The 72,089-nt window shown below is 40.6% G+C and overlaps 1 long non-coding RNA gene and 1 other non-coding gene across 2 annotated transcripts; both read left to right on the top strand.

The window, feature by feature from the left end:
• The first annotated feature begins 35,162 nt into the window (after positions 1-35,162).
• Positions 35,163-35,268, top strand: LOC113463322 (small nucleolar RNA R71). Its single transcript, XR_003387385.1, has one exon. It is a non-coding gene; the product is annotated as a small nucleolar RNA R71 (small nucleolar RNA).
• A 3,130-nt stretch (positions 35,269-38,398) lies between these two features.
• On the top strand, positions 38,399-70,585 carry LOC120106000 (uncharacterized). Its single transcript, XR_005508249.3, has 3 exons — positions 38,399-40,621; positions 68,623-68,642; positions 70,271-70,585. It is a non-coding gene; the product is annotated as an uncharacterized LOC120106000 (long non-coding RNA).
• Positions 70,586-72,089: the final 1,504 nt, after the last annotated feature.

Genomic DNA, 72,089 nt, shown 5'->3' with positions numbered 1-72,089 from the left:
TCTTGAATATCATTTGTGGTACTTCTTGAATTAACTTAAGGAAGATTCCACCTACACTTGATTAGAAAACTATCTGTGGTATCAAATTAGAAAATCTCTTGAATTCACACTCGATGTGTTCTGCTCTGATCTTTGTACTTAATGTTTCACTATCTTTTTGATGTTGTCAAAAAGGGGGAGAAATATCTAAGTATATGCTATATACTCAGAATGCTTTATTACTTTGAATTGAATACAAATCAGCTTAAAATTTAAATATGTTGATTGTGTTAAGCTGATTAAATCTAAAGCATTATCATGAAGTATGTTTTTAAATATATATGTTTTCCACTTCATGCAACTTAGCTATGTATTACTTCTAGAAATCAATATCTTTTATATTGCATATACTCCAAGTTTTGTCATCATCAAAAAGGGGGAGATTGATGACCCAAAGATTGATTCATAGATTGATTTTGATGATCACAAAACTTTGAAGTATAGATACTAATGTTTATGTTGCAAGGAGAAAGATATTTATTTTGCAAAGAACATAGCAAGTTGGAAGAACACAAGAAGGCCTCCAAAGCTCTCAAGTTGGAAGAAAGCTACAATTTATTGGCCCAAGTTTAAAGTTCAAAGGATTCAAATTGGAGGAGTAAAATCAAAAGAAAAATTCAAAAGAACAGTCTTCGAGTCGACTCCAGTGGAATTCGAGTCGACTCCAGAGAAGTATGAGTCGACTCCGGAGAAGTATGAGTCGACTCCTAGGAGTCACAGGCAGAAAAGTCAGAGAGCAGTTTTCGGGTCTGAGATTCGAGTCGACTCCCGCATTGCACGAGTCGACTCCGAGACTCCGCGACCATCAACAGACAGAAAACCAAGTTACTGCCTCTGAGATTCGAGTCGACTCCCAGACAGCTCGAGTCGACTCCAAGGCAGCGCTACACCAAGATGGCAGAAGGCTGTGTTTCGCAAACTGAGAGCCGAGTCGACTCCAAGGAAGTTCGAGTCGACTCCAAGACTGGACGAGCCAAAAGACAAAGGATCGGGAGTTCGGGCTCTGAGATTCGAGTCAACTCCCAGGACAGTCGAGTCGACTCGAGAGGACAAAAATTCAAAATTGGATCCATGGACTTCAGTGGATGAGCCGACTCCGAAATTGCCAAGTCAGCTCCAGAAGTTGGCGAGTCGACTCTAGGTTAAGACGAGTCGACTCCCAGTCGAGGCAAGCACATTAATTCAAATTTGGAACAGTGGCCGAGTCGTCTCCGGTAAAACACGAGCCGACTCCTGCAACAGGCGAGCCGACTCCTGATCGCGCGAGTCGACTCCGATCCCAACGGTAACATTGTCAGGAAATGCAGACTGTGTCCAACGGCTCTTTCTTGTCTCTAACGGCTATATTCTTGTTTCCACGCCATCTAAAGCTATAAAAACAAGAAGAGAGCTAGGGGAGAACTCATGGAAGTGGGAGAGATCATCTAGGAAAGAGATCTCAAAGAGATTACAAAGGAAATCTCCCATAAGCACAAAAGGGCCATCCAAAACGAAATAGAGAGAAGAAGAGCATCCAAGTGAATCCGAAAGCTTCCTCTCCATCCGTGTGCTGCCTCGGGGATCCTCTACTTCATGCCAAATCAGAGGAGGATCAAGTAAAGAAGAAGCCGAGCTCCTCCATCTTCAAAACTCGTTTGAGGGCTTCTCTTTACTCTATTTGCTTATATTGTCATATTTGCTTGTTTAAGAAGCTTTGTTTTGTTCTATACTTTGTTTTAATATCTTGTAACTTGATTCAATCAAGGGATTGAATCAAGGGGTTAAGGTTTGTTGGTGAGCCAAAGAAAAACCAACGGTGATAGGTTTGTTGGTGAGCCGAGGGTAAAACCAACGTGTAAGGGTTTGATTGTGATCCCGGAAAAACAATGTTGGGAATTGTATCCTAAATGTCAATCGTCAGCATATTGATGATTGAATTTTGTAAATGAATTGATAAATTAATAAAGTATTATTTGGCATTATTCATCATTTCATCTTCAAATGAACTCTTATATGATGAAGTCCTTAGGACTTATGTTATGATAAAGGAGGATTTATCTTTGAGTCCTTAAACTTGTTCGCGACCAAATGATATGTTGTTACTAGGACGACAACATTATCGAGATTAGGTCGTTGTGTGACATATACGTTGGTTGTCCTCTTAACCAAGGAGTGTGGAGACACTGGTATGCCATACAGGTGAAGTGTAGGAGTACATTTCACTGAACGTGACCAATTCCGGAACGCTCTACTGTCGAGAGATGTTCCGAGTGGATATGGGTATAAGTTTGGCCCTCTGACCTGAGATCGCAACCTGTGACTAGCAAGCAACTCACTGTACTTTGGTACCGGACTACCTGAATTTCTAATTCAGTGACGGAAGGTCACTGGGTGCAATCAAGTACTTGCGTAGTCAGTTGTGAGTCGAGATGGAATTGACCCCTCCTGCAAACAGGAGATAATGTCTTGTGATTAATTTAGCAAAACCTTGGCCAGGGTAATCTCAGTGAGGAGTCACGGGATATCTAAAGTTAATCACATAATGGATGTACTAATTATAGGGTTGACAGTGAGCTCTAAGTCATCCTGGCATTAGGAGTCAAAGGGATTGAATTATACAGTAACCATAGTTCAGGGTTCCAGAATATTTGCTTCGCATATATTCGGCCTATTCGGACGTCGGGTACCATTGCTAGATGGTCATATCGATTAGTGTAGGAAGTCGTTCCTATACTACCGGCTTAGGTTCGAACCTATGAGGTCACACGCATAGAAGATTCCTGATTGATCAAGAAGGCTGATGAATGATTAAGAATCATTCAGGGGTAATTTGGTCAATTCGATTGACAAATTATCTTATAAAATAATTAAAGTAATTATCGGAGGATTAATTAGTAATTAGATTGCTAATGAACTCAATTGGATTGAGTAATTAGACTAAGGATGAGCCAAATTGAATTAGATTCAATTCTGGGCTCAATCAGGGTTTTTGACCTGATTGGATTAGGGCTGAATCAAGAGGACTTAGGTTGACCAAATTAAATTAGATTAAATTTGTGCTTAATTAGGGATTGACCTAATTGGATTAGGTTCAACCCATGGTAATTGAATCATTCTAATTGTTAGGATTTAATTAAATTAAATGGGTTTGATCTGAAACTATTCGGATCTTGAAATCCACTTGTCACATATCCATGCATGGCGCCATAAATTGATTTTTAATATGATTAAAAATTAATTTAATTTATTTAATGGTGCCATGGGACACTTGGCAACATCAGGGACCTCTTTCATCATTAGATGGGTCGAAATGGAGAGATAAATTCATGAAAAGAATTGGATAAGATCAAATTCTCTCTCTTCATGACATATGCCATCCTTATCTTTATCTCACTTCTAATTAAGGTTGAATTTCGAATTTAATCACCACAAAATCACCACGTGACCCTCTAATCTGATTAGGGGCATGGGAATTTCAAAATTGAAAGAGGAAAGTGGCAACATGATGAATGGTTTAGATTAGATCAAGCTTCATCATGTAATGGCACATGAACTTGAATTTTGAATTCAAAATTCAAAACCCCACAAAATCCTCCACAAATATGGGATGGTTGGCATGAAGTTAGGTAGGAGAGCAACATTAAAAGGACCTCCATCATCTGGTGGTCGAATTCAAGGAAAAAAGAGAGAAAAAGAAGAAGAAAAAAGGGAAAAGAAAAGAGAGGAACCCTAGTTCATGCATGGAAAAATTCTGCATTCAATCTAGCTGACTTCTTCCTCCTCTAAGTCCATCGCGCCATTAGTGTTAGGGGTCCCTGATAAGAGTCTTTAGATCAGATCTAAGTCCTCTTCAATCCCTTTAAACCTTTCCTCCAAGTTCTTCCAAGAAGGCGGATCAAAAGTTGATAGTGTTTGGAAGATCAAATTTCAGCCTCAAGAAATTCTGCGCAAGCTAGCACTTCCGCAGGATTGGATCTCTTCAGGAACTTCGCGTGGACTTCTCGTAGAGGCCATTCGTGTGCGTGGCTGCGAAGTCGAGGATCAGATCCACAAGTTTCGTCCATCATAAAAGGTATTAATCCTACATTAATCTTTTATTATGGTGTCAAGATCTAGGTCTGATTCTCCGAGGTTTTACCCTCTTTTGGGGCTCCTCACGGAGATATCTCCAGAATCCATTCAATGGATATTCGGAGATTAATCGGAATAGAGTTCTTAAGTTTCAGATCTGATAGTTAATCATGCATGAAAGTTTTAGCATAATTGTTTAAACGATTCCGGCATAATCCTATGTGTTCTTAAGGTGCTGATTTCTAGATTTGATCTTGTAAGCATGCATGAATTAAATTGTTTGATTCGATTTTTCCGCTGCGTTTTAAAACTTAAAAAGAACTACGTATGGCTTGATCCCCCTTATGAAGGGGTACGTAGGCAACCCGATCAGGTTCAGCCATGGTTTTAAAAAAAAAAAAAAACCGCATGCTTAACACCGAAGAACCTAGGATTCACTTTCAGTGGTATCAGAGCCAGGTTCATGTTTAAACTTTTATGTTTTAATTCTTGTAATTAAATCTGAAATCATGAGCATGCTTAGATTAGATCTAAAGTATTTTTTATAATTGATTTAATTGCTGATTATGCATGATTAACTAGATCTGAAATTTTGAATGCATATGATGCATGTTTGTGTTAAGATTTGTAACATAAATAAATCTGAAATCATAATATTGTTTAGATTAGATCTAAATAAAATTTATGATTCATATGATCTCTGATTTTAATGAACAAATCAGATCTGAAAATAAAAGTGAAAAAACAAATACATAAGATGTATGTTGTTTGTATTAATTCATGTTGTTATGTATATGTGATGCATGAACATTAAATATAATGACTTAAACATGAATTTAATCTGATTACATGTGATTAATTACAAAAACTCAGATCTGAAAATATGTTTTAAGAACTGAAAGATTGTAATTAATATGTAATTAAAAAAAAATATGTAATGATCAAAACTTTCATAAGTCTAAACTTAATTGAGAATTAAGTGTTATGAAATAGAATTGTAACTCAATTAATTGACATTGCATAATTCTTTGGGCATATGGGTTAGCTTGAATCAAGTTCCTAGGATTGGGTTAGACCTAAGGTTAGAATCATACATGGACAAATAGAATTAATTGATCAAATCTAATTAAGTAGTAACTAGATTAGGTCAAGAAAATTCTAGATCAATTTACAATAGTTGTAGATGGATCAAGTCCATGTCTTTGATTAGACCAAGATGGAACTTGATTTAGGCTCAGAGGTGTAGCCCGAGTCATTTGAGTAATCAAATCGAAATTGATTAACCAGTCGGTGTCTAAGGTAAGTTTGGCAGTTTTGACCGGTGGTTTTTAATTGGGAGCTACTCGCACTGATTCGTCTTTGCCGAGTTAATGGCATATCCCTTCCACCGATCTCACTTACCTGGCCGACATGGTCAATCACATTTTGATTGGATCACTTAATGATTCGAGTTAGCCCATGCCTATAAGGAAAATCAGTTTGACTGATTTAGGTGTCTCCTTAACCGGTTTGAGTCTAATCTGATTTGGTGAAGTCAGTGGGAGAAATTAGACTAACCGGATCTTCTCATCTATCCTAATTATGAAATTCTCTAAAATTATTAGGTCCTTAAAATGAAATGGTTATGGGGATAACTAGGTCATAGCCTCCCATTAAGTTGGGTGATAATGGGTCCAATGTTTTGATAATTATTGGAGGCGCGACACGCCTGGTACTTATCAAGCATTGGAATTGTCATTCAATATATGATGAGTTAAGTGTACCTTCAATAGGCGGTCAGGTGAGCCGAGCCACACTCGGGCTTGGTCGTCTATTAGTTGATTAGACTTAACCCTATCATTTAATGGTTGGACCTGACTAGGGTATTCGGTGGAGGCGCCACACGCCTGCCGAAGAACCTAGGGCAAAATTATCACTAGAAGTTGCTTGGTGAAGCAACTGGTTTAGAACCTACCAATAGGTGCATATGGGTTAGCCGAGCCACACTCGGGCCTATATGCGATCTATTGGGTTCTAGTGCCCACTAAAGAATTAGGAGTAATTTTTCGAATTGGAGGTAGAGGCTACCAATTTGTATAAAATAGTGGGAGTATCTTTAGACTAAAGTCCAAGTCTACTGTGTTTAGTCAATTCATATACTAATAGCCAAATTTTCTTTTATGTAGAAATGGCCACAAGTTTGTCACTTCGCTCATTATTGGATAATGACAAGTTGACTAGTCCCAACTTCAATAATTGGTATAGAAAGCTGAAAACTCAGCATAGTCAGACCAAAAGGATTAAGGATGACCAAAGTCAGGCAGAATGCTTCTATTGTAAGAAGCAGGGGCATCGGAAGAGGAATTGTCCTCAGTACCTTATCTCACTTGACCCGAACAGGCTAAGCAAGAGAAAAGGGCAATCAGTTGCTGATCAAGGTATTTATATGATAACACCTTGTAATTTCTCTATATGTGATAATTCAACCTGGGTATTAGATACTGGAAGTCCGTTTAATATATGCAATTCATTGCAAGGACTTCAGGTCAATGAGAGATTTGAAAACAGCGAGAGATTCTTGAATGTTGGAGATGGAAGATCTGTTCCAGTTCTAGCTTTAGAAAATCTCAAACTTGTTTTCAATTCTCATGTAGTTGTCTTGAGTGATTGTCACTATTGTCCTGCATTCTTATTGAATGTAATTTCCGTAGGCCTTTTGGCCATGAACGGTTATGAAATTTCAATAAAGAAATATTCTTGTGATATCATTATGAATGGTGTTACTGTAATGAATGGACAATTGAGCAATGGCATCTACTTGTTATCACAATCTGTTAATGTAATGTACACGTCAAGTAAGCGTCCTAGAATAGATAATGTCACGGATGTCTACCTTTGGCATCATAGGCTAGGTCATATTAACAAGAACAGGATGAACAGGTTAAGTAAAGAGGAAATCCTCAATGTTAATGATTGTGAATCATTGACAACCTGTGAGTCATGTCTTCTTCGTAAGATGACCAAATCACCTTTTACCGGAAAAGGTGAACGAGCCAGTGATTTATTGACCCTTGTACATTCTGATGTATGTGGGCCAATAAGCACAGATGCTAGAGGTGGGTATTCATATTTCATTACGTTTACAGACGACCTTTCTAGGTATGGTTATGTCTATTTAATGAGACATAAATCTGAAGCATTTGAAATGTTCAAATTGTATCGTAATGAAGTAGAAAAACAAACTGGAAAGAGTATTAAAACTCTTCGATCAGATCGAGGAGGCGAATACCTTTCCAATGAGTTTTTGACATATTTAGGAGAGAATGGGATTCTCTCCCAATGGACTCCTCCTGGTACACCACAGTATAACGGTGTATCAGAAAGAAGAAATCGAACTCTGTTAGACATGGTTCGATCCATGATGGGGTTTGCAAGTCTGCCCATATCCTTTTGGGGATATGCACTTGAGTCAGCCTGCTACATTCTAAATAAGGTTCCAAGTAAGTCTGTAAATAAAACACCACATGAGATGTGGACTGGACGTAAGCCAGTGCTGTCTCACCTTAGGGTTTGGGGGTGTCCAGCATATGTCAAACGTTTGAAGACAGACAAACTTGAACTCAAGTCTGACAAATGTTTCTTTGTTGGTTATCCTAAAGAAACTAAAGGATATTACTTCTACTTTGCTGAAGAACAAAAGTTATTCGTAAGCAATAGAGCTGTTTTCTTAGAGAAAGAATTCCTTAGTGAAGGAACTAAAAGCTCTAATGTTGAGCTTAGGGAAGTTCAACATGTAGAAGATCCGACACCATCTACTGAACTAGTTGAGTCAGATTTGATTAGATCAGATCCAGAACCCATCTTAGATGCACCATTAAGGCGATCAGGTAGAGTACCACGTCAGCCGGACAGATACTACGGTTTCTTGGTCCAGGACGGGGATCCTGTCGAACTTGATGAAAACAATGAGGATCCGATCACCTATATGGATGCTATGCAGAGGCATGACTCTGATGCATGGCTTGGAGCCATGCAATCCGAAATGGAATCCATGAAGGTCAATGATGTATGGACATTAGTTGACCCACCCGAAGGGATTAAACCCATAGGGTGTAAGTGAATTTTCAAAAGAAAACGGGGCGCAGACAGAAAAGTAGAGACCTATAAAGCCCGTCTGGTTGCCAAGGGATATCGTCAACGTTATGGTATTGACTATGACGAGACGTTTTCTCCTGTGGCAATGCTCAAATCCATTCGGATTATGCTTGCGATAGCAGCACACTTAGATTATGAAATCTGGCAGATGGATGTTAAAACCGCTTTTCTAAATGGAGATTTAGAAGAAGAGGTGTATATGATGCAACCTGAAGGTTTTATATCTGCAGATGAGTCTAAGGTATGCAAGCTTCAAAAATCCATTTATGGATTAAAGCAAGCTTCACGGAGTTGGAACATACGATTTGATAAGGTGATCAAATCATATGGCTTCATTAAGAATGAAGAGGAACCTTGCATTTATAAATGGGCAAATGGTTCAGTTATTATATTTCTTGTTTTGTATGTGGATGACATTCTTTTAATCGGGAATGACATTCCTGCATTACAAGGAATAAAGGTTTGGCTATCATCTCAATTTGCCATGAAGGATTTGGGAGAAGCATCTTACATCCTAGGGATGAAGATCTATAGAGATAGATCTAGAAGATTGCTTGGATTATCCCAATCCACATACATTGATACTATACTGAAAAGGTTCAGTATGATTAATTCCAAGAAAGGCTATCTTCCAATGGGCCATGGAATTAACCTCTCTAAAAGGGATTGTCCGACAACCTCTCAAGAAAGAGAGACTATGGATAGAATTCCATATGCTTCGGCAGTGGGATCTATAATGTATGCCATGACATGTACTAGACCAGACGTGGCATACTCACTAGGAGTAGTGAGTAGATACCAGTCTGATCCAGGTAGCAACCACTGGAAGGTTGTCAAAACCATCCTTAAGTATTTGAGAAATACTAAAGATCAGTGGCTTGTCTACGGTGATTCTGACTTAAAACTTGAGGGATATACCGATTCAAGTTTTCAGTCAGATCAAGATGATAGTAAGAGCGTGTTGGAATATATCTTCACTCTTAAGGGTGGGGCCATCTGCTGGAAGAGTTCCAAGCAGCATACAGTGGCAGATTCTACATGTGAAGCAGAATACATTGCAGCATCTGATGCAGCCAAGGAAGCCGTATGGTTGCGCAAGTTCATCACCGAGCTGGGAGTGGCACCTTCCATTGATGGTCCAGTTCCTATATTTTGTGATAACACTGGAGCCATAGTGAAAGAGTAGATGCCCTACAAGCCAATCGCAATATGTATTGCGAAGGGTTTTTCTTTTGATTTGTCCAAATCATGTACATGACATTTAAATATGAATAAAGGCGTTATGTTTTATCATATGCTGTTGATTATATTTATGATAAACTCCTTAGATTAGGGCAATGGTTTTAAAGACTATGATGAGATCATACTAGTGAGACTTAAAATCCTAAAATCCTAATCTTAAATATTTCCAGTCATTGGTACATTGAGTCGGGGATCAATGATTACCGGAAAGACTGGCATGTCTTATGTATGCTCGATGCAGAGGATGATTGATCTCACAATCATTTGTGTGGAGACACTAATACAAAGATATGGGTGCTCATTAGAAGAATGAGTTCACTGAATTGACCTACAAAGAGAAATCTTATGAAGTCTTACTTACATGTCAAAAGATGATTCTCTTAGTGGGAGTTGTGCAACTGATCCTTTGACCTGAGATCACCATGGTATCTTGTGCACATGAACCTATGTTTTGGTTTACACTCATTCATGACAATAAGTTATGTACGAGGTCTTCTGGATATGGTGGATTGTGTACGAAGATTATGAGTAGGTCAACAAGGAATTAATCACTTCTAGTAAGAGAAGATAGCATCCTATTTATTCTAATCATATGATAATTCAGGAAGCTTTTGATCAAAGCAGAATGAAAATTAGAAAGAGTTTCTAATGTTTCATTATTGAATTATCATTAAAAGATTGAGAAAAATATGAATATGAAATTGAGTTTGACATATATTCATACTCATATACATATTTGGGATGCAGTTTGATTAAAGGATTGAATTGCATGGTAACTTGCCACTGAAGGGTATTTTTGGTATTTCTACCAAATTCCATATTTTCCGGGTAGACATGACACGTTGCTAGACGTCAATCTTGTCTTATAGGTTTGATCGAATTAAAGAGTTTAATTCGATCACCAATTAGAAAGGATTCTAATTGTTAAGTTCGGGTTCGCGCAGTTTGGACTTAAATCGATTAGAAGAGTTCTAATCAAGTTGGGTCAACTCGCACTCACACCTATTGCTGGCTAAGTATGGAACCCAATGGGTCACACACAAGAAAACTTATCAAGGGTCTAATTGGATTAGATCATGTTTGCAAGATAAACATCCTAGCAGGTGTTGCAAACCTTAGCTCCTGATTCGAACTAGATTCGAATCTGATTCGAATTGGATTCGAATCTGATTCTTAATTGATCTAATTTGATTAGATCATATTCTAATATGGGTTAGCCAAGAGTTGGCACCTAAATTGGCTTGATTTGAGTCTAATTGGATTAGATTTGATAAAACATTTAATTTTGACCGTTGGATCAACATTTGGATGAAGAGAAGGATCAAATGGATGGCGCCATGGATTAGAGCCATTGGATCTTCATCATGGGATGATGGGAGATCATGATCTCGTGATGGACTTATGATATTGACTTAGTCAACATCAGAAGGCGTGAGAAAGAAGGGAATACGGTGAATTTAGAATGGCGCCTCATGAAGAAGTGCCATTTGGATTGGATAAAGATGACACGTCATCATATCCTAACTACTTTCCCTTCAACCGCATCATTCTCTCTCTCCTTCTTTCTTATGGCGCCACCAATAAGGGCCTTTGGATCATCATCTAGCCTTGATCAATGGTTGAGAATGCTCTCTATTTTTCATGCGTGAGAAGAAATGAAGAGAGGCATGAGTACGGTGGATTTCATGAAGAGATGCTTAGGGAATGGATAAGGATGAAGCGCCATATCATAAGCACTTCATCTTATCCTAACTACTTCTGATATGCCCTCTCATCAAATGACACATCCCTTGATCTCACGCCCCTCTTCATGCATGAATGGATGGCTACAATGCATCCGTACGCCATCTATAAATAGGGAATGCTCCCGGTGTTTTTATATCATCGGAAATCAATCCAACTCTCTCTCTCTCATATCCCTTCTTTCTTACATTAGTTTCTTTCTTTCTAACATTGCTTCTAGTGTGTCCTAAGCCAAGACAAGGTGGTCTTCATTAGGACAAAAGGATTAGAAGTGATTTTAGAAGGCTAAAGAAAAATAGAAAGGAAGGAAAGCAAGCCATTAGAGTTCTTTAGAAGAATTCTGCATTAAGGATCAAAAGTCTTTGGAGCTAAAGTCTTGATCAAGTTTTCGTGTGGATCACCATTGGAGGGCGGACACTTGGACGCCTCGTGGAGATTGTACACTTTGGATTAGCATTTGAGGTATTCTACTAATTCTGCATTTATTTTATATTATTTGATTGTAATCATTAAGGTGATCTAGGCTTAAAAGGGTTTCATGCATAGGGACTTTATTAAGAAAATTTTTAAAATCCCTAGCTTCCGCAACCCATTATGACATGCTAGAACCCTACAGTGGTATCAGAGCCATCCTTAATTGGTTCAATCAAATAATAATGCATGATGTATGATTATTAATTTACTATGAGATAGTAATTTCATATGCTTAATGAAATGCTGAAATATATGATTCATATATGATATGATATGTAATAAAATGTCATGATATGATATTTTCCATATGAAAATATGTTGAAGCATGTTAATTAGTTGCTTATGATTTATACATGCTATGAGATAGCTATGATGCATGATAGCTTATTTTAGATATGTTAAATATATGTTACAATTAAAGAATGTACTAGAGACTAGTAAGCCCTCAATAAAAATTATATTAAGTCATAGTGTTAAAAAATTTTGAGCTAACCCATTCTAGAACAATTAATCTAATTGGTGTCTAAGGAAAGCACTAAAGGTGGTTACTTAATTAGGACCTTACTCTTTGAGTAAGGGGAGCCTCCCACCTGCTTACCTGGCCAATTGTTTGATTGCCTATTTTGGATAAGCTTAATATTGATATAACACTATTGATAGCCTTCCTTCATGCCTCGATATTATTATGTCAGGATCCATGCTAGTTTGTTGTGCTAACACAAAACTTGCAATGGGGACTGATGTTATACCGTCTTGGTGCATTAAGATGCTTATGGCATATTTTAATATATTGCCTTGTTGTGCAACCACAAGGGCAATATTATTCGAATATGACTATATGAAAATGAAGGGTTTGACTTAACTAAAATATTATTGTTTGTTGTGCTAACACAAGGCAATAAGTATTTTAAGAGGACAAAATAAAGTTGAGAATTGCATGAGATGCAATTGGAAAGAGTTTCCTACCTTTGAACTCATAAGAGTTTGTTGTGTAAACACAAGGCTTTTTATGATGAATTAGGATCTCAACCCTACTAAGAAAAATTATATTTTCACGTTTATCATAGGAGAGGGCTATGATATTCGATAAAAATAGTAGGAGACAAATTAGATTAAAGTCCTTATCTAGTTGCAAACATGTCATCATGATTGGTCTGCTTATATTAGTTATGTTCTTGCATATGTAGAATTATTAAATGGCTTCACTTTCACTAAGAGGCATCTTAGATGCCAACAAGTTGACCGGACCAAACTATGTGGACTGGTTGAGGAATTTAAAGATAATACTCACTCAGGAGAAAATTTCCTATATACTTGAAACCCCTGATCTTGGAGATCTAGGGGATGATGCTACAGAAGAGGAGGTTGCCACACATAAGATGTGGAAAAATGACAGTTTGACTGTCAAATGTATCATACTTGCCTCTATGAGCAATGAATTACAGAGGCAACATGAAGGCATGGACACTCAATCCATACTTCTCAATTTAAAAGAGTTGTATGGAGAACAAAGCAGGACTGCTAGGTATGAGATATCTAACCAGTTGTTCCGTGCTAGAATGAATGAAGGAACTCCAGTGCAAAACCATGTTCTTATGGTTATAGACTTAATCACTAGATTAAGTCAATTAGGTTTTGCTATGGATAGTGAACTCAGTCAGGATTTGATCCTGCAATCACTGCCTGATTCATTCTCTCAGTTTGTTGTGAACTTTCACATGAACAAGCTGAACACCTCCCTGCCCGAGCTGTTAAATATGCTCAAAACAGCTGAAGGCCATATTAAGAAGGATAAAGGTCCACTCCTTCTTATAAATGGCACTTCTAAAAGGAAATCAGGAAATAAGGGTTCTAAGAAACGATTGAACCCCAAGAGTAGCATCAAAAAGAAAAAAGGAAAGAAAAACTCTGGATCAAGTACCTGTTTTCATTGCGGCAAAGCTGGCCACTGGAAAAGGAATTGCAAGAGTTTTCTTGCAAGTATGAAGACCGATGCAAGAGTTGCATCAAAAGGTATGTTTATGTTACATGCCAACTTGTCATTAAGTTCTTCAAATTCAAATTCATGGGTATTGGATACCGGCTGTGGTTTTCACATTTGCAAATCTTTGCATGGACTACAGAAAATTAAAATTTTGAAGAAAGGTGACTTCGAGCTGTATGGCGCTGGAGGAGAGTCCATCCAGGCTGAAGCTGTTGGAACCTACAACTTGGAGTTACCTTCGGGAGAGCTCCTACAATTAGAAGATTGTTATTATATGCCCAAAATTATTAGAAATGTAATTTCCATTCCTTTGTTGTTAAAGAAAGGATTTGAAATTAATGGAAAGGGCAATGGTTGCTCTATTTATTTTTCTAATAAGCATCTTTGCAATGGCATTATGGAAAATGGTCTTCTTGTTTTATTACTTAATGACAATGTCTTTCATATTAATAAAAGAAATAAAAGAAAGAGAGAGGAAGTAAATAACACCCTTCTTTGGCATTGCCGACTTGGTCACATAAGTGAATCAAGAATCAACAAGTTATACAAAGAAGAGTTCTTTGATCCTTATGATTATGAATCATTAGGAACTTGTGAATCTTGTCTTATGGGTAAAATGACTAAGTCTCCATTCACTGGACATGGAGAAAGGGCAAGTGAGTTATTAGGACTTATACACACAGATGTATGTGGTCCTATGACAACTCCAGCTAGAGGTGGATACTCTTACTTCATCACATTCACTGATGATTTATCAAGGTTTGGATATGTGTATCTTATGAAACATAAATCCGAAGCTTTTGATAAGTTTAAAGAGTATCAAAGTATGGTTGAAAAACAAACCGAAAAGTGTATTAAAATCCTTCGATCTGATCGAGGAGGTGAATACCTTTCTAGTGAGTTTTTAAATCATCTTAAAGAAAAGGGCATTCTCTCTGAATGGACACCTCCGTATACGCCACAATTAAATGGTGTAGCTGAACGGAGGAATCGTACTTTATTAGATATGGTACGGTCCATGATGTGCTTTACTGATCTTCCTATTTTCTTCTGGGGTTTTGCCCTAGAGACTGCTGTACTAATATTAAACAGGGTACCTTCTAAGTCTGTACCTAGCACTCCATATGAGATATGGAGAGGAAAGAAGCCTAATCTTAAGTATGTTAAGATATGGGGTTGTCAAGCTTATGTCAAAAGAAATTTTGGACACAAGCTAAGTGCTAGATCAGATAAATATATTTTTGTAGGTTATCCTAAAGATAGTATAGGATACATCTTCTATCATCCTACCGAACAAAAAGTTTTTGTAGGTAGACATGCCATTTTCTTAGAAAAAGAGTTTATCTTAGAAAAGGGCAAGGATAGAAAAATAGAACTTGAAGAAGTTCAAGACCTACAAATAGAAACACAAGAAATTCTTCAACCAGATGTACCTATTGATGAGGTACAACCACAACACACATCTCCTCTCCGAAGGTCAGATAGAGTGCGAAGAGCACCTGAGAGGTATGGGTTCATCATTGAGAATGATGAAGCCCACATTGTTCAGAATAATGATCCTCTGACCTATTCGGAAGCTGTCATGAGTAGTGACTCTGACAAATGGCTAGAAGCCATGAAATCTGAAATAGATTCTATGTATACCAACCAAGTATGGACTTTGGTTGATGCACCAGAGGGTGTAAACCCTATAGGTTGCAAATGGGTCTATAAGAAAAAGATTGGAGCAGATGGCCAAGTAGAAACCTACAAGGCTAGATTGGTGGCAAAAGGTTTCAGGCAAAAGCAAGGAATTGACTATGATGAAACTTTTTCGCCAGTAGCTATGCTCAAATCTATTCGGATTTTGCTTGCAATAGCTGCATACTATGATTATGAAATCTGGCAGATGGATGTCAAAACCGCCTTCCTTAATGGTTATCTTGAGGAAGAGGTTTACATGACACAGCCAGAAGGATTTGTCTCAAGTAAGAGAACAAATCAAGTATGCAAGCTTAAGAGATCCATTTATGGATTAAAGCAAGCATCGAGGAGTTGGAACATCCGTTTTGATACAACAGTCAAAGAGTTTGGTTTTATCAAAAATGTGGATGAACCATGTGTGTACAAGAAGACTAGTGGGAGTGCCATTGTCTTCTTAATATTGTATGTAGATGACATACTGATCATTGGAAATGATATTCCAATGTTACAATCGGTCAAGACTTGGCTGTCAAAAAGCTTTTCCATGAAAGACTTGGGAGAAGCATCCTATATACTTGGTATAAAGATCTATAGGGATAGATCTAAAAGGATGCTAGGCTTGTCCCAGTCTAGGTACATAGATAATGTGCTGAAAAGATTCAGCATGGAAGAAAGTAAAAGAGGTTATTTGCCTATGAGTCATGGTATACGTCTCTCTAAGAAGATGTCTCCTAAGACATCTGAAGAGAGGAATAGAAATGCTTCGGCAGTAGGATCGATTATGTATGCTATGCTATGTACTAGGCCTGATGTTGCTTATGCCTTAGGCATAACAAGTAGATTTCAGGCTGATCCAGGAGAGGATCATTGGATAGCTGTGAAAAATATTCTTAAGTACTTGAGAAGGACTAAAGATATTTTTCTAGTTTATGGAGGATCTGAGTTGAAACTAGAAGGATTTTCTGATTCTAGTTTTCAATCAGATCCAGATGATAGCAAGTCCACTTCAGGGTATGTCTTTACCCTAAATGGTGGTGCAGTGAGCTGGAAGAGTTCCAAACAGCAAACTGTAGCTGACTCAACTACTGAGGCAGAATACATTGCTGTAAGTGAAGCCGCTAAGGAAGCTGTCTGGATGAAGAAGTTCATCTCTGAGTTAGGAGTAGTTCCCGAGATTGCTGGACCAGTCCCAGTTTATTGTGATAACACTGGAGCTGTTGCTCAAGCGAAGGAACCAAGGTCTCATCACAAATCCAAGCACATTCTAAGACGCTTCCATCTTGTTCGAGAGATTGTCGAGAGACAAGACATAGTCATTGAACGAGTAGACACCAAGAACAACTTAGCAGACCCGTTCACTAAAGCTCTACCACAACAGCAGTTCGATCGCCACCTCGATTGTATGGGGATAAAATATAAGAGCGATTGGCTTTAGTGCAAGTGGGAGATTGAAAGAGTAGATGCCCTACAAGCCAATCGCAATATGTATTGCGAAGGGTTTTTCTTTTGATTTGTCCAAATCATGTACATGACATTTAAATATGAATAAAGGCGTTATGTTTTATCATATGCTGTTGATTATATTTATGATAAACTCCTTAGATTAGGGCAATGGTTTTAAGACTATGATGAGATCATACTAGTGAGACTTAAAATCCTAAAATCCTAATCTTAAATATTTTCAGTCATTGGTACATTGAGTCGGGGATCAATGATTACCCGAAAGACTGGCATGTCTTATGTATGCTCGATGCAGAGGATGATTGATCTCACAATCATTTGTGTGGAGACACTAATACAAAGATATGGGTGCTCATTAGAAGAATGAGTTCACTGAATTGACCTACAAAGAGAAATCTTATGAAGTCTTACTTACATGTCAAAAGATGATTCTCTTAGTGGGAGTTGTGCAACTGATCCTTTGACCTGAGATCACCATGATATCTTGTGCACATGAACCTATGTTTTGGTTTACACTCATTCATGACAATAAGTTATGTACGAGGTCTTCTGGATATGGTGGATTGTGTACGAAGATTATGAGTAGGTCAACAAGGAATTAATCACTTCTAGTAAGAGAAGATAGCATCCTATTTATTCTAATCATATGATAATTCAGGAAGCCTTTGATCAAAGCAGAATGAAAATTAGAAAGAGTTTCTAATGTTTCATTATTGAATTATCATTAAAAGATTGAGAAAAATATGAATATGAAATTGAGTTTGACATATATTCATACTCATATACATATTTGGGATGCAGTTTGATTAAAGGATTGAATTGCATGGTAACTTGCCACTGAAGGGTATTTTTGGTATTTCCACCAAATTCCATATTTTCCGGGTAGACATGACACGTTGCTAGACGTCAATCTTGTCTTATAGGTTTGATCGAATTAAAGAGTTTAATTCGATCACCAATTAGAAAGGATTCTAATTGTTAAGTTCGGGTTCGCGCAGTTTGGACTTAAATCGATTAGAAGAGTTCTAATCAAGTTGGGTCAACTCGCACTCACACCTATTGCTGGCTAAGTATGGAACCCAATGGGTCACACACAAGAAAACTTATCAAGGGTCTAATTGGATTAGATCATGTTTGCAAGATAAACATCCTAGCAGGTGTTGCAAACCTTAGCTCCTGATTCGAACTAGATTCGAATCTGATTCGAATTGGATTCGAATCTGATTCTTAATTGATCTAATTTGATTAGATCATATTCTAATATGGGTTAGCCAAGAGTTGGCACCTAAATTGGCTTGATTTGAGTCTAATTGGATTAGATTTGATAAAACATTTAATTTTGACCGTTGGATCAACATTTGGATGAAGAGAAGGATCAAATGGATGGCGCCATGGATTAGAGCCATTGGATCTTCATCATGGGATGATGGGAGATCATGATCTCGTGATGGACTTGTGATATTGACTTAGTCAACATCAGATGGCGTGAGAAAGAAGGGAATACGGTGAATTTAGAATGGCGCCTCATGAAGAAGTGCCATTTGGATTGGATAAAGATGACACGTCATCATATCCTAACTACTTTTCCTTCAACCGCATCATTCTCTCTCTCCTTCTTTCTTATGGCGCCACCAATAAGGGCCTTTGGATCATCATCTAGCCTTGATCAATGGTTGAGAATGCTCTCTATTTTTCATGCGTGAGAAGAAATGAAGAGAGGCATGAGTACGGTGGATTTCATGAAGAGATGCTTAGGGAATGGATAAGGATGAAGCGCCATATCATAAGCACTTCATCTTATCCTAACTACTTCTGATATGCCCTCTCATCAAATGACACATCCCTTGATCTCACGCCCCTCTTCATGCATGAATGGATGGCTACAATGCATCCGTACGCCATCTATAAATAGGGAATGCTCCCGGTGTTTTTATATCATCGGAAATCAATCCAACTCTCTCTCTCTCATATCCCTTCTTTCTTACATTAGTTTCTTTCTTTCTAACATTGCTTCTAGTGTGTCCTAAGCCAAGACAAGGTGGTCTTCATTAGGACAAAAGGATTAGAAGTGATTTTAGAAGGCTAAAGAAAAATAGAAAGGAAGGAAAGCAAGCCATTAGAGTTCTTTAGAAGAATTCTGCATTAAGAATCAAAAGTCTTTGGAGCTAAAGTCTTGATCAAGTTTTCGTGTGGATCACCATTGGAGGGCGGACACTTGGACGCCTCGTGGAGATTGTACACTTTGGATTAGCATTTGAGGTATTCTACTAATTCTGCATTTATTTTATATTATTTGATTGTAATCATTAAGGTGATCTAGGCTTAAAAGGGTTTCATGCATAGGGACTTTATTAAGAAAATTTTTAAAATCCCTAGCTTCCGCTACCCATTATGACATGCTAGTACCCTACACATAGCTCAGGCAAAGGAACCTAAAGCACATCAGCGGACCAAGCATATTCTGCGACGTTATCACCTGGTTCGAGAGATTATAGAACGAGGTGATATTGATCTTCAGAAGATTGACACAAAAGAAAATCTGGCTGACCCATTTACCAAAGTCCTCGGCATCAAAGAGTTCAACGAACACAAGTCGAAGATGGGTATTAGATACTGTGCCGATTGGCTTTAGGCTAAGTGGGAGTTGTTGGGAATTGTATCCTAAATGTCAATCGTCAGCATATTGATGATTGAATTTTGTAAATGAATTGACAAATTAATAAAGTATTATTTGGCATTATTCATCATTTCATCTTCAAATGAACTCTTATATGATGAAGTCCTTAGGACTTATGTTATGATAAAGGAGGATTTATCTTTGAGTCCTTAAACTTGTTCGCGACCAAATGATATGTTGTTACTAGGACGACAACATTATCGAGATTAGGTCGTTGTGTGACATATACGTTGGTTGTCCTCTTAACCAAGGAGTGTGGAGACACTGGTATGCCATACAGGTGAAGTGTAGGAGTACATTTCACTGAACGTGACCAATTCCGGAACGCTCTACTGTCGAGAGATGTTCCGAGTGGATATGGGTATAAGTTTGGCCCTCTGACCTGAGATCGCAACCTGTGACTAGCAAGCAACTCACTGTACTTTGGTACCGGACTACCTGAATTTCTAATTCAGTGACGGAAGGTCACTGGGTGCAATCAAGTACTTGCGTAGTCAGTTGTGAGTCGAGATGGAATTGACCCCTCCTGCAAACAGGAGATAATGTCTTGTGATTAATTTAGCAAAACCTTGGCCAGGGTAATCTCAGTGAGGAGTCACGGGATATCTAAAGTTAATCACATAATGGATGTACTAATTATAGGGTTGACAGTGAGCTCTAAGTCATCCTGGCATTAGGAGTCAAAGGGATTGAATTATACAGTAACCATAGTTCAGGGTTCCAGAATATTTGCTTCGCATATATTCGGCCTATTCGGACGTCGGGTACCATTGCTAGATGGTCACATCGATTAGTGTAGGAAGTCGTTCCTATACTACCGGCTTAGGTTCGAACCTATGAGGTCACACGCATAGAAGATTCCTGATTGATCAAGAAGGCTGATGAATGATTAAGAATCATTCAGGGGTAATTTGGTCAATTCGATTGACAAATTATCTTATAAAATAATTAAAGTAATTATCGGAGGATTAATTAGTAATTAGATTGCTAATGAACTCAATTGGATTGAGTAATTAGACTAAGGATGAGCCAAATTGAATTAGATTCAATTCTGGGCTCAATCAGGGTTTTTGACCTGATTGGATTAGGTCTGAATCAAGAGGACTTAGGTTGACCAAATTAAATTAGATTAAATTTGTGCTTAATTAGGGATTGACCTAATTGGATTAGGTTCAACCCATGGTAATTGAATCATTCTAATTGTTAGGATTTAATTAAATTAAATGGGTTTGATCTGAAACTATTCGGATCTTGAAATCCACTTGTCACATATCCATGCATGGCGCCATAAATTGATTTTTAATATGATTAAAAATTAATTTAATTTATTTAATGGTGCCATGGGACACTTGGCAACATCAGGGACCTCTTTCATCATTAGATGGGTCGAAATGGAGAGATAAATTCATGAAAAGAATTGGATAAGATCAAATTCTCTCTCTTCATGACATATGCCATCCTTATCTTTATCTCACTTCTAATTAAGGTTGAATTTCGAATTTAATCATCACAAAATCACCACGTGACCCTCTAATCTGATTAGGGGCATGGGAATTTCGAAATTGAAAGAGGGAAGTGGCAACATGATGAATGGTTTAGATTAGATCAAGCTTCATCATGTAATGGCACATGAACTTGAATTTTGAATTCAAAATTCAAAACCCCACAAAATCCTCCACAAATATGGGATGGTTGGCATGAAGTTAGGTAGGAGAGCAACATTAAAAGGACCTCCATCATCTGGTGGTCGAATTCAAGGAAAAAAGAGAGAAAAAGAAGAAGAAAAAAGGGAAAAGAAAAGAGAGGAACCCTAGTTCATGCATGGAAAAATTCTGCATTCAATCTAGCTGACTTCTTCCTCCTCTAAGTCCATCGCGCCATTAGTGTTAGGGGTCCCTGATAAGAGTCTTTAGATCAGATCTAAGTCCTCTTCAATCCCTTTAAACCTTTCCTCCAAGTTCTTCCAAGAAGGCGGATCAAAAGTTGATAGTGTTTGGAAGATCAAATTTCAGCCTCAAGAAATTCTGCGCAAGCTAGCACTTCCGCAGGATTGGATCTCTTCAGGAACTTCGCGTGGACTTCTCGTAGAGGCCATTCGTGTGCGTGGCTGCGAAGTCGAGGATCAGATCCACAAGTTTCGTCCATCATAAAAGGTATTAATCCTACATTAATCTTTTATTATGGTGTCAAGATCTAGGTCTGATTCCCCGAGGTTTTACCCTCTTTTGGGGCTCCTCACGGAGATATCTCCAGAATCCATTCAATGGATATTCGGAGATTAATCGGAATAGAGTTCTTAAGTTTCAGATCTGATAGTTAATCATGCATGAAAGTTTTAGCATAATTGTTTAAACGATTCCGGCATAATCCTATGTGTTCTTAAGGTGCTGATTTCTAGATTTGATCTTGTAAGCATGCATGAATTAAATTGTTTGATTCGATTTTTCCGCTGCATTTTAAAACTTAAAAAGAACTACGTATGGCTTGATCCCCCTTATGAAGGGGTACGTAGGCAACCCGATCAGGTTCAGCCATGGTTTTAAAAAAAAAAAAAACCGCATGCTTAACACCGAAGAACCTAGGATTCACTTTCAAACAATCGGGGAGGTTCTAGTCGGTGAGCCTGGGAAAACCGACCGAGTTCGTTGTGCGCTCGTAAAACAACAAGTTGGGTTGTGAGCTTGTAAAACAACTGGCTGTAATCGGTAGGATTATAGTGAAATTCCCAAGAGGTCTTGGGGAGTGGATGTAGGTGCTGGGGTGCACCGAACCACTATATGTCCTTTGTGTTTGTAATGCCTCTAGTTATTGTCTAACTAACACACTTACTTACTTAGATAAATTGCTTGCTTAATTCTTATCCGCACTTCCCTTAGTTGCAAGCATATTTAATCAAGTCGAAGTCTATACATCAATCCCTTGCTAAGTTTAACTTTCACTGTGCATCTATACAACTTAGCATAGTTAATCAAAAAGTTTAAGAAGTAGCATAAAAGTTTTAAAAGACCCAATTCACCCCCCCCTCTTGGGTTGTATCTACTGGGCAACAAACTCCAAAATTTATTGTTTCACACCTTTCAAGCTTGGATATATTAAATTACCAGACATATGAATTCATTTATGGATTTTATTTTCTTGTTTATTGAGCAATTCACTTTACATATACTCAAAGTTTTGTCATCATCAAAAAGGGGGAGATTGTGGAGTGATTGATTAAAATCCTATTTGATTTTGATGAGCTCAAAGCATTAGAGTATATATGTTGTTTACTAATGAATTCAATTGAGTGTTTCAGTGAAAATCTTGTCTAAGTGTCTCAAGACTTGGTTCATAGTATTTTGGATAAGTTAAGAAGTCAGTTTAAACCAAAGTCTGAGACTCGAGTCGACTCCAGAGTATTATGAGTCGACTCCAAGCGTATCAGGATCACTGGCACGGGCTCGAGTCGACTCCTGACCATTACGAGTCGACTCCAACTGAGAACAGACAGACAAACAGAAAGCATCAACTCAAAATCTGTCAGCGAGTCGACTCCTGAAGTGCGCGAGTCGACTCCGATGTTTACCGAGTCGACTCCGGAGAAGTATGAGTCGACTCCAAGGAGTTACAGGCAGAAAAGTCAGAGAGCGGTTTTCGACCCTGAGATTCGAGTCGACTCCGATGGTTGGCAGGTCGACTCCAAAGATAGTGAGAGTCGACTCTCAGCAGTACACAAGGCAAAAGTCAGAGAGCGTTTTTCGGACTCTGAGATTCGAGTCGACTTCCGCATTGCACGAGTCGACTCCGAGACACCACGACCCCAAAGAAGACAGAAGACCAATTTGCTGTCTCTGAGATTCGAGTCGACTCCCAGACAGCTCGAGTCGACTCCAAGGCAGCGCTTCACCAAAAACACAGAAGACTAAGTTTCGGAAACTGAGAGCCGAGTCGACTCCGGAACAGTTCGAGTCGACTCCAAGACTGGACGAGCCAAAAGACAGTAGATCGAGAGTTCGGGCTCTGAGCGCCGAGTCGACTCCCAGGATTGTCGAGTCGACTCGAGTAGACCAAGTTCAAAAATAGATCCACGGACTCCATGGGATGAGCCGACTCCGAAAATGCCAAGTTAGCTCCAGAAGTTGGCGAGTCGACTCCGGGTCAAGTCGAGTCGACTCCCAGTCGAAGAGGCGACTTTAATTCAAATCCGGAACAGTTGCCGAGTCGACTCCAGAAAAGCATGAGTCGACTCCCGCTACAGCCGAGTCGACTCCTGATCGTGCGAGTCGGCTCCAACCCACCAACGGACATATTGTCAGGCTGTGCAGAGTGTGCAGAACGGGCAGAAAAAGGTCTCTAACGGCTAGTTTCCATGGGGGATGGCTTAAATAGCCACAGAAGACTGTAGCAAGGTAGAGAACAACTATTCCACTCAAAGTAATCAAGCTTTCAATCTCTGCAATCTGGTTTTCAACGGAAAAGAGGGAAGAGCAACATTAACTGCATCCACCTACTTCTTCCCAACATTGAAAGAGATCTCCTCCTGCATTCAAGTCGACCAGACGTTCAAGAGGAGACCCGAAGTTCAAGAAGCCCTACTCTACTCCAACTCAAACGTATTTGAGGGCTTCTAACTTCTCTTTTGTTTATATTGTTATTTATCTACTTTTGAGAAGCTCTGTTTTTCTGTTACTCCTTTTTACTTCCATCTTGTCTTTGCTTGGTTCAATCGGGGGATTGAATCAAGGGTATTGAGGTTGGTTGGTGAGCCGAGTGTAAAACCAACGTGTAAGGGTTCGATTGTGATCCCGGGAAAACAATCGGGTTGGTTCTAGTCGGTGAGCCTGGAAAAACCGACCGAATTCGTTGTGAGCTCGTAAAACAACAAGTTTGGTTGTGAGCTTGGAAAACAACCGGCTGTAATCCAAGGGGTTATAGTGAATTCCCAAGTGAGACTTGGGGAGTGGACGTAGGAGCAAGGGTTAGCTCCGAACCACTATAAAAGCCTTGTGTTTGTGATTGTTTGTCTCTTTCTTTTACTCTCATTTCATTCACAGCACATAGCAATTAATTAATCATCTTGGTAAAGCATTAATTAGTCATCCACAACGTTTTAAATAGATAAATTCTTTTAAAACCCAATTCACCCCCCCCCCTCTTGGGTTGTCTATCTGGGCAACAAATCTGATATAAATTTAATTGCTTATTCCGATGCTGATTTTGCCAGGTGCAAACTCGACAGAAAAAGCACAAGTGGCACATGTCAATTCTTGGGTGCTAATTTGGTTTCTTGGTTTAGCAAGAAATAGAATTCAGTTGCCTTGTCCACAGCTGAGGCTAAGTACATTGCAGCTGGAAGCTGTTGTGCCCAAGTTCTTTGGATTAAGCAACAACTTGAAGATTTCGGTATCAAAATGGACAACATACCAATTAGATGTGATAATACAAGTGCAATTAATTTAACAAAAAATTCTGTTCAACACTCTAAATCAAAACACATAGAAATTAGGCATCACTTTATAAGGGATCATGTGCTGAAAAATGATGTGATGATTGAGTATGTATGTACTGAAAATCAATTGGCCGATATCTTTACAAAGCCCCTTTGTAAAGATAGGTTCAATTTTTTAAGGAATGCTTTGTGCTTGTATGATCCTAGCAAATAGATTGAACTTGTAATGCAATGCTTTGTAAGTTCTAGAGATACATGTGAATGCGACTCAAACTAATAATACACTTCAAGGTCACAAATAGCAAACCTAGTATAAAATAAGTGAAAACATGAATCTATCAAAGTTAGATGACGAATTGTTTGACTTTCCGGAGGATGGTTACCCTCCCTTGGACTCTTCATGGAGATATTTTCAGAGCCTATTTCATAGGCATTCGAAATTTGGTCAAACATTCCTCATTTCAATATTGATAATTCAAAAATCATTATCAAACTTTTATAGGATATATTATTGAAGGGAAGGATCACAAGCAAACTCACTCTATATTCACCAAAAGAAATCACACTGATTATTGTGGTTGAATAAAATAAATTGGGAAAAGAAAGAAATCATTCTGAAATTTTTCAGTGCCGGAGACGTCTCTGGCAAATCACAGAGACGTCCCTCCGGCGAGACATCTCGCATTAGTCGCGGAGACGTCTCGGAGACCGAATGAAAGTTTTTAAAATAGGTCGAAACAGCTCGAGCCGACCCGAGCTATCTTCTTTCGTCCCCAACGAAAACCTAAACCCTAGCCTCCATCCTCTCTCCGCCACAAACCAAACCAAAATCTCTCTCCATTTCCCTAGGTTTCCAATCCATGGCACCTAAGAAAGCTAGGCGAACGGGTGGGAGGCGTCCTAGAGTAGCAAACGACGACGAGGAACGGAGGGAAGAGCCCTCCGCGCCGCCTCCTCCGGTTGCTCCGCCAACCGTGACCCTCTCCTGTGCGAATCGCACAGTAACCACAGGTAGATATATAGATTTCCAGTTTCTAGCTAGTGAGGGGTTCTCTATTGGAGAGAGACTCCGTGCTCAAGGTTGGGAACACCTATGTTCCCTAAATATATCAACCTATCCCGGGCTAGTGAGAGAAATGTTTAGCAATATGGCCTTAGGGGACTCGGGGTACACCGGATATGTCCGAGGCACATTGATAGAAATCAATGAGGACATCCTATCTACCTTGTTACAAATCCCCAAATACGGTGAGGCTCCGACCTCACATCCCCAAAGGGAGATTGCCCTAAACCTACTTTTAGGAAGAGAGGACTGCGGCCCTCTTGACATAGTTAAGTCCCAAGACCTCAATGCCGAAATGAGATTGCTTTTGAGTATAGTTAACCGGGTCTTGTTTCCAAAAATCGGTCGCTTCGATTTCGTTTCGGAGCGAGACTTAGCTATTATGCACCATATCTTGCTAGGGATTCCCCTAAACCTCCCTAGGCTCATGTTGAGCTACATCTCCATATGTCATAGGTATTCCAGATTTAGCATACCATATGGGATGGTTTTCACCCTACTGTTCAAACATTTTAAGGTTCCAATTCCTGAAAATGAGCCAGAAAAACCTTTGAGAAACACTGACTACTACAATGAGAGCACATTACATAGGATGAAGTTTCACAAGAAAGACGGGTCTTGGGTTAAGGCCCCTAAAAGAAAATCCCAAACCATAGAGCCTGAGATCCCACATCAGGAGCCTGACCACCTCTCTCCTCCACATAGCCCTATGGCCTTTCCTGATGTACCTTCCAGCTCGGCTGGACCATCCACCTCAGTGCCTCCTCCTCCAGTCAATGGATCACTGTCCCTATCAGATGAGCAGATGCACACCCTAGCATCTGTGATATGCCAACAGATGAGGGAAGAGATGAGATCAATAGTCTCTGCTGAGTTAGCTCCCATCCGTACCTCACATGAAGCACTCCTACAAGAATTGAAGGAAATCAAAGCTCAGATAGAAGCTACAGCGTCAGAATTGGTTCATGTGGGAATAAGCCAAACCTTAAGATCAATCGAGATACAGGCTGAATTGAAGATCATATCGGATGGTCTTCAAGAGTTGATGAGCCCTGGAGGCAATGTGGGCACTGTGGCTGCCCAACTTAGAGGAAGGATTGACAGGGCAACCCGTGAGTTCGAAGCACTAGTGGCAGCCTTCAATCAATCTCAAGGAGATCACTTTAGAACCCTAATGGATTCAATAAATGGATTTATAGAGGCTGCGGCTAGGGCTATTGAGCGTGGTCGCCGGTGAGGGACATTTTGTAGACATCTCGGGTTCATCTTTTTGTAAAACCCTAGGCTTATTTGAAACTTCTTTTGTATTAGTAATCAATACTTGTAATGACTTCAAATGATTGTAATACAATATGAAGGTCATACCTTTCTTTTTGAAACTTTGTGTATATTTCTTATTCTGTGGTATCAAACTCTGTGTATGTTTCTAATTCTGATGCTTTGAATGATCAAACTTAACAATGTGCAATAATATTACTCCTTTCCCACCTTGACAATGCATATGAAAAAGGGGGAGCACAACCTGTAATAATTGCATTTGAAAGGTCTGAAATGAATTCCAAAATAAAGGGGGAGTGAAATGAATGCTGAATTCATTAATAGAAATAACTTGGAAAGAGGGAGCATAACTTGAATATCCTTGAGTGATTCATGGTAATATGCTGAATTCTAATAGGAATTGCGTTTTTAGGTACTTAAGAAAAATTTGTCCCCTTCATTGTTGATGACAAAAAGGGGGAGTAGAACCAATATATGGAGTAGAACCAATATATGGAATACAAAATACAAAGTTTACACTAATACTTAAAAGTTGAATTAGAAAAGATAAAATTGAAGAATATTGGCTTTAAGACAATTGCCCTTCTGGAAAAGAAAGGGGGAGTCAAAAAGTATTTAGCTTTCAATTGTCTTTAGCATCAATATTTCATTAATTTACATTTTACCTTGATTCAAATTCAGTTGATATGCCAAAATTGCTCAAGAGCTACTAAGATTAATACTTATGCATAAGGATAGAACTGAAAGTTGACTATATTGAATTATGCACACTGTATCTAGCTCTAACCAAAACACAATACTTGTACATCTGATCAAATACTGTGTATATGTTTAAATTTCGAATTTTGCATATACTCAGTGTTTTGTCATCATCAAAAAGGAGGAGATTGTTGACCCCCTAATGGATTTTGATGAATACAAAATACTAGAGTATAATTTCCTTTATATTAACAATTTATTTGAGGATTTCAGGTGTTTAACTAAGAATATTGTTAAGAATTGTCAAGGCATGTTCCCATATTTTTCAAGGATTTTTTGAAGATTTTTTGAGATGAAGAAAACAGATCAGGGACAGCCGAGACGTCTCCGGTTTGTCCCAGAGACGTCTCTGGCACGAAGAGGATGAATTGGCACGTCTGGAGATATCCCCGGCACCTGGCGAGGCGTCTCGCAGGGTCGGAGTCGACTCCTGACTCTGCAGAGTCGACTCTCTCAGAGACGGCAGAAAGGCCGATTTCAAGGGATGCGCGCGAGTCGTCTCCGAAGGACGCGGAGTCGTCCCCACGCATAAAAAGCAAACTTCCCGAGATGTCCCCAGAAAGCGCGGAGTCGACTCTCTCAGGGGATTCCAGAGGACTTGTTTTTCGGTGATAAAACTGCGGAGTCGTCTCCGACGTCGCGGAGTCGTCCCCATGCAAAAAGCGCAAACATCCCGAGACGTCCCCGTAAAGTGCCGAGCTGACTCTCTCAGAAAAACAGAAAAACAAGCATTCAAGCTGTTCTTCTTTAGAGACGTCCCCGTAAAGCACCGAGTCGACTCCAAACATCGTCAAAAGAATTTTTATAAAGCCGAGACGTCTCGCGTTGAAGCGGAGACGTCTCCGGAGCACCTGGGACGCGACTGACACACTTTTGCAGGTTTGTTTGAATTTCAAACGGTCATTTCTTTGTATCTAACGGATCTATTGCTTGTAGGGCTATAAAAGGGAGCTTTTAAGTGCCTTTAAACAACTTCTCACCAACCAAACACAAGATCATTCAAGAGAGAAGAAAGAGAAAGAGGTTCAAGGGAGTTAGTGCTTTTAAGAGGAAAAATCAAGTGCATTCAAGCTTTTCCATCTGATTTCGTGCTCAACTACTCACTTCCACTCGGCATTCAAAGCTCGCATTCAAGCCAACGTGATCCACATCGGAAGAATCACCATAACCCACGCTTCCAACGGCAAAAAGGGTTCTTCCAGTTTTGATATTTCTCATTGTTATATTTGCTTTCTTAAGAGCCTTTAAATCTTTATAAAACATTTGATTATTGTGCTTGTTCCAGTCAAGGGACTTGGAACAAGGGATAGGCGTCCTAAGCCTAGGTTAAATTGGGGGATTGTAGGGTTCATTGTTAGCCCGGGGTAAAATAACGAGTTGGGTAGTGAGTCCTTGTGTTTGGAAATTTCCAAAGGTGTTTGGGGAGTGGATGTAGGAGCAGTGGAAGCTCCGAACCACTATAAACCTTTGTGTGTTTGCGTTTGATTGTGGTTGCAACTTTAGTTTCACCTTTGCACATACACTTGTGTGTTTTGTTTTAATTAGACAAAAAGTTTTAAAACACTCAATTCACCCCCCTCTTGGGTGACCATCTCTGGGCAACACTATGGATGGGCTGTAAATGACTTTAAGATTATAAATAAATAGAAATTAAATGTGCAAGTGACATGTAATTTAATGATCTTGCTAGGTATTGGAGAATTGGCATTTCGTGAGCAAATTAATGTAAGTAACCTGTCTTAATCTTATTATGGATCATGTATCACATTTTATATGATGAAAAAGTATTATTTATAGAATTGCAATTGTGTATATGAATTGTGGAAAATGTAAGTAATCCGGATATAATCTTATGTTTTATCAAATACTTGTGACTATTTGATTATTAAATTGTATATGATTATTTATCTTTTCACAAAATTAGGATCCAACATGTGTTAGCAAATGATTGCATGATTTTGGATAAATAGCATCCATCATGATTATTATATTATTTACACATGATTATGATGATGTAGAAAGATGCATGGAAAGAAAAATAAAGTTTTCAGCATGATCATGAATTTTATTCAGCATGATGCCATTATTCACTTTCCAATGTACCGATGAGAAAAGATTTATGAAAAGCATGATATGTTTTTAAGAACTCTCAGATTGCTATGCACGACCCCCGCCAGCGGGTTACAGTAGCTCGGCATACGGCCCTCGCCAGCGGGTTATAGTAGCTTGGTTTAGACCCTGCCAACGGGAAACAATAGTTGGCAAATATTATGGCCCTCGCCAGCGGGTTATAGTAGCTCGGCATATGGCCCTCGCCAGCGGGTTATAGTAGCTTGGTTTAGACCCTGCCAACGGGGAACAATAGTTGGCAAATATTATGGCCCTCGCCAGCGGGTTATAGTAGCTCGGCATACGGCCCTCGCCAGCGGGTTATATTAGCTTGGCTTAGACCCTGCCAACGGGGAATAATAGTTGGTAAAGATTATGGCCCTGTCACGGGTAATAATAGTGACCATAGCTGCACTATCATCTGAGAGCACGAATTTCAAAGTATGAATAATGATGAGTACGGATTTCAAAGCATGAATAATGATGAGTACGGATTTCAAAGTATGAATAATGATGAGTACGGATTTCAAAGTATGAATAATGATGAGTACGGATTTCAAAGCATGATAATGATGAGTACGGATTTAAAGCATGAATAATGATGAGTGCGGATTTCAAAACATGGGATAATGACAAAAGTTTTATGATGCATAGCCATGTTTATGAAGTTGCATAAATGGACATGCATAGTTTTATGACTGGCTTGTTATATGAAATGCTTACTTTGTTACAACTGTTAGTTTCTTAAATTTATGCACTAGTATGAGAAAATATTATGCTTGATCAGATAAGATTATGCATGGTTACTTACTGAGCTTTATAGCTCATACCCATTTATTTATGTTCTTACAGATGAATAGGAGATGCTAGGAACGAGGAGCATGACATGCTTCAGGATTATGGGGATAAGAAAATGACACATTAAATGTTGCTATTTTTAGATGCTTTGTCATCAATCTTTTATTGATGAAACATTTGAAGTTTTAAAGTGGCTGCGTGTTATTGCGGGCAAAGGTTTGCAATAGCACGGCCGTGTCATGATCCAAATTCGGGGCGTGACACCAACCATCACAAGAGTATCTTCCCCTTGAAAGTTTCACACTCAGACAACTTCACAAACGTTGGCAAAGCCTTTTTCCACAACATCTCTACCTAGATCTCACAACTCACAGCAAAGTTAAAAATTTTATACAATGTAAAAACCTTTCATAAGTTGGTTACAGCAAATTAAGCTCTCATTAAATGAGTCTCACTAAAGGGGAGCAACGATTCACAGTTATTGCTCTTCCCTTCTTGGTTTTTTATGCTCTGCTTCTTGTTTGAACTTTATCAAATATTTTCATCCTTTTTGGTTCTTTTCAATTGCTCATAAATGTGAAGGAAGCATCAAATTTATAGTGGAAATCGTGGTGTCATTGTGTGTAGCCATTGGAGGTCTTTGTCGCTTCATTTAATGTTGTTGTCGAGATCTGCAGGTGGTCATTTCTAGCCATTTTGTCATTCGATTCATCGGAGAGGAGACGATTCCTTCTAGTGGGGAGATGACTTCTAGCGATTGAAAGTTTTGAGATTTGAATTTTGAGCTACTGGTGACAACTCCCGAGATCTGAGGAGATGGCTCTTCAATTTGCTCTTCTTGCCTAGTCTCCTAGAGATGGCTCTTGATGACTTGGAGATGATTCCTGATCTTTTGCTCGAACGGGTCCTTAAGGCATGCGACGACTCCTTGGTAGCTTTAGGCAACTCCTGACCAATTACTTTCATTTTAGTTCATAGGAGATAACTTTTGATCTATTGAGACGACTCCTATATTTCTGGAGATGATTCTCAAAACATGCCGGTTAGCTCCTCTCATCTAGAGGTGAATACTTCTTGATGCAGAACCGGTGTGCCTGGACATGGAACATGCTGATTGTGAAGGTGCTGATCATGAAAGTTGAGAGAGATGAAGAGGAGAGAGACAAGGAAGAAAAGCTTATACTCTGTTATTCATAATCCGAACAGTGTCATAGCCCTCTCTTTTATAGATGAGGGTGGCTATGTACAAGTAAGATACAACTAAGATACATTTAATAATACAGCTACTATACAGCTACAAGACAAGACAAGTCATACAGCTAACACTCCTATACAGCTACAGGACAAGACAAGTCATACTGCTAACATCCTCCCTCAAACTTATACTGCTAACATCCTCCCTCAAACTCAAGATGGTAGTGAAGATGCCAACTTGAGTTTGCGAACCAAATTTCGATGACGCCCTGGTGGATGAGCCTTCGTAAAAATATCAGCGAGCTGTTCTGCAGAAGTAACATGTATCAACTAAAGAGTGCCTTGCTTAATATGATGCCGAATGAAATGTTAATCTATCTCAATATACTTTGTTCACTCATGAAATACATCATTATGAGCAATCTATATAGTACATATGTTATCACAATTGAGAGAGGAATCACTAGTCAGAGGAATACCCATATCATGGAGTAGCCATCGAAGCTAGATGAATTCAGAAGTAGTATCCGTCAATGCACGATACTCAGCCTCTGTACTGAAGTGAGATACAACCGTTTGTTTCTTGCTTTTCCAAGAAATGAGAGAAGAACCAAGGAAGAAACAATAGCTGGTAGTAGAACGACAATATGTAGGGTCTCCAGCCCAATAAGCATCATAATAGGCTTGAAGATCCAAGGTAGAGTGGGCTGGGAAATAAAGACCACGGAATAATGTACCCTTAACATACTGGAGAATACGTAGGACCGCTGCATAATGTGTAGAACATGGTGCATAAATAAAATGACCGACCAATGTGACTGCATAAGAGATATCTAGGCGTGTAACAGTCAGATAGAAGAGACTACCGACGAACTGTCGATACAAAGTCGTATCTATCAATGGTTCGCCATCAGTGGGAAGAAGCTTAACATTCATCTCCAGAGGACTCTCCACAGTCTTGCTATCTGTCAACCCAGCATGAGATATCAGCTCGGAAGCATACTTAGCCTGGGAAAGGTAGTAGCCATCTGAGCTGGATGTCACCTCGAGATCAAGAAAGTAGCTAAGGGATCCTAAATCCTCCATCTCAAACTGTTGTCCAAGAAATTTCTAAAGTGCATGAATCCCTGAGACATCATCTTCGGTAATAACCATAGCATCCACATATAACAAGAGAAGAACAATACCGACCTCAGATCGGCGAAGAAATAGTGTAGAATCATTTGCACCAGGAGTGAAACCTTGCTGAGTGAGAACTAAACTAAACTTGGAGAACCAAGCGCGAGGAGACTGCTTAAGACCATAAAGCGCCTTTCAGAGGCGACAAACCTTTCCAAGTGAATGAGCAAGACCTGGAGGAGGCTGTAGATAAACTTTCTCAGCTAAATCACTATTAAGAAAAGCATTTTTAACATCCATCTGATGCATCCTCCACCGCTTGATAGCTGCAACTGCAAGTAAGGAATGAAAAGTGGTAAGACGTGCTATCGAGGCAAAGGTCTCTTCATAGTCAATACCTTACTCCTGAGTGAATCTTCGAGCCACCAAACAAGCCTTGTAGCGTTCCACTGAACCATCAGCATGCGTCTTGATCTTGTATACCCACTTGCATCCCACTGTAGTCTTTCCAGGAGGCAGGTCAGTCAGATCCCATGTATGAGTGGCATGGAGTGCTTGAAGTTCATCAGACATAGCCTTCTGCCAAAAGGGATTAGAGCTAGCCTCGCGATAGTTACGAGGCTCATAGAGGGTAGCAAGAGCAAATAAATAATGATAGTCATTAAGATGAGATGGAGTGGATTGTACTCGACTAGAGCGACGAAGGGTAGTACTGGGGATGGGTTCGGGCTCGGATGATCCGGTTATGCTGATTGGATCAGTGAACGATCCAGCTCTGGTGGAGTCGGGCATTGAGCAGTCTCTTGATGAGCTCTCATCACCTGCAACAGAAGAAAAATCTGGAAAGAGATCAATAGGATTGTTAAAGACTGAGGAATACTGAGGAGAACCTGTGAAAAGTGGAGATATGCTTGTAAACATTTTGTGTTCCCAAAAGTGGACATGTTGGGATATACAAAGTCGTTTAGCTATGGGGTCATAACAACAATAACCTTTATGTTCGATGCCATAACCAAGGAAACAACAAAGACATGATTGTGGTCCAAGTTTAGTATGTTCATGTGAAGGAAGTAGAACGAAGCAAGCACAACCAAAGACTTTTAGGAAAAAGTAATCAGGATTTTTTTCATAAAGAACTTCATATGGTGATTTGTTTGAGATCGTGGGAGAAGGTACCTGATTGATGGTATAGACTGCTATAAGAGCAGCCTCTCCCCAAAAGGATTCAGGTAATGCAGTAGAAAGAAGAAAGGACCTGACAATGTCTAAAATATGTTGATGTTTTCATTCAGCACGACTATTTTGCTAAGAGGTTTAAGGCAAGAACGATGAGATAATGTTCCATTTTGTTTAAGTACTTTCATAAAATGAGGTAGAGGTATATTCCATGGCATTGTCACTATGAAGAACTTTTATGAGACGACCAAACTGAGTTTTAACCATCTACTGAAAATTATGAAAAGTATCAAGCCATTCAGAACGATTACGTAAAAGATAGAGCCATGTATACCGTGAGTAGTCATCAATAAATATCGCAAAATATTGTGATCCTCCCTTAGTGGTAACAAGAGCAGGTCCCCATGTTAGAAGTATGCCCTAGAAGCCAACGTGGCTGACGCATATTTATAATTTGGGGCATAAATTTGTAATTTGACACTTATTAATAAATAAGATTGGGCAATTTGTTTTTCATATATGTTTGTATGTGTCCATAAATTGTCTAAGAAATTAATAGATGATGACACATATTCTCAAAGAAGTTGAGAATTTGAGGCATGTGTCATTAGGGATTAATTTCTAAATGCTTCTAATCGATGGATCCATCACGAGGGACGGTGATCGATCTGCTGAGATTAGTGCACAGATCACTTAGTTAGATGGACGAGTCTCGAGTCCACGGTGTAGAGACATCGGAGTTATTATGCATATTTGATGATGTGGGCATTTACGGATTAGGTCCCGAAATCTCTCCCAAGTTTCATGAAATTCTTCTCCCTCAGTTTGGGATAAGCTTGTGATGACACGTCTAAACTGGTTCGTTCTTCCAATGGGAAAGTATTTTTTTAAGAATTCTTGTTGCATTTGATCCCAAGAACGAATCGAGTTGGCTTCTAAAGAATTCAGCCATTGTTTGGCTCTATCTTTAAGGGAGAAGGGGAATAATCTAAGTTTTAGAGCATCATCAGTAAAGTTCTAAATCTTGACAGTGGTGCAAATCTCAAGGAATTCATCTAGGTGTTTATATGGGTCTTCATTGGTGAGCCCATAAAAAGATGGGAGCATTTGGATCACACTAGATTTTATTTCATATTGTACAGCTGCTACTTCAGGTAATCGAATGCAAGATGGGGAAGTATAAATGGTGGGAGTAAAGTACTCCCTCAGGAGTTTGGGTTGTTCTTCAGCCATCTCAGGAGGTGGGGATGATTCTATTGTTCTGATCTCAGCTCGAATATTCCTAAGGGTCCGTTCTATTTCATGGTCAAAAGGTAATAGGTCACGTACTCTAGAACGACTCCCTTGCATACACTAGTACTTGATCAGTCAAGCATGCAATAAAAGATAAACACATCAATCCTTATATTTGTCCTAAAATCACTAGACAGCTCCTAACTGGTTTGAAGAGGGCACCTAAGCCTCCAATCTGGTCTAATGAACCGAGCTGACTAGGTAAGCTCCCAGGTAAGTGGAGGGGTCACGATGTGTTCGCAAAGATCCCACTTAAAACCCACTTGCCTCGAACAGATGAACTGTCTCCCTTATAGGGACAAAGCTTGCCTAGACATCAACTAAGCCACAGAGCGAAATTGGTGCAACTTTCGATGATCTTCGTCCTATTGAGCTCGAATGTCCCTAGGAGCCAATGTTTAATTGATTTTAATTAAAGTGACACTATGTGAGATTGAGTTCACCTAAGTTGGGTAAGAGTCCGGTGATGAAATCCGGCTCTTATTTTGTTGGGGTGATTGCCCTTACTATGTGCGGATTAATTTGTGTATGTGTATCAAGCATGCATTCACAATTTTGCTGAAATTAAAATCAAACAATCACCACAAAATTTTAAGCTAATAATTAATTTAAATAAGAAAGGTTTAGAGGTTACCAAAGAGAATTTTCCCAGTAATTTAAAATTTTTTAAGCAAACCTCTAAAGCATTCCTTTTTGATAGCCCAGATCTCCTCTTCGATTCCTGATCAAATAAGACCAAAAGAAAAATTAAAAAAAAAAATAGTAGAAGAGAAAAAGGAGATAAAAAAGTAACAATAATAGAAAATAATTTTTTTATTTTATTTTAGATATATATATATATTTTTGAAAGTTTTTTTAATTAATTATTTTTTTTTTAATGATAGGAAAAATAACTATGCTAGCAATTCCCGGCAACGGCGCCAAAAATTGATCGGTTCTTTCAATTTCAAAAATAAACCACGCAATAGCACGTATCCTGTAGGATAGTGATTACGGGTGTCGGTCCACAAGGATTGGAGACAAGTTATTTTTTCTAATTAAATAATTACTTCAAAGGGGATAAGCTAGAGTAAATGATAAAACCTAAGAATTAATATGGGTGTAGTAGTATAAATTATCTATGGAGAGATGTATTTTAGGGCTAGATTCCACCGATAGATTTATATCCGTGACGCTTTCAATGATTGAGTTGTATGTAAGACTTGATTGCTTCCGACTACAAGCCAAAGCAATCTTTAAAAATTATGATTAATTCGCAGCATGAATCATCTAAGTCTAGCACAAACCATCTACTCTAACGATAAGCATGACCTGTCTAACCTAGCATGATGCATCTGATCATTAAATCATTAAACATGAAATCGATGTCACATGAATATCTCCTCTAAACCACAGGTGTTGGATTCGATGAAATAGATCAATCTATGTAAAATATTTTATGCAAGATAAATGATTCACATAAATTGGATAAATCATAAGATTAATTGATAAATTCTTCATCATGCAACCATCTTACAATACAAACTCAAATCAATAAAAATGAAACGAATACTCCTCTATGGCTTCATCAAACCCCTAAACCGAGGCTTAGCTGCTCATGGTGCTCGTCATCTCCATTGGTATGCTGAAGAACTCCTTTGCCATCCGCCTCAAACCCTCTCTTGGTTTTTTATTCTCTTTTCCTTCTTTTTTTTATTTCTCTCTTCACCGAAACAGAGCAAGCTCTGTTCTAGAATCGAGCTCTCCCCCCTCCCTCCTTCACCAAACGCCTCAGCCCCCTCCTTTTATAGCCGTCCGGCGCACGCGGAGAGAGGGAAGAAGGGATCACGGCGGCTGATTTCGGGGCGTGGTGCCGGGATGCAGATTGCGAGAGAGGAGGAAGAGGGGCCGCGGGATCTGGTCGGTGATGGCGGAGAGAGGTGCCGACTGATGAAGTGGCGGAGGATCTGGTCGCTCCGGATGCGCCACGGGCGGAAGACGGGGCAACGATGCTGGGATTTCGACGCGGCTGGGTCGCTGATCTTGGAGGAGAAGACGCTGCACGCGGTTGATGGCGGAGGACCCGGGGACGACGACGACGTTGGGGCGTTGATAAGTGCTAAATAATGCATAAATTAATATCTTATTTATAGCACTTATCATTATTCTAATTCACATATTTTGTAAATTCAATTAAAAAATTGTGTTACCTTCATCATTGCATTTTAATAAATTATTAAAGGTAATTCGAGTTTTACTTATGTACTGATTGAGCTTAATGTATGCAGGTCAAGTCACGCTTAATTAGGTAAAGCCTAAACTACACTACATCATTTCACAATTTCACATTCTCCGGAGTCGACTCTAAGAACTCATCTCCGAAATCCAATGCTATCCAAATTTCAAAATATACCATCTTTAGCCGCACGGATCCTAAAGAATTTCAGCTTTATCCCTTCCAAAATGCTCTGCATCCTTCCCAGCAAAACAATATCATTTCCAACGTTTTCCCATTCTCCAGCATCCGCGGTTGATCCCATGTGAAGTCTCAAATCCCGCTCCACGGACAACGCTCACGTGTGCATGGCCTCCGCGTTGGCCTCTTCCGGATCACTCCCAACGGCGGATCAGATCAACTCTGAGAACAAGCTTATCCTCTTCCCATCGTATCCACGTCAACAAACCTCTCATGCTAGCCTTCCCCTGTTCCACGACATTCACCCAGAACCAATCCCATCCCAGATTCTCCGCTAGATTCCCTCCATCCAGATCCTCTCAGTCCACGCTCGCATTTCATCTCCCAAGTCATTCAAAGCCAACTTCATATCATCCTTCCCCGATCCGTGAACGCATCCCAGCACCCCACGTATCTCCTCCATCCTCCCAAGGATAAACCCAGCATCTCAACCTTCCGAGATCCTCCCAAACGGAACAAAGTCCTCCACATCTTTCTTTGCTTCGGAATTAAGTTCCAGATTCATCTAAACTTCTCCCGCGATGTAGATCAAGCTTCCGGCACCTTCACTCCCAACGCCCGAGCTGCCGAATCCCATGAATCATTCCCTGTTTCACGCATCTTCATCCCGTTCAAAATTCATTTCCCAGCATCCTCATCCTCTTCCCATCGGTTTCCACTCCCCAGTCTATCCACAGATAAGCTCCATCTTCTCTTCATCACAGAACAGAGCCATAATCTTCTTCCGGATTCGTTTCATCCATATCCCGCTGCCAGCCAGGATAGCTCCCGTATCCCATGAACAAAAAAAAAAAGAAGAAAAACCAAGCCTTGCATCCTTATCCAGCCAACGGCAGTACTTCCAAACTTCCCAGCTTCCCTGTTCAGAGTTCATCTCAGCCGTGAACAACAACCCAACATCTTAGGACCATCATCCACCTTCGAATCACCTCCCCTGTTCCCAACTGAAACCAACCTCCCGTGTGCATCCAAAGATCCTCTGTTCTCAGCCGTATCCCTCTACCAAACTCAGGATCCGATCTTACCTCCCAGCTCATGGATTCGTCTCCTCTTCCGGCTTGATCCCAGCTCCTCCAGCCGAGATCCCAACATCCAAGTTCATCCTCTGCATCTAGTTCGCATCTTTCTTAACTTCCGGATCATTTCACGTCCACAGATCCATCATTCCCAAGCTTCCTTTCTTCCGAATTGAAGTCCATCGACACGGGATAAACTCCAAATCCTTAACCAAATAGCATCCCATCCGAGATTCTCCTGAGCTTCATGGATCACGGATCATCACCTTCTTCTGCATCCTCCACGCGTCCGGATCAATTCCATCCAGCAGCATGCCTTCCGCGTCCTTATCTTCTCACTCACACGTGAAGCAAAATAGGGGAGGTGGGCAGCCTATAAAAGGAACCAGGACGTGAAGGGTGGGGGGCATTCCTACTCACCGAATAATCAATCATCGTGTTCCCAGGTGGAGTTCCCACAGAAGTCCAAAAGGGGGAGGAAACCGACGGGAGGAAGGAGCCAATCATCATGAAGTCCCCCTGCAGTGCGGCTGTTCAACTCTTCATGGAAGGCTAATCTTTTCACTGGGGCTGGATGCAGCCCTAACAAAGGAACACGGGTTTTATATTTTATTTTATATTCTTGGGGTTGTATGAACTTATTGTTTTTAATGGATATCTTCTTTTGAATCATATTTAATTTCTGTGATTTTAAGTATGATGTTCGTACAACTGTTCTTCATGATCACTAGGTAAATATAAGATAGTCCATGCTTAAGGAAGATGTGGTGTGCTACCGCATTAGTTTAGGATAGACATTGCATGCCAACTGAAGATGGATTATGCCTAAATTACTTTTGTGAAATTTTATTCGAATGCTTTTTAGGCTTGTAGCCAATTTGCATGTTAATCCAAGAATAAATTAAAATACAAATAACCCTTAGTCCAATATTAGTGGTGAATTCCTTGCCCTAGGTTCCCTCACACTGATATCACTTCAATTGCATTTTCATTAAATTTCTTAGTTTAATTTTCTTTACAAATTTCCCTTTTCAAATATTTTTATTTTTAAGAAAAACAACTGTACTCCAATCCCTGTGGATCGATACCCGTAATCACTATCCTACTAGATACGTGCTATTGCGTGGTCTAAAAAGTTGACTATCAATTTTTGGCGCCGTTGCCGGGGATTGCTGGCATAGTTGTTTTCTTTTCATAAAAATTAAAAAAAAAACTTTCAAAAAAAAATAAAATAATAATATATATATCTAAAATAAAATAAAAATATTCTCTATTTTTGTTACTTTTCCTATCTCGTTCATCTCTCTTACTAATTTTTGATTTTTCTTGATCAGGAATCGAAAAGAAAATCTGGGACGATCAAAAAGGGAACTGCTGGAAAAGGAATGCTGCAGAGATTTGCCTAAAAAAAAAAGAAATTTCGAAATTGCTGGGAAATTCTCTTTGGTAACCTCTAAACCTTTCTTAAATTAATTTTCTTTTTGTGGTGATTGTTTGATTTTAATTTCAGTAAAAGTGTGAATGCATGCTTGATACACATACACCAATTAATCCGCACATAATAAGGGCAATCACCCCAACAAAATAAGAACTGGATTTCATCACCAGATTCTTGCCCAAATTAGGTGAATCAATTTTCACATAGCTATCACTTTGACTAAAATCAATTAGACGTTGGCCCCTAGGGACATTCGAGCTCAATAGGACGAAGATCACCGAAAGTTGCACCAATTTCGCTCTGTGGCTCCGTTGATGTCTAGGCAAGCTTTGTCCCAAGGGAGACAGTTCATCTGTTCGAGGCAAGTGGTTTTTAAGTGGGACCTTTGCAACGCATCGTGACCCCCCCACTTACCTGGGAGCTTACCTGGTCAACTCAGTTCATTAGACTGGATTGGAGGCTTAGGTGCCCTCTTCAAACCAGTTAGGAGCTGTCTAGTGATTTTAGGAACATACTAGGATTTTATGTGTTTTTCTTTTTAATGCATGCTTGATTGTACTTAACTGATCAGAAGAGTATTAGTGTATGCTAGGGTGTCGTTCCAGATCTCCTGAATTAGTACCTTTCGATTCTGAAATAGAGCGTTCTATTAGGGCCCTTCGAGCTGAAATCCGCACCTATAGAACCATAGGATCTACTCCACTTATAGAGATGGCTGAAGAACAACCCAAACTCCTAAAGGAGTACTTCACTCCTTCCATTTATACCTCTCCATCTTGTATTCGACTACCTGATACCACCGCTGCTGCACATTTTGAAATTAAGTCTAGTGTCATCCAAATGCTTCCCTCTTTTTATGGACTCAACAATGAAGACCCATATAAACATTTGGATGAGTTCCTTGAGATCTGCACTACTGTCAAAATTCAGAACTTCACTGATGATGCTCTGAAACTTAGGCTATTCCCTTTTTTTCTTAAGGATAGAGCTAAGCAGTGGCTTCATTCATTAGAAGCTAATTCCATTCTTTCATGGGCTCAAATGCAACATGAATTTCTAAAAAAATATTTTTCTATAGGAAAAACAAACCAATTTAGGCGTGCTATCACGAGCTTCTCCCAATCTGACGGGAAAGAATTTCATGAAACTTGGAAAAAATTTAGAGACTTACTCCGAAAATGCCCGCATCATCAAATACCCAAATGGCAATTAGTGCAATGTTTTTATGACGGATTGACTGAACGAAACCGTCAGATGATCGATGCCGCATGCGGGGGTACTTTCATGCTTAAAAGCGACCATGAGGCATGGCAATTATTTGAAAACCTTAATGAAAATTCTCTCCACCATGCTTCCTCTGCTCGTCAAGCACCCCCGAGTTCTCAAAGAAAAGGAACCATATATGAAGTTAGCCAGTCCATAGGTCTATCTGACAAAATAGATGCACTATCCCGCAAGTTGGACTAGCTAATGTCTAGAGAACAATTTCCAAATTTTCTCCAAGCACAAGTTTGTGCTCTTTGCTCTAGCCCGTCTCACCCTATTCATGAATGTCCTTCGGCAGTTCAATTCCCTGAATTTGTGCAAGAACAAGTGAATGCTGCCCAAGCACAGTCCCGACCGGGTAATGATCCGTATTCTAATACTTATAACCCGGGATGGCGCAACCATCCGAATTTCTCTTGGAAGCAGCAGACTCCCAATACGGAACCTTATTCCCAAAACTTTCAACCATTCCAAAATGTTCATCCGAACCGTCCTCCTACTCACTATTCACAATTTCAACATGTTCCCCCTCCAGCACCCCAAAGAGATATGGCTTTTGAACAAAAAGTTTTGACTGCCCTCCAAGGACTCGAAGCCAATACACAATTGTTGCACTTCCATACCCAGTCTATTGCCAAATTAGAAACCCAGCTAGGGCAGCTAGCGAGTGCACTAAATAAAAGAGAGGAAGGCAAACTTCCAAGCCAACCAGTGAGTAACCCGAGAGGGCAGTACATGGCTCAAGAGACTCATCCGAATGATGTTCACCATGAACAAGCCAATGCCATGACCACCTTAAGAAGCGGACGCGTAGTGGACAATAAGGTTGGAGAAAAAGAACATAAGAAAAATGAAGATAGGAGTATGACTATGCCTAAAGAGATCCCAAACTCCTCTATGTCACCATCAAACCCAATATCGATCACACCTTTTCCACCGAAGGCCCCTTTTCCTCAATGTCTGAAAGCACCTTCTCCCTTTGGCATGAAAGGAACTTCATTGGAAGAAATAATGGAGGTATTCAAACAAGTCAAAATCAACCTCCCTCTCCTTGATGCCATAAAACAAGTTCCATCGTATGCCAAATTTCTCAAAGATCTTTGTACCCAGAAACGAAAATCTAGGACATATGTGCCTAAAAAGGTCTTCCTAACTGAACAAGTAAGCTCCATCCTCCAGCACAAAACCCCTCCAAAGTTCAAGGATCCTGGTGCACCTACCATCTCTTGTGTGGTAGGAGACAATTCGATTGATCGTGCACTATTAGATTTAGGGGCAAGTGTTAATCTTCTTCCTTATTCAGTCTATGAGAAGTTCGGATTAGGTGAACTAAAGCCTACTTCGGTGTTCCTGCAATTGGCTGATCGATCTGTCAAAATACCACGAGGAACAATTGAAGATGTCCTAGTCAAGGTAGATAAATTTTATTTTCCAGTTGATTTTATTGTCCTTGATATGGAACCTGTGCCGAACCTTAAGAAACAGATCCCTATGATTCTCGGTCGTCCCTTCCTAGCTACAGCCAATGCATGTATTAACTGTAGAACTGGGGTGATGGATATATCTTTTGGAAACATGAAAGTTAAACTAAATGTATTCCATGCCTCTGATCAACCTGCAAGGGAAGATGAGTGCTTCCTAGTTGACAAAATGGACGATCTTGTAGAAGAAGCCCTTCCCTATATTCTGGCAGATGACCCTTTGGAAGCATCTTTAGCCCATTTTGACATTGATAATTTTGATTTAAACAAGACCATAGAATACGTCAATGTCCTACTTGACAATCTGTCTCCCACAAATTCTCATCCTTGGTGTATCCGATATGAACCTCTTCCTACCCTTTCTAGTACGCCACAGTGCCCTTCCATCGAGTCCCCTCCCACACTTGAGCTAAAGCCACTTCCGGTAACTCTTAAGTATGCTTTTCTAGGACCCGAAGATACCCTACCTGTAATCATCGCGGCTGACCTGTCTGACAAACAGGAGAGTCAACTTTTGAGTGTACTCGGAGAACACAAACATGCAATTGGATGGTCCGTAACTGATCTGAAGGGGATTGACCCATCTATTTGCATGCATCGCATTCACCTAGAAGAAGATGCAAAACCAACCCGTGAAATGCAAAGGAGACTCAACCCAAACATGAAAGAGGTAGTCAAGAAAGAAGTAGTAAAGTTGCTAGATGCCGGAATCATTTACCCTATCTCTGATAGCAACTGGGTGAGTCCGACTCAAGTAGTACCAAAGAAGTCGGGCATTACTGTGGTTGAAAATGCAGAAGGAGAGTTGATGCCCACACGCACGACCACTAGCTGGCGTGTTTGCATTGACTATAGGAAGTTAAACTCCATGACTAGGAAGGACCATTTTCCTTTACCCTTTATTGACCAAATATTGGAAAGGTTAGCCGGTCAGGGTTTCTACTGTTTCTTAGATGGATATTCTGGATATAACCAAGTAGCCGTGTATCCCGATGATCAAGAGAAAACCACTTTCATGTTGGGAACCCGCCCATGCCGCTGATATTTCAAAAATTTTTCAGATGGCAGCGGAATCGGCATGCACGGGATCGACGTTCATCGCATGAACGTTGTTTCGAGACCTTTCGTAATTAGGTAAGAATTAAAACTTTTAAAACTAATAGGAAGATCAAATCTTCACCTTGCGCGGGTAGATGATCACCGCAAATCTGAATTCGTGGTTTTGGAAGAGGGTTCGCTTGAAGCCGTTCAAATATCCGGCCTCTACGGGTATCCACACGAAGCAGGATCCGATCCAAGTTCTCTATCTCACCGGGGTGCTAGCTCCCTTGCAAAGATAGCTTTGATGGCTGATGTCCTCTCTTTCAATCAACTCTTGATTGCACTAGAGAGGAGGAAGAAGAAGGATCTTGAAGAAGAAGAAGAAGATCAAATCCCTTCGCAGCCTTCTTCTCTTCACACGCGCTGAAGCCAAGGAAGAAGACCAAGAGGAGGGAGACGCCTCCTCTTCTTTTCCTTTGCTGATGGCGGCTGAACCAAGGGTGGAGAGGGAGAGGGTGGCCACGGCTTGGAGGAAGAGGGCTCTTCTACCTTGGGGCCGGCCCTAGTCCTCCTTTTATAAGGAGTGGAGCTCCTAACAATTAGGAGCTCCAAGACAATCTTCCAAAGAGGGAAGGGGGGCGCCGGCCCCTCTCTTCATGCCGCACACAAGGAGAGGAGGAGGGGCGTGATCCCTCCTTCTTGTGTTGCCCTAATCCTCTTCCAAAGAGGATTGGGTGCCTCTCTTATGGTTAAGTCCTAATCTAATTAGGATTGACCATATTGGGTTCAATCTACGCTAGTCCTAATCCAATTAGGACTTGAATGAACCATGACTCAATTGAACTCTTCAATCCTAATCCAATTAGGAGTCATGTTGATTCATTAGATTATTAATTAATTTAGACTTAAGGAATCCTAATCCAATTAGGATTTGTTTAATTTTAGTCCTAATCCAATTAGGACTCCATTTGAATCCGAAGTCCTAATCCAATTAGGATTTCTAGGAATCCTACTCCAAGTAGGAATCCAATTCAAAATTCCTAATCTCATTAGGATTGTAGGAATCCTATTCCAAATAGGAATCCCAGTCCTACTCCAACTAGGATTCCTAGTCCTAATCCAATTAGGACTCTAGGAATCCTACCCGAAGTAGGATTTGTGTTTAAGTCCAATTAATTAATTCCCTTTGTTCCTTCTTCAACTTCTTATCAATCAAATTGATTTCTTGTGATTCCTAATCACGATTTCAACCATCGGATCGGTCAATACTTCTAGTGTGTGTGACCCCATAGGTTCTATTCTGACTGGTAGTGAGATATATTGTGATCTCTATCACTATATCATTGAAAACTCCTTTCAATGGGTTGGAACGATTCCAACTCAACTCATTAGGGTTTATCGATCATCAAGATAATCCCTATGAGTCCCACCATCCACCAGTGACACCTAGCAGCATGTAGTGGCTACCCAGCAGAATGGAATGATGAACCTCTAGGTGCAATTAACATGTGATACAGTCCTACTATCGTGGATCCCTACAGGACGGAGGTCATGGACAACTCGTCAAACCTCATCGTCTGTCATATGTCAAGATTTGTTCGACTTGAGTTCGATAGTGGAAAACTCTTTTTCACTTTATATTACTGCCCTGGCCAAGGTCTTAGAACTCAGTCTAACAAATCACATAGGATCGCTCCTTTTCTATCAAGGTCGATAGATTCCTTATAGGTGCATACCCTACTCCTACAGTGAACCTACTGCAGCCAATCTACACTGCATGGACCCATATGGCTAGAGACCATGTATGTGTGCAGTCAAACTACAATAACCTCACTGTGAGTAGCCGAAGCACCGCAGGTCAAAGGACCAGTCACACTACTGCAACATCAAGCAAGTCACTGACGAGTGGATAGACATCCAAGTGACTTCTTGTCTTGGTCACGCTCAGTACCCTTGTTCTCTAACAAGCACCTGCACTATCACTTCAGTGTCCCTACACTGTGGACTCAAGTCTCGTCCATCCAGAAGAAAAGTGATCTGTGCACTGATCGGATCGATCACCGTCCTCGTGATGATCCATTGATCAGGAGCATTTAGAAATTAATCACCAATGATACATGACTCAAATTCTCAACTCTTGAGAATATGTATCATCATCTTATTAATTTCTTGGACGATTCATAGACACATAAACAATATGAATGAAAAGATGCCTTTTATTTATTCAATAATAAATAGTCAAGTACAAAATTATGTCCCTAGAATCAACAATGTGTCAGCCAAATTGGCTTCTAGGGCATACATCTAACAATCTCCCACTTGCACTAAAGCCAATTGGTCATATATCTTAGGCCCATCTTCTCAAGGTGGGCTTCAGTCTTTTGCTGACTCAGCTGCTTAGTGAACGGGTCTGCCACGTTATCCGCGGAGTCTACTCTCTGCACCTCTACATCATAGTCGCGTATGAAATGGAAGCGCCGCTCTATGTGCTTGGACTTCTGATGAGACCATGGCTCCATAGCTAGTGCTATGGTGCCAATGTTATCGCAGTAAAGTGTTATGGCATCTAATGACATTACACCTAACTCTGCAATTAACTTTTAATCAGAAGGTTTCCACTGCACCCTTAGATACGGCTTAACATTCAGCTTCTAAGGTAGAATCTATAATGATCGGTTGTTTGGAACTCTTCCAATTTACTGAACCACAATTGCACATATTCTGATGTAGACTTTCTATCATCAATATGTGTGCATCCTTCTACCTTCAACTCTGATCTTCTCCCAAAGACCAAGAACATGTCCTTAGTTCTTCTCAAGTACTTAAGACTGTTCTTTCACAGCTATCCAGTGCTTCTTGCCTGGATCCGACTGATATCTGCTTGTGACACTCATAGCAAGAGCTATATCAGGTTATGTACACAGCATGGCATACATGAGGCTTCCCATTGCCGATGCATAGGGAATCTTGCTCATGTGTTGAATCTCTTCAGCACCTCCTCTATGTACATCTTCTGTGAAAGGCCAAGCATTCTTTTAGATCTATCTCTATAGACCTTTATTTCCAAAATATAGGATGCTTTCCCAAGGTCTTTCATGGAGAATTCTTTTGACAACCAGACCTTGACCGAGGTTAGCATGGGAATATCATTCCCAATCAGGAGAATGTCATCTACGTACAGTACGAGAAAAACGACAGCACTCCCACTAACCTTTTTGTAAACACACGGTTCCTCTTCGTTTTTGATGAAATCAAACGTTTTGATTGCGTCATCGAAACGAGTGTTCCAACTTCGAGATGCTTGCTTTAGTCCATAGATGGACCTTTGCAGCTTGCAGACCTTGTGATCTCCATCACTGGAAGTGAAACCCAAAGGCTGTTCCATATAGATATCTTCATCAAAATATCCATTCAGGAAAGCAGTTTTCACATCCATCTGCCAGATTCCATAATCATGAAATGCTGCAATGGCAAGCAATGTTCGGATGGATTTTAGCATGGCTACAGGTGAAAAGGTCTCCTGATAGTCAATGCCTTCGCGCTGACTATACCCTTTCGCCACAAGCCTTGCCTTATAGGTCTCTACCTCTCCATCCGAACCTATCTTCCTTTTGTAGATCCATTTGCATCCAATAGGTACAATACCTTCTGGTGGGTCTACTAAGGTCCAGACTTGGTTGGAATGCATGGAGTCTAATTCTGACTTCATAGCTTCCAGCCATTTCTCGGAATCGATATCAGATATCACCTCGTTGTAGGTTTTGGGATCCTGTATGTGATCCCTATCTCCCACTAGGAACATTTCCTCGGTATCCTCTTCTAGTATACCTAAGTATCTATCGGGAGGATGGAAGACCCTACTAGATCTACGAGGTGGTCGAGGGACATCGTGTACTGGCTCTTTATGAATGGGTTCAATAGGATCCATGACTCGTTGCTTTTCAGAGACTTTCTCTTCAAGCTCAATTTTCCTCCCACTGCCTTTATCAAGGATAAACTGATTTTCCAAGAAGATGGCATGACGGCTCACAAACACATTGTGATCCTCTGAGACGTAAAAATTGTATCCTAATGACTCTTTAGGATATCCTATAAAACGAGCACTTATGGTCCTAGCCTCTAACTTGTCCGCCTGTAGTCTCTTGACGTGGGCCGGACATCCCCAAATCTTGAGATGACCCAAACTTGGTTTCTTGCCATGCCATATCTCATACGGTGTGGTAGGAACGGATTTAGAGGGAACTCTATTCAATAAATAAATCGCTGTGAGTAAGGCATCTCTCCAAAGGAACATAGGTAGATCAGTGAAGCTCATCATGGACCTGACCATATCCTATAGGGTCCGATTCCTCCTCTCTGACACCCCGTTGAGTTGAGGTGTACCCGGAGGTGTCCATTGTGAGACTATGCCGTTTTCTTTGAGATAGTCCCGGAATTTTCCACTAAGGTATTCTCCTCCTCGATCTGATCGAAGAGCCTTAAGAGGTTTTCCAGTTTGTTTTTCTACTTCATTCTTGAACTCTTTGAACTTTTCAAAAGACTCAGACTTGTGTCTCATAAGATACACATACCCATACCGCGAATAATCATCGGTAAAGGTAATGAAGTAAGAATAACGTCCCCTGGCTAGCACATCGAATGGGCCACATACATCTGTATGTACTAGGGTAAGTATTTCAGTGGTCCTCTCCCCATGTCCTACAAAGGGCAGTCTAGCCATTTTTTCTTGAAGACAGGACTCGCAAACTGGATATGACTCGGAAGTCAATGAGCCTAAAAGCCCATCTTTATCCATTTTGTTCATTCTGTCCTCTCCAATATGGCCAAGCCTGAGGTGCCACAAATATCTTTGGTTTATCTCATCTCTAGATCTCTTGGATCCTTTGGCACTCACATCTTGCTCGGTAACATTCATAGATACATCCATATGTAAATGATAGAGACTGTCAATCATGAAACCTCGTGCGACTATTTTATTTCTTAAATAAATATAACAGCAGTCTTTGTCAAATATAAAAACATGACCTTCCTGTGCTAGACATGAAACAGAAATCAAATTTCTACTAGCAACAGGTACATAATAGCAGTCTCTAAGTATTAAACTAAATCCAGACGGTAGTCGCAGATGGTAGGTGCCCACAGCCACAGCAGCAACTTTTGCCCCGTTGCCAACCCTAAGGGTTACCGCACCTTCCGCCAGCCTTCTACTTTCCTTTAGACCCTGCATGGTAGTGCACAGATGAGCACTAGAACCAGAATCTATAACCCAACTAGAAGTAGAAGAAACCGTTAGATTAGTTTCAATTATGAGCAAGTCTATACCTTCTGAAGGTGTGTCACCTTTGTTGTTCTTTAGGCTCTCGAGGTATGAAGGACAGTTTCTCTTCCAGTGGCCTTCGACATTGCAGTGGAAACATTTTCCTTTGTCGTTAGCCTTTTTCTTTTGAACTTCCTTCTTTTGCTTCTTGTCTTTCTTCTGCTTCTTAGCAGGCTTCTTTTTCTTCCAAGTAGACTTTCTCTTGGAACCAGAAGTCAACTCAGCAGTAAGGACATTGCCCCTTGAACCTTTCAAGGCTCCCTCAGCAGTTACCAACATGTTGATTAGTTCAGTCTTAGTGCATTCAATCTTATTCATGTGGTAGTTTACTATAAACTGACCAAATGAATCAGGAAGTGACTGTAGGATCAAATCCACTTGCAATTCTTTGTGCATGCCATACCGAGCTTCTCAAGCTCCTCTAGGTCCTTGATCATGGTCAGACCGTGATCATGGATAGACTGCCCTTCACGCATCTTCGCTTTGAAAAGCCTCTTGGACACTTCAAAACGAGCTGTGCGACTCTGCTCACCATACAACTCTTGCAGGTGTGCCAGTATGTCCCTAGCAGTCTTTATATTTTCATGCTGGCATTGGAGTTCATTAGACATGGATGCCATCATATAGCATTTTACTCTAATGTCATCATCCAACCACTTTTATGCAACTCACGCTGAACATCAGTAGGACGTGCTGGTAGTGTGGGGATATCTGAATCGAGTATGTAGCCTATCTTCTCACAGTCCAAAACTATTTTGAGATTTCTAAGCCAGTCTTTGTAATTGGTTCCGGTCAGTCGGTTGATCTCAAGAATACGGGTCAGAGGGTTTGAAGCCGACATTGTATCTGCAGAGAGTAAAGATTCTAGTTAGACTTTTGTACTTGATCCTAATCTGTTCTAAGGTCTTTTAGAACAAATATAACTCCCACTATTTTCTCGAATCCCTCACACTCCCCTGGTAGGGAAACGGAAATCCTACACGACTAGGGTTTCTAGTGGGTACTGCGGTCCCACCAATTTACATGCCACCTCACCTAACAGTTATTGGTGACACATAGATGGATGAGTGTACAACTCTTGTACAATGCTTCTCAAGCATGTTGCAGTGTAACTTGGTCTCTAAGCCATGAAGACCTCACCTAACAGTTATTGGTCCCATTTCTTAGTTAAGTCAGACCCACCGTATAACCGTAGGAATAAAGTCGTCATTGGGTCCTCACCTAACAGTTATTGGTGCCCAACCCCACCTTTACCCTACAACATCTCATGTCTATAGAGAGGTCCAGCCCCCCGATGCAACTTGACCACTGTGTCCAGCCGAGACAAATCAACATCAGAAAGGCCTTAGCAGCTCTACTACAGTGGAAGACCTATTGACTTAATATTGGTTAATCAGGTCTTAGTGTTTGCAACTTGAGCCCTTCATAAGAGGTAATCGAACAATTGGCCAGGTAAGCAGGTGGGAGGCTCCCCTTACTCAGAGAGTAAGGTCCTAATTAAGTAACCACCTTTCATGCTTTCCTAGACACCAATTAGATCAATTAATCTAATATGACTTGCTCATGTCGGTTCACTCTCGACTTGATTGAGGAGGTTTTGATTTAGGTCTCAATTGGGTTTGCTACATCACATGTAAACCTATCTACCCGACTCGCATTTACATCACATGCAAACAGCGCATCACAGGCAGTTATAATCGCAGCATCAAATTAAAGCTAAACTTTAACTAGGTGATGATCATGGATTCTAATTAGGTCGTATTACAAGCACATGCACATCAATCGATCAAGTGGTCTTCAACTCTTGAATTGGTTCCAAGCCTCCTTGATTCGATCCTTGATCAACTCTTGATCCCATCGCCATCAACCGCTTAGATCACCTTTCATCTCATGCCTTTACTTCAGCTTGATCGTTGATGTACATCACATCACAGAAATACAACCAGATGTAAAATAAAAATAAAAATAATTTACATCTCCTTTTAGGAGGCACGCAGGCCTCTCAAAACATCAAACAAGATGCATGCAAGCATCTGAAAAATTACATGACATCGCAGATCACATCACAGGTCATTACATTTGATACCAAAAGGGTTTGAATCCTATGATCATCACCGTATGCAACAATTATAATTTTCAGATCTGAAAACTAACTGATTGTATCATGACATAGGTCGCTGATCATGCTAATCATGATTCTAAACTTTGTAATCCCATTAACAATGCATTTAGAATCATCTTTTTATCACATAAAAATCAGCATGCAAAAAATCAGCACCCCTGAAAAATCTGCATGCAGAATTTTTCAGCATGCATGATCATTCAATTTTCAGATCTAATATGCCTTTAGATATTTAATTCTTACCTTAATCTACGAAGCCTAGGCTCTGATACCACTGTTGGGAACCCGTGTTGGGAACCCGCCCATGCCGCTGATATTTCAAAACAAAAATCAGATGGCAGCGGAATCGGCATGCACGGGTTCGACGTTCATCGCATGAACGTTGTTTCTAGACCTTTCGTAATTAGGTCAGAATTAAAACTTTTTAAAACTATTAGGAAGATCAAATCTTCACCTTGCGCGGGTAGATGATCACCGCAAATCTGAATTCGTGGTTTTGGAAGAGGGTTCGCTTGAAGCCGTTCAAACGTCCGGCCTCTACGGGTATCCACACGAAGCAGGATCCGATCCAAGCTCTCTATCTCACCGGGGTGCTAGCTCCCTTGCAGAGATAGCTTTTGATGGCTGATCTCCTCTCTTTCAATCAACCCTTGATTGTGCTTGAGAGGAGGAAGAAGATGGATGAAGATGGGAAGAAGATCAAAAGCCCCTGCAGCCTTCTTCTTTTTCCATGCGTTGGAGCCAAGGAAGAAGACCAAGAGGAGGGAGACGCCTCCTCTTCTTTTCCCTTTGCTGATGGCGGCTGAACCAAGGAGAGATGGAGAGGGGGTGGCCACGTGATGAAGAGGAGAAAGGTCCATCTAGGGCGCCGGCCCTAGTCCTCCTTTAATAAGGATGAAGGGCTCCTACAAGTTAGGAGCCCTTGACTACTTTCCAAGAGGGGGCGCCGGCCCCCCTTCTCTCTTCATGTCGCACCAACTAAGTGAAGAGGGGCTGATGCCCCTTTTACTTGGTTAACCCAATCCTCTTCCAAAAAGGATTAGGTGCCTCTCTCATGGTTTAATCCTAATCTAATTAGGATTAGCCAAATTTGGGTTCAATCTACGCTAGTCCTAATCCAATTAGGACTTGAATGAATCATGACTTAATTGAACTCTTCAATCCTAATCCAATTAGGAGTCATGTTGATTCATTAGATTAATAATTAATTTAGACTTAAGGAATCCTAATCCAATTAGGATTTGTTTAATTTTAGTCCTAATCCAATTAGGACTCTATTTGAATCCGAAGTCCTAATCCAATTAGGATTTCTAGGAATCCTACTCTAAGTAGGAATCCAATTTTAATTCAAAACTCCTAATCTCATTAGGATTGTAGGAATCCTATTCCAAGTAGGAATCCCAGTCCAACTCCAACTAGGATTCCCAGTCCTAATCCAATTAGGACTCTAGGAATCCTACCCAAAGTAGGATTCTTGTTTCAAGTCCAATTAATTAATTCCCTTTCCTTCTTCAACTTCTTATCAATCAAATTGATTACTTGTGATTCCTAATCACGATTTCAACCATCGGATCGGTCAATACTTCTAGTGTGTGTGACCCCATAGGTTCTACTCTGATTGGTAGTGAGATATATTGTGATCTCTATCACTATATCATTGAAAACTCCTTTCAATGGGTTGGAACGATTCCAACTCAACTCATTAGGGTTTATCGATCATCGAGATAATCCCTGTGAGTCCCACCATCCACCAGTGACACCTAGCAGCATGTAGTGGCTACCCAGCAGAATGGAATGATGAACCTCTAGGTGCAGTTAACGTGTGATACAGTCCTACTATCGTGGATCCCTACAGGACGGAGGTCATGGACAACTCGTCAAACCCCATCGTCTGTCATATGTCAAGATTTATTCGACTCGAGTTCGATAGTGGAAAACTCTTTCTCCACTTTATATTACTGCCCTGGCCAAGGTCTTAGAACTCAGTCTAACAAATCACATAGGATCACTCCTCTTCTATCGAGGTCGATAGATTCCTTGTAGGTGCATACCCTACTCCTACAGTGAACTTACTGCAGCCAATCTACACTGCATGGACCCATATGGCTAGAGACCATGTATGTGTGCAGTCAAACTACAATAACCTCACTGTGAGTAGCCGAAGCACCGCAGGTCAAAGGACCAGTCACACTACTGCAACATCAAGCAAGTCACTGACGAGTGGATAGACATCCAAGTGACTTCTTGTCTTGGTCACGCTCAGTACCCTTGTTCTCTAACAAGCACCTGCACTATCACTTCAGTGTCCCTACACTGTGGACTCAAGTCTCGTCCATCCAGAAGGAAAGTGATCTGTGCACTGATCGGATCGATCACCGTCCTCGTGATGATCCATTGATCAGGAGCATTTAGAAATTAATCACCAATGATACATGGCTCAAATTCTCAACTCTTGAGAATATGTATCATCATCTTATTAATTTCTTGGACGATTCATAGACACATAAACAATATGAATGAAAAGATGCCTTTTATTTATTCAATAATAAATAGTCAAGTACAAAATTATGTCCCTAGAATCAACAATGTGTCAGCCAAATTGGCTTCTAGGGCATACATCTAACAATCTCCCACTTGCACTAAAGCCAATTGGTCATATATCTTAGGCCCATCTTCTCAAGGTGGGCTTCAGTCTTTTGCTGACTCAGCTGCTTAGTGAACGGGTCTGCCACGTTATCCGCGGAGTCTACTCTCTGTACCTCTACATCATAGTCGCGTATGAAATGGAAGCGCCGCTCTATGTGCTTGGACTTCTGATGAGACCATGGCTCCATAGCTAGTGCTATGGTGCCAATGTTATCGCAGTAAAGTGTTATGGCATCTAATGACATTACACCTAACTCTGCAATTAACTTTTAATCAGAAGGTTTCCACTGCACCCTTAGATACGGCTTAACATTCAGCTTCTAAGGTAGAATCTATAATGATCGGTTGTTTGGAACTCTTCCAATTTACTGAACCACAATTGCACATATTCTGATGTAGACTTTCTATCATCAATATGTGTGCTTCCTTCTACCTTCAACTCTGATCTTCTCCCAAAGACCAAGAACATGTCCTTAGTTCTTCTCAAGTACTTAAGACTGTTCTTCACAGCTATCCAGTGCTTCTTGTCTGGATCCGACTGATATCTGCTTGTGACACTCACAGCAAGTGCTATATCAGGTTGTGCACACAGCATGGTATACATGAGGCTTCCTATTGCCGATGCATCGGGAATCTTGCTCATGTGTTGAATCTCTTCAGATGTGTTGGGGCACATCTTCTTGGAGAGATGAATTCCATGTCTTAGGGGTAAGAGACCCCTCTTGGAGTTTTTCTTGCTGAACCTCTTCAGCACCTCCTCTATGTACATCTTCTGTGAAAGGCCAAGCATCCTTTTAGATCTATCTCTATAGACCTTTATTCCCAAAATATAGGATGCTTCCCCAAGGCCTTTCATGGAGAATTCTTTTTGACAACCAGACCTTGACCGAGGTTAGCATGGGAATATCATTCCCAATCAGGAGAATGTCATCTACGTACAGTACGAGAAAAACGACAGCACTCCCACTAACCTTTTTATAAACACATGGTTCCTCTTCGTTTTTGATGAAATCAAACGTTTTGATTGCGTCATCGAAACGAGTGTTCCAACTCCGAGATGCTTGCTTTAGTCCATAGATGGACCTTTGCAGCTTGCAGACCTTGTGATCTCCATCACTGGAAGTGAAACCCAAAGGCTGTTCCATATAGATATCTTCATCAAGATATCCATTCAGGAAAGCAGTTTTCACATCCATCTGCCAGATTTCATAATCATGAAATGCTGCAATGGCAAGCAATGTTCGGATGGATTTTAGCATGGCTACAGGTGAAAAGGTCTCCTGATAGTCAATGCCTTCGCGCTGACTATACCCTTTCGCCACAAGCCTTGCCTTATAGGTCTCTACCTCTCCATCCGAACCTATCTTCCTTTTGTAGATCCATTTGCATCCAATAGGTACAATACCTTCTGGTGGGTCTACTAAGGTCCAGACTTGGTTGGAACGCATGGAGTCTAACTCTGACTTCATTGCTTCCCGCCATTTCTCGGAATCGATATCAGATATCGCCTCGTTGTAGGTTTTGGGATCCTGTATGTGATCCCTATCTCCCACTAGGAACATTTCCTCGGTATCCTCTTCTAGTATACCTAAGTATCTATCGGGAGGATGGGAGACCCTACTAGATCTACGAGGTGGTCGAGGGACATTGTGTACTGGCTCTGTATGAATGGGTTCAATAGGATCCATGACTCGTTGCTTTTCAGAGACTTTCTCTTCAAGCTCAATTTTCCTCCCACTGCCTCTATCAAGGATAAACTGATTTTCCAAGAAGATGGCATGACGGCTCACAAACACATTGTGATCCTCTGAGATGTAAAAATTGTATCCTAATGACTCTTTAGGATATCCTATAAAACGAGCACTTATGGTCCTAGCCTCTAACTTGTCTGCCTGTAGTCTCTTGACGTGGGCCGGACATCCCCAAATCTTGAGATGACCCAGACTTGGTTTCTTACCATGCCATATCTCATACGGTGTGGTAGGAACGGATTTAGAGGGAACTCTATTCAATAAATAAATCGCTGTGAGTAAGGCATCTCCCCAAAGGAACATAGGTAAATCAGTGAAGCTCATCATGGACCTGACCATATCCAATAGGGTCCGATTCCTCCTCTCTGACACCCCGTTGAGTTGAGGTGTACCCGGAGGTGTCCATTGTGAGACTATGCCGTTTTCTTTGAGATAGTCCCGGAATTCCCCACTAAGGTATTCTCCTCCTCGATCTGATCGAAGAGCCTTAAGAGGTTTTCCAGTTTGTTTTTCTACTTCATTCTTGAACTCTTTGAACTTTTCAAAAGACTCAGACTTGTGTCTCATAAGATACATATACCCATACCGTGAGTAATCATCGGTAAAGGTAATGAAGTAAGAATAACGTCCCCTGGCTAGCACATCGAATGGGCCACATACATCTGTATGTACTAGGGCAAGTAATTCAGTGGTCCTCTCCCCATGTCCTACAAAGGGCAGTCTTGCCGTTTTTCCTTGAAGACAGGACTCGCAAACTGGATATGACTCGGAAGTCAATGAGCCTAAAAGCCCATCTTTATCCATTTTGTTCATTCTGTCCTCTCCAATATGGCCAAGCCTGAGGTGCCACAAATATCTTTGGTTTATCTCATCTCTGGATCTTTTGGATCCTTTGGCACTCACATCTTGCTCGGTAACATTCACAGATACATCCATATGTAAATGATAGAGACTGTCAATCATGAAACCACGTGCGACTATTTTATTTCTCAAATAAATAGAACAGCAGTCTTTGTCAAATGTAAAAACATGACCTTCCTGTGCTAGACATGAAACAGAAATCAAATTTCTGCTAGCAACAGGTACATAATAGCAGTCTCTAAGTATTAAACTAAATCCAGACGGTAGTCGCAGATGGTAGGTGCCCACAGCCACAGCAGCAACTTTTGCCCCGTTGCCAACCCGAAGGGTTACCGCACCTTCCGCCAGCCTTCTACTTTCCTTTAGACCCTGCATGGTAGTGCACAAATGAGCACTAGAACCAGAATCTATAACCCAACGAGAAGTAGAAGAAACCGTTAGATTAATTTCAATTATGAGCAAGTCTATACCTTTTGAAGGTGTGTCACCTTTCTTGTTCTTTAGGCTCTCGAGGTATGAAGGACAGTTTCTCTTCCAGTGGCCTTCGACATTGCAGTGGAAACATTTTCCTTTGTCGTTAGCCCTTTTCTTTTGAACTTCCTTCTTTTGCTTCTTGTCTTTCTTCTGCTTCTTAGCAGGCTTCTTTTTCTTCCAAGTAGACTTTCTCTTGGAACCAGAAGTCAACTCAGCAGTAAGGATATTGCCCCTTGAACCTTTCAAGGCTCCCTCAGCAGTTACCAACATGTTGATTAGTTCAGTCTTAGTGCATTCAATCTTATTCATGTGGTAGTTTACTATAAACTGACCAAATGAATCAGGAAGTGACTGTAGGATCAAATCCACTTGCAATTCTTTGTGCATGTCCATACCGAGCTTCTCAAGCTCCTCTAGGTCCTTGATCATGGTCAGACCGTGATCATGGACAGACTGCCCTTCGCGCATCTTCGCTTTGAAAAGCCTCTTGGACACTTCAAAACGAGCTGTGCGACTCTGCTCACCATACAACTCTTGCAGGTGTGCCAGTATGTCCCTAGCAGTCTTTATATTTTCATGCTGGCATTGGAGTTCATTAGACATGGATGCCATCATATAGCATTTTACTCTAATGTCATCATCCAACCACTTTTATGCAACTCACGCTGAACATCAGTAGGACGTGCTGGTAGTGTGGGGATATCTGAATCGAGTATGTAGCCTATCTTCTCACAGTCCAAAACTATTTTGAGATTTCTAAGCCAGTCTTTGTAATTGGTTCCGGTCAGTCGGTTGGTCTCATGAATACGGGTCAGAGGGTTTGAAGCCGACATTGTATCTGCAGAGAGTAAAGATTCTAGTTAGACTTTTGTACTTGATCCTAATCTGTTCTAAGGTCTTTTAGAACAAATATAACTCCCACTATTTTCTCGAATCCCTCACACTCCCCTGGTAGGGAAACGGAAATCCTACACGACTAGGGTTTCTAGTGGGTACTGCGGTCCCACCAATTTACATGCCACCTCACCTAACAGTTATTGGTGACACATAGATGGATGAGTGTACAACTCTTGTACAATGCTTCTCAAGCATGTTGCAGTGTAACTTGGTCTCTAAGCCATGAAGACCTCACCTAACAGTTATTGGTCCCATTTCTTAGTTAAGTCAGACCCACCGTATAACCGTAGGAATAAAGTCGTCATTGGGTCCTCACCTAACAGTTATTGGTGCCCAACCCCACCTTTACCCTACAACATCTCATGTCTATAGAGAGGTCCAGCCCCCCGATGCAACTTGACCACTGTGTCCAGCCGAGACAAATCAACATCAGAAAGGCCTTAGCAGCTCTACTACAGTGGAAGACCTATTGACTTAATATTGGTTAATCAGGTCTTAGTGTTTGCAACTTGAGCCCTTCATAAGAGGTAATCGAACAATTGGCCAGGTAAGTAGGTGGGAGGCTCCCCTTACTCAGAGAGTAAGGTCCTAATTAAGTAACCACCTTTCATGCTTTCCTAGACACTAATTAGATCAATTAATCTAATATGACTTGCTCATGTCGGTTCACTCTCGACTTGATTGAGGAGGTTTTGATTTAGGTCTCAATTGGGTTTGCTACATCACATGTAAACCTATCTACCCGACTCGCATTTACATCACATGCAAACGGCACATCACAGGCAGTTATAATCGCAGCATCAAATTAAAGCTAAACTTTAAATAGGTGCTGATCATGGATTCTAATTAGGTCGTATTACAAGCACATGCACATCAATCGATCAAGTGGTCTTCAACTCTTGAATTGGTTCTAAGCCACCTTGATTCGATCCTTGATCAACTCTTGATCCCATCGCCATCAACCGCTTAGATCACCTTTCATCTCATGCCTTTGCTTCAACTTGATCGTTGATGTACATCACATCACAGAAATACAACCAGATGTAAAATAAAAATAAAAATAAATTACATCTCCTTTTAGGAGGCACGCAGGCCTCTCAAAACATCAAATAAGATGCATGCAAGCATCTGAAAAATTACATGACATCGCAGATCACATCGCAGGTCATTACATTTGATACCAAAAGGGGTTGAATTCTATGATCATCACCATATGCAACAATTATAATTTTCAGATCTGAAAACTAACTGATTGTATCATGACATAGGTCGTTGATCATGCTAATCATGATTCTAAACTTTGTAATCCCATTAACAATGCATTTAGAATCATCTTTTTATCACATAAAAATCAGCATGCAAAAAATCAGCACCCCTGAAAAATCTGCATGCAGAATTTTTCAGCATGCATGATCATTCAATTTTCAGATCTAATATGCCTTTAGATATTTAATTCTTACCTTAATCTATGAAGCCTAGGCTCTGATACCACTGTTGGGAACCCGCCCATGCCGCTGATATTTCAAAACAAAAATCAGATGGCAGCGGAATCGGCATGCACGGGTTCGACGTTCATCGCATGAACGTTGTTTCTAGACCTTTCGTAATTAGGTAAGAATTAAAACTTTTAAAACTATTAGGAAGATCAAATCTTCACCTTGCGCGGGTAGATGATCACCGCAAATCTGAATTCGTGGTTTTGGAAGAGGGTTCGCTTGAAGCCGTTCAAACGTCCGGCCTCTACGGGTATCCACACGAAGCAGGATCCGATCCAAGCTCTCTATCTCACCGGGGTGCTAGCTCCCTTGCAGAGATAGCTTTTGATGGCTGATCTCCTCTCTTTCAATCAACCCTTGATTGTGCTTGAGAGGAGGAAGAAGATGGATGAAGATGGGAAGAAGATCAAAAGCCCCTGCAGCCTTCTTCTTTTTCCATGCGTTGGAGCCAAGGAAGAAGACCAAGAGGAGGGAGACGCCTCCTCTTCTTTTCCCTTTGCTGATGGCGGCTGAACCAAGGAGAGATGGAGAGGGGGTGGCCACGTGATGAAGAGGAGAAAGGTCCATCTAGGGCGCCGGCCCTAGTCCTCCTTTAATAAGGATGAAGGGCTCCTACAAGTTAGGAGCCCTTGACTACTTTCCAAGAGGGGGCGCCGGCCCCCCTTCTCTCTTCATGTCGCACCAACTAAGTGAAGAGGGGCTGATGCCCCTCTTACTTGGTTAACCCAATCCTCTTCCAAAAAGGATTAGGTGCCTCTCTCATGGTTTAATCCTAATCTAATTAGGATTAGCCAAATTTGGGTTCAATCTACGCTAGTCCTAATCCAATTAGGACTTGAATGAATCATGACTTAATTGAACTCTTCAATCCTAATCCAATTAGGAGTCATGTTGATTCATTAGATTAATAATTAATTTAGACTTAAGGAATCCTAATCCAATTAGGATTTGTTTAATTTTAGTCCTAATCCAATTAGGACTCTATTTGAATCCGAAGTCCTAATCCAATTAGGATTTCTAGGAATCCTACTCCAAGTTGGAATCCAATTTTAATTCAAAACTCCTAATCTCATTAGGATTGTAGGAATCCTATTCCAAGTAGGAATCCCAGTCCTACTCCAACTAGGATTCCCAGTCCTAATCCAATTAGGACTCTAGGAATCCTACCCAAAGTAGGATTCTTGTTTCAAGTCCAATTAATTAATTCCCTTTCCTTCTTCAACTTCTTATCAATCAAATTGATTACTTGTGATTCCTAATCACGATTTCAACCATCGGATCGGTCAATACTTCTAGTGTGTGTGACCCCATAGGTTCTACTCTGACTGGTAGTGAGATATATTGTGATCTCTATCACTATATCATTGAAAACTCCTTTCAATGGGTTGGAACGATTCCAACTCAACTCATTAGGGTTTATCGATCATCGAGATAATCCCTGTGAGTCCCACCATCCACCAGTGACACCTAGCAGCATGTAGTGGCTACCCAGCAGAATGGAATGATGAACCTCTAGGTGCAGTTAACGTGTGATACAGTCCTACTATCGTGGATCCCTACAGGACGGAGGTCATGGACAACTCGTCAAACCCCATCGTCTGTCATATGTCAAGATTTATTCGACTCGAGTTCGATAGTGGAAAACTCTTTCTCCACTTTATATTACTGCCCTGGCCAAGGTCTTAGAACTCAGTCTAACAAATCACATAGGATCACTCCTCTTCTATCGAGGTCGATAGATTCCTTGTAGGTGCATACCCTACTCCTACAGTGAACTTACTGCAGCCAATCTACACTGCATGGACCCATATGGCTAGAGACCATGTATGTGTGCAGTCAAACTACAATAACCTCACTGTGAGTAGCCGAAGCACCGCAGGTCAAAGGACCAGTCACACTACTGCAACATCAAGCAAGTCACTGACGAGTGGATAGACATCCAAGTGACTTCTTGTCTTGGTCACGCTCAGTACCCTTGTTCTCTAACAAGCACCTGCACTATCACTTCAGTGTCCCTACACTGTGGACTCAAGTCTCGTCCATCCAGAAGGAAAGTGATCTGTGCACTGATCGGATCGATCACCGTCCTCGTGATGATCCATTGATCAGGAGCATTTAGAAATTAATCACCAATGATACATGGCTCAAATTCTCAACTCTTGAGAATATGTATCATCATCTTATTAATTTCTTGGACGATTCATAGACACATAAACAATATGAATGAAAAGATGCCTTTTATTTATTCAATAATAAATAGTCAAGTACAAAATTATGTCCCTAGAATCAACAATGTGTCAGCCAAATTGGCTTCTAAGGCATACATCTAACAACCCGCCCATGCCGCTGATATTTCAAAAATTTTTCAGATGGCAGCGGAATCGGCATGCACGGGATCGACGTTCATCGCATGAACGTTGTTTCGAGACCTTTCGTAATTAGGTAAGAATTAAAACTTTTAAAACTAATAGGAAGATCAAATCTTCACCTTGCGCGGGTAGATGATCACTGCAAATCTTTATTCGTGGTTTTGGAAGAGGGTTCGCTTGAAGCCGTTCAAACGTCCGGCCTCTACGGGTATCCACACGAAGCAGGATCCGATCCAAGCTCTCTATCTCACCGGGGTGCTAGCTCCCTTGCAAAGATAGCTTTGATGGCTGATGTCCTCTCTTTCAATCAACTCTTGATTGCACTAGAGAGGAGGAAGAAGAAGGATCTTGAAGAAGAAGAAGAAGATCAAATCCCTTCGCAGCCTTCTTCTCTTCACACGCGCTGAAGCCAGGGAAGAAGACCAAGAGGAGGGAGACGCCTCCTCTTCTTTTCCTTTGCTGATGGCGGCTGAACCAAGGGTGGAGAGGGAGAGGGTGGCCATGGCTTGGAGGAAGAGGGCTCTTCTACCTTGGGGCCGGCCCTAGTCCTCCTTTTATAAGGAGTGGAGCTCCTAACAATTAGGAGCTCCAAGACAATCTTCCAAAGAGGGAAGGGGGGCGTCGGCCCCTCTCTTCATGCCGCACACAAGGAGAGGAGGAGGGGCGTGATCCCTCCTTCTTGTGTTGCCCTAATCCTCTTCCAAAGAGGATTGGGTGCCTCTCTTATGGTTAAGTCCTAATCTAATTAGGATTGACAATATTGGGTTCAATCTACGCTAGTCCTAATCCAATTAGGACTTGAATGAACCATGACTCAATTGAACTCTTCAATCCTAATCCAATTAGGAGTCATGTTGATTCATTAGATTATTAATTAATTTAGACTTAAGGAATCCTAATCCAATTAGGATTTGTTTAATTTTAGTCCTAATCCAATTAGGACTCCATTTGAATCCGAAGTCCTAATCCAATTAGGATTTCTAGGAATCCTACTCCAAGTAGGAATCCAATTCAAAATTCCTAATCTCATTAGGATTGTAGGAATCCTATTCCAAATAGGAATCCCAGTCCTACTCCAACTAGGATTCCTAGTCCTAATCCAATTAGGACTCTAGGAATCCTACCCGAAGTAGGATTTGTGTTTAAGTCCAATTAATTAATTCCCTTTGTTCCTTCTTCAACTTCTTATCAATCAAATTGATTTCTTGTGATTCCTAATCACGATTTCAACCATCGGATCGGTCAATACTTCTAGTGTGTGTGACCCCATAGGTTCTATTCTGACTGGTAGTGAGATATATTGTGATCTCTATCACTATATCATTGAAAACTCCTTTCAATGGGTTGGAACGATTCCAACTCAACTCATTAGGGTTTATCGATCATCAAGATCATCCCTATGAGTCCCACCATCCACCAGTGACACCTAGCAGCATGTAGTGGCTACCCAGCAGAATGGAATGATGAACCTCTAGGTGCAGTTAACATGTGATACAGTCCTACTATCGTGGATCCCTACAGGACGGAGGTCATGGACAACTCGTCAAACCTCATCGTCTGTCATATGTCAAGATTTGTTCGACTTGAGTTCGATAGTGGAAAACTCTTTTTCACTTTATATTACTGCCCTGGCCAAGGTCTTAGAACTCAGTCTAACAAATCACATAGGATCACTCCTTTTCTATCAAGGTCGATAGATTCCTTATAGGTGCATACCCTACTCCTACAGTGAACCTACTGCAGCCAATCTACACTGCATGGACCCATATGGCTAGAGACCATGTATGTGTGCAGTCAAACTACAATAACCTCACTGTGAGTAGCCGAAGCACCGCAGGTCAAAGGACCAGTCACACTACTGCAACATCAAGCAAGTCACTGACGAGTGGATAGACATCCAAGTGACTTCTTGTCTTGGTCACGCTCCGTACTCTTGTTCTCTAACAAGCACCTGCACTATCACTTCAGTGTCCCTACACTGTGGACTCAAGTCTCGTCCATCCAGAAGGAAAGTGATCTGTGCACTGATCGGATCGATCACCGTCCTCGTGATGATCCATTGATCAGGAGCATTTAGAAATTAATCACCAATGATACATGGCTCAAATTCTCAACTCTTGAGAATATGTATCATCATCTTATTAATTTCTTGGACGATTCATAGACACATAAACAATATGAATGAAAAGATGCCTTTTATTTATTCAATAATAAATAGTCAAGTACAAAATTATGTCCCTAGAATCAACAATGTGTCAGCCAAATTGGCTTCTAGGGCATACATCTAACATTTCACATGTCCATTTGGGACATTTGCGTATAGAAGAATGCCATTTGGACTTTGCAATGCACCCGCAACATTTCAACGATGCATGATGGCAATTTTTTCTGACATGGTAGAAAAATTTTTGGAAGTATTCATGGATGATTTTTCAGTTTTTGGCCCCTCATTTGATGATTATCTTAGTATAATTTAGCCCTGGTTCTGAAAAGATGTAAGGAGACCAATCTAGTGCTGAGTTGGAAAAAGAGCCATTTCATGGTTCAAGAGGGTATAGTCTTGGGACACATTGTGTCCAAAAGGGGTATTGAGGTAGATAAAGCAAAAGTTGATCTTATTTCTAATCTTCCTCCACCCAAATCTGTGAAACAAATCCGTTCTTTTCTTGGCCATGCTGGTTTTTACCGTCGCTTCATTAAAGACTTCAGCAAAATCTCTAGGCCCTTGTGCAATCTCCTTGCCAAGGATACACCCTTTGTCTTTGATGAAGCATGTAAAGAGGCCTTTGAAAAACTCCGATCTAAGTTGTCTACGGCACCTGTCATACAACCTCCCAATTGGACCCTTCTATTTGAACTTATGTGTGACGCTTCTGACTATGCCATTGGGGCGGTTCTAGGGCAACGGCTAGAGAAGTTACCGCATGTCATCTACTACGCTAGTAAGACACTCTCTGATGCGCAATTGAATTATACCACTACTGAGAAAGAATTACTAGCTGTAGTATTTGCTCTGGACAAGTTTCGGTCCTATCTCTTAGGGTCCAAGGTTATTGTATTCACTGATCATTCTACTCTCCGGTACCTCCTTTCAAAGAAAGACACCAAGCCTTGCCTAATTCGATGGATCCTGTTGTTACAGAAATTTAATCTAGAAATTCGTGATAAGAAAGGCACCACAAATGTTGTAGCGGAGCATTTGTCTAGGATCGTTCTCGAACCTCCTCATAACATTTCACCACTTTATGACTCCTTTCCAGATGAACAACTGTTTGAGGTACAACAAATGAAAACACCTTGGTTCGCCAACATAGTGAACTATCTTGCCATAGGACAAATTCCCGATCACTGGTCCAAGCAGGACAAGGATCGATTCTTTTCACAAGTTAAGTTCTACTTTTGGGATGACTCTGATCTATTTAAGTACTGCTCAGATCAAGTAATACGTCGATGTGTGCCTGAATGTGAATTTCAGAGTATTCTTGATTTTTGTCATACCCAAGCCTACGGGGGACATTTCGGGGGTAGGAAAACTGCAGCTAAGGTCTTACAAAGTAGATTTTATTCGCCCTCATTGTTCAAAGATGCTCACAAATTTTGCCAGACTTGTGAACGATGTCACCGAATGGGTACAATCACCCATAGAGATATGATGCCACTTAACCCCATTTTAATTGTAGAAATTTTCGATGTCTGGGGTATTGACTTCATGGGCCCTTTCCCACATTCTTTTGGTTTTGAGTACATTCTTGTCGGGGTAGATTATGTTTCGAAGTGGGTAGAAGCTATTGCCACTAGGACTAATGATCATAAGGTTGTGATTAAGTTTTTACAAACAAATATATTTAGTCGCTTTGGCACACCCCGAGCTATCATTAGTGATGGGGGATCACATTTCTGCAACCGGTCTTTTGAGACTTTGGTTCGCAAGTATTCAATCACCCACAAAGTTGCCACCCCGTACCATCCCCAAACAAGTGGGCAAGTTGAAGTTTCCAATAGGGAGATAAAACACATCTTAGAGAAAACAATATGCCCTGATAGAAAAGATCGGTCTCAAAGATTAAATGATTCTCTCTGGGCTTATCGTACTACATATAAGACTCCTATTGGCATGTCTCCTTATCGACTAATTTTTGGAAAAGCTTGCCACTTACCCGTAGAACTTGAGCATAGAGCTTTTTGGGCCATTAAAAAGTTTAACTTTGATATGGCAGCAGCTGGTTCTAACTGAAAACTTCAACTCAACGAGCTTGAAGAGTTACGCAATGAGGCATATGAAAATGCCAAAATATACAAGGCAAGGACTAAGGCTTTTCATGACAAATTCATTAACCGTAAGTCTTTCGAGCCTAATCAAAAGGTTTGGCTATTCAATTCTAAATTGCGTCTCTTCCCTGGTAAACTTCGCTCTAGGTGGGATGGTCTCTTTTTAGTTAGAAAGATTTTTCCTCATGGTGCGGTAAAAATTCAAGACACCAATGATGGTCGTATCCTGAACGTTAATGGTCAAAGATTGAAACCTTACATAGAGTGTGTTGCAGATGGACAGTTGATTGAATCCCTTGATTTAATGGATCCTATTTATCAGGATAATTAAGGATATACTGCGTCTGGCTGAAGACGTTAAACTTAGCGCTTATTAGGAGGCAACCCAATTTTCATAGATTATTTTTGCATATTTTCTTATCACATTTTTTTCAGGTGTCCTCATATTACTGATGCAACTAAGGTACAATGCTTCTATCCTCCATATGCATCATATTTTTGTCCAAAATAAAAATAAAATAAAAAATAATAAAAAAATAAAAAATAATAATATAATATTATTAAAAAAAATAAAAAAATAATAATTAAAAAAAACATTGAGGACAATGTCTGTTCTAGGTTGGGGGGTATAGGAAACTCGAATTTCCTAAAGAACTTTTTATATTTTCGTATTTTTAAATAAGTTTATCTCATAAATAATATATATATATATATAAAAACCTAATTTCTATGCTTTAGTGCTGAAATAATAAACACACAAAGTATATAAAATCTAAAAAAGCCCAATGACTAGTCAGGAGTAAGACAATTTGAGTTCTTTTTATTAAAAGTTCTTTTAGCGAGTTGTAAGATAATTTTTACTTTGGAATTTCACAACACACATGGCCTGCACTTCTAAGGGTTAGGTTCAATATTATGTTGTTAAGTTTGGTAGCAACCTTGAGTCCTGATGACTCATTCCTATCTAATTTACTATTATCCCATGTTAAAAAAAAAACACACACACACAAAAAAAAAGAAGAAGTGAATTTAGTCAGGTACATCGAAAAGGGCTACCTATTGTCAAAGGTCAGCGGGCTTGTATGAGGAACCCGAGCATAGGTCCGTAGGGGAGTCTTGATGCCCAACACCTTACGCCATCTGGTGTGGGAGGGTTGACTGAATGCTCGCTACACGGAGGAATCATTACAAGAGTAAAAGTGCGTAATTTATTTATAAATTAAAAAAAAAAGAAAAGAGAAAATAATATTGATCTTGGAAAAACGATAGTGTGAAAGTTGTCGTTGTAAAAATTCGAGTAAACTGGAATATTACAGATAAAGCCCATGAGGTATTAAAGTAAATATCCACAAGTCTCGAAATCCTGCAAGATAGGATGATTTTGAATCAGTGATTAGGTCTTATCTGACCAATTCTTAGAAACTACTAGCTTTAGCAGTATTTTGGAAAATCTAAAGCCTTAGCTTGTGCATGGTCCAGATATCACCAAGCACCCAAGTACAAATAAACCTTACAACTCTCTAACGGAAGCTTAATAACCTCAACTTAAGTTGCATACTGACCTAGGATTTGGGCTTACTTAGTAATTAAAACATTGTGTACTTTTGAAATTCTTGGCACTTATGCATTTGAAATTAGATTTTATAAAATAATAAAATAAATTCTTTCGACAGCAGTTTGTGGGTATCTGAGTCGGAAACCCTCACGAGACAAAACTCGTCCACTAGGGCCACCTAGGGGTTTAAAGCCTTATTGCATACGGTAAATGCAACCGCGATTCCTGCGAAAGTGAGTTCGTTTTTATTTTGCTCGAGAACTAGCAAAATGTAGGTTGGAGGGTGTGATAAGTGCTAAATAATGCATAAATTAATATCTTATTTATAGCACTTATCATTATTCTAATTGAAATATTTTGTAAATTTAATTAAAAAATTGTGTTACCTTCATCATTGCATTTTAATAAATTATTAAAGGTAATTCGAGTTTTACTTATGTACTGATTGAGCTTAATGTATGCAGGTCAAGTCACGCTTAATTAGGTAAAGCCTAAACTACACTACATCATTTCACAATTTCACATTCTCCGGAGTCGACTCTAAGAACTCATCTCCAAAATCTAATGCTATCCAAATTTCAAAATATACCATCTTTAGCCGCACGGATCCTAAAGAATTTCAGCTTTATCCCTTCCAAAATGCTCTGCATCCTTCCCAGCAAAACAATATCATTTCCAACGTTTTCCCATTCTCCAGCATCCGCGGTTGATCCCATGTGAAGTCTCAAATCCCGCTCCACGGACAACGCTCACGTGTGCATGGCCTCCGCGTTGGCCTCTTCCGGATCACTCCCAACGGCGGATCAGATCAACTCTGAGAACAAGCTTATCCTCTTCCCATCGTATCCACGTCAACAAACCTCCCATGCTAGCCTTCCCCTGTTCCACGACATTCACCCAGAACCAATCCCATCCCAGTTTCTCCGCTAGATTCCCTCCATCCAGATCCTCTCAGTCCACGCTCGCATTTCATCTCCCAAGTCATTCAAAGCCAACTTCATATCATCCTTCCCCGATCCGTGAATGCATCCCAGCACCCCACGTATCTCCTCGATCCTCCCACGGATAAACCCAGCATCTCAACCTTCCGAGATCCTCCCAAACGGACAAAGTCCTCCACATCTTTCTTTGCTTCGGAATTAAGTTCCAGATTCATCTAAACTTCTCCCGCGATGCAGATCAAGCTTCCGGCACCTTCACTCCCAACGCCCGGCTGCCGAATCCCATGAATCATTCCCTGTTTCACGCATCTTCATCCCGTTCAAAATTCATTTCCCAGCATCCTCATCCTCTTCCCATCGGTTTCCACTCCCCAGTCTATCCACAGATAAGCTCCATCTTCTCTTCATCACAGAACAGAGCCATAATCTTCTTCCAGATTCGTTTCATCCATATCCCGCTGCCAGCCAGGATAGCTCCCGTATCCCATGAACAAAAAAAAAAAAAAAGAAAAACCAAGCCTTGCATCCTTATCCAGCCAACGGCAGTACTTCCAAACTTCCCAGCTTCCCTGTTCAGAGTTCATCTCAGCCGTGAACAACAACCCAACGTCTTCGGACCATCATCCACCTTCGAATCACCTCCCCTGTTCCCAACTGAAACCAACCTCCCGTGTGCATCCAAAGATCCTCTGTTCTCAGCCGTATCCCTCTACCAAACTCAGGATCCGATCTTACCTCCCAGCTCATGGATTCGTCTCCTCTTCCGGCTTGATCCCAGCTCCTCCAGCCGAGATCCCAACATCCAAGTTCATCCTCTGCATCTAGTTCGCATCTTTCTTAACTTCCGGATCATTTCACGTCCACAGATCCATCGTTCCCAAGCTTCCTTTCTTCCGGATTGAGTCCATCGACACGGGATAAACTCCAAATCCTTATCCAAACAGCATCCCATCCGAGATTCTCCTGAGCTTCATGGATCACGGATCATCACCTTCTTCTGCATCCTCCACGCGGCCGGATCAATTCCATCCAGCAGCATGCCTTCCGCGTCCTTATCTTCTCACTCACACGTGAAGCAAAACAGGGGAGGTGGGCAGCCTATAAAAGGAACCAGGACATGAAGGGTGGGGGGCATTCCTACTCACCGAATAATCAATCATCGTGTTCCCAGGTGGAGCTCCCACAGAAGTCCAAAAGGGGGAGGAAACCGACGGGAGGAAGGAGCAAATCATCATGAAGTCCCCCTGCAGTGCAGCTGTTCAACTCTTTATGGAAGGCTAATCTTTTCACTGGAGCTGGATGCAGCCCTAACAAAGGAACACGAGTTTTATATTTTATTTTATATTCTTGGGGTTGTATAAACTTATTGTTTTTAATGGATATCTTCTTTTGAATCATATTTAATTTCTATGATTTTAAGTATGATGTTCGTACAACTGTTCTTCATGATCACTAGGTAAATATAAGATAGTCCATGCTTAAGGAAGATGTGGTGTGCTACCGCATTAGTTTAGGGTAGACATTGCATGCCAACTGAAGATGGATTATGCCTAAATTACTTTTGTGAAATTTTATTCGAATACTTTTTAGGCTTATAGCCAATTTGTGGTGGGGACACCAATGAGCCAGCATCACTTTGGCTTGACTGCTAGTCCACATTTCTTGAGTCGTCCAGTTTTTTTTTTTTCTCTAGTTATTTATTTAAGTCAAGTTCGTGTCAGGTCCAATCCAATTCAAGTCCAGTTCAAGTAATGTTGAGTCAAGTCAATGTCGGTCCAGTCTAAGTAGTATTGAGTCCTTGTCATTTAATCATAATAATCTCTACATTCAAAATGAACCATCCCAAAGCATCAGCCGGTTCCTTCACAAAACAACTATCAGCTTCCCTGTTTTGTTCCAAAGCACCGTATTCAGCTTCCCATGCACAGCCGGTTCTTCTCCCAGTTCCAGCCGAAGAAGATGAAGAGGAAGTTCAGCATTTTCCTCCTTTCCCGAAGCAAGAACCTAGCCGGTTCTTCTCCCAGGTTCTTCCCTTTCCGCGGGAGCTCCCAAACCGAAGAAAACCCATCCGGTTCCAAGCCTTCCAGCCGTTCCTTGAAGAATCCCAAGAGGCATCCCGTTCTTCATCCCAAAACACCAGGCAGATTCATCCATCAAGACCGGTTCCTACCGTTGCAAATGAAGAAGTCCAACAAATCCAACGCTGGAGTCTTCCACCGCCTTGTTTCAAGGAGATCTCAGCCGGTTCTCCACTTGCCATGGGATCTTAAATGCTGCTGTTGCCCAAGGTGACAAGCCAAGAGGGGGGGGGGTGAATTGGTTTCTTCTTACTTTAGTGCTTTTAAAACTTTCTTAGTTAAATGCGATGGATGCTTTCTTAGGTTATTAGAGTGAGTTAAACTAATGCAAGAATAGAAAGTAAAGCAAGAGAGAATGAAAGCACAAACACAATCCAAACACAACAATATATAGTGGTTCGGTGCTCTCCTTAGCACCTACGTCCACTCCCCAAGCGTACCCTTGGAAATTCACTATAATCTCGCGGATTACAGTTGGATTGTTTTCCGGGCTCACAATCCAAAAACCTTGTTGGTTTTACGGGATCACCAACGAACCTATACAACTTTGGTTTTCCGGGTTCACCAAAAACCTTGTTGGTTTTGCGGGCTCACCAACGAACCTTTACAACTTTAGTTTTCCGGGTTTACCAAAAACCTTTGTTGGTTTTGCGGGCTCACCAACGAACCTTTACAAAGTATTCAAACAAATGAAAAGAAAAGATTTAAACTCCTAAATGAGCATATGAAACAATATAAACTACAAAGAAGAGTTAGAAAGTATTTATCGCTTTGAAGTGGCTTTGCTCTTCTTTGTCAAGGATGCTTCACTCTTCAAGGGGGAAGGAGCTCTTGATGCCTCTTTGAATATGCTCAATCCCTTTCTTTGATTTTTGAATGAAGCTCTTGATGAAGAAGATTAGGGCACTTTTG

The sequence above is a fragment of the Phoenix dactylifera genome, chromosome 9, assembly GCF_051530095.1.
Source record: "Phoenix dactylifera cultivar Ajwa chromosome 9, Ajwa_hap1_PhDact_Kaust_v1.1, whole genome shotgun sequence".
NCBI lineage: Eukaryota > Viridiplantae > Streptophyta > Magnoliopsida > Arecales > Arecaceae > Phoenix > Phoenix dactylifera.
This window is presented reverse-complemented; position numbering and strand designations above follow the sequence as displayed.